Source organism: Rattus norvegicus, chromosome 5, assembly GCF_036323735.1.
Source record: "Rattus norvegicus strain BN/NHsdMcwi chromosome 5, GRCr8, whole genome shotgun sequence".
NCBI classification, from domain to species: Eukaryota; Metazoa; Chordata; class Mammalia; order Rodentia; family Muridae; genus Rattus; species Rattus norvegicus.
Window position 1 is genome coordinate 139,107,094 of NC_086023.1, and position 70,821 is coordinate 139,177,914.

At 52.9% G+C, this 70,821-nt stretch overlaps 1 protein-coding gene and 1 long non-coding RNA gene across 4 annotated transcripts; both read right to left on the bottom strand.

Annotated features, from left to right (window-relative positions):
* Positions 1–2,412: 2,412 nt before the first annotated feature.
* On the bottom strand, positions 2,413–26,723 carry LOC134487083 (uncharacterized). 2 transcript variants are annotated; one of them, XR_010066795.1, is made up of 4 exons: positions 26,495–26,723; positions 12,063–12,214; positions 4,426–4,549; positions 2,413–2,843 (listed from the first exon to the last, which is right to left on the bottom strand). It is a non-coding gene; the product is annotated as an uncharacterized LOC134487083 (long non-coding RNA). The 2 variants fall into 2 exon arrangements; XR_010066796.1 differs by having other exon boundaries at positions 4,415–4,549.
* Positions 26,724–34,235: 7,512 nt separating this feature from the next.
* Positions 34,236–54,536, bottom strand: Foxo6 (forkhead box O6). Of its 2 annotated transcripts, XM_039111222.2 has the most exons (3): positions 53,620–54,034; positions 36,921–36,989; positions 34,236–36,358 (listed from the first exon to the last, which is right to left on the bottom strand). In XM_039111222.2, exons 1-3 carry the CDS (start codon positions 54,031–54,033, stop codon positions 35,093–35,095), a joined length of 1,749 nt encoding a protein of 582 aa, XP_038967150.1. In that variant the 5' UTR covers position 54,034; the 3' UTR covers positions 34,236–35,092. The 2 variants fall into 2 exon arrangements, with proteins under 2 accessions (XP_038967150.1, NP_001386143.1); NM_001399214.1 differs by lacking the exon at positions 36,921–36,989 and having other exon boundaries at positions 34,237–36,358; positions 53,620–54,536.
* Positions 54,537–70,821: the final 16,285 nt, after the last annotated feature.

Consider the following 70,821-nt stretch of genomic DNA (forward strand, 5'->3'; position numbering starts at 1 on the left):
GGGATCATTTGTTAAGGCAACTTGCCTCTGGGGCCTGTTTTTTAAGTCCTTCAGCAATCCTACTGAACCCTCCCCCAGAAGGCTCCGGTCTCCAATTACAGGTGAAGAGATGGTCTTATCACTATGTCTTTACCTCAGTTCTTATGTCGATAAAGGGTGATTGTGTGCACAGCTACGCCCAAGCCAAGGGAGGTATGGGAGAGCCAGGGACCCTCCTTGAGGCCCCCACCACTGCTGGCCTGACCTGGCAGGCTAGTAAGAAACCTTGAAGGCAGCAGAGGGAGATCTAAAGCTAGGCCACAGCTTGATTTATGCTCCGTGTCCTCTGTGGCCTGGGTGATCTCCACAAACTGTAAATCTCTGCTGCAGACTGGCCCAGTCCCTGGTGGGTGGCAGGGGGCAGTGTCAGGGAACTGCAGAGTATGCTACAGAGAAGAATCCCCCCACCCCTCATCCCCCACCCCGATTGCTTGGCCACCTCCATCAAGGCCTGGTATCCTCCAGATCCTCTGGGGTTCAGAGACCTTAGCTAGACACAGGACATCCAGCTTGATGTCCCTGTATCACACCTGCTGGTCCTTTAGGTCTCAGGAGGGGACCACAAAGACTGTGGGGTGTGGGTTGCTATTGGCAGCTGTGCTAGACCACTCTACCCCGGGCCCTCCAAGTCAGCCCACAGACACCTGAAGTCAAGGGCCTGCATCCCAGGAATCTCAGCACCCTCCTGGCCTTTTATTTAACATGCACTGAAATGGCAATGGCCAGCATGAGACTGAAACGGAGCACCCAGAAGTGGCCCCTACTTATAGGCACACCCAACAGAATGTGTCATCTTCTGGCACAGGCCCTTTCTAACCTTGCTCACAACATTGTGCAATTCACAGGGCCATGTGTGACCTTGACTGTGGGAGAGACAGGCAGAGTGGGACTGAGCCGGTCCTGTGCACACATGCATGTATAGTTACCTGTTGTTCCTGTGTATGCTGTATGCTCATGGGGCGTGTGTGTGTGTGTGTGTGTGTGTGTGTGTATGTGTGTGCGCGCGCGCGCGCACGCGCTCATGCTCACATGTACATGTGGCACGCATCTGTGCATGTGTTTATTCGTGCACAAGTACATATGTGTGTGCGTATGACTTTGCAGAGTTGCGTATGCCTGTGCATAGCTGTATAAGTGGGCATGAGCACCCAAAAGAGGGATAGAGATCTTCTCTGACTTCTCCAAGCCCCTGTCTCCTGACTTATCTCCTCTCCCTCCATCCCTCCTCCTCAGCCTTTGGCTATTCCTCTCTGCTTCCTTCCACAGCCTCGGTTGGTCAGATGGGTAAGTGGGAGCTGATCACCTGCCTCTCACAAGACCCTGCTAATCCTCTTAGCACCCACCTAACCGAGACCTTGCTTGTTCATCGCAGGTCTAGGAACCACAGCCATGACAAACAAGCACTCAATCCAAACCCCATCAGGGTCCATTCAACAAACCCCAAATCCTCAAGGGCCTACAGGGACACTGCGCCGTCACCCGGGCCTGTCCTGTCCATTAACCCTTGGGACTTGAGTTCCCGGGGGCTCAGAGTGCTAATGCACATTTGACAGTTAAGGGCACTGAGGCTTAGGGAGCACAGGGCCTCCTGGAGGCCACACACAGGACAGGACCAGGGCACAGCCAGTTTAGTAGTGGCTTCCTTCAGTCCTGAAGCCACAGGAACAGGATGTACATTTGCTGCTCCCCAGAGCCCAGAATCCTAGGATTCTGCTGTCCAAGTCTCTCTACCCTGGGTCCCCAAGACTCCAGGATCTTTTTCAGATTCCTTTTCTTGCCCGCTACTTTTGTCTGCAGTGTAAGGCTCCCAACAGCAGCCTACAGCCTTGTTCTTGTCCGTCTCAGCCTCTGCCTGCCCATCTTTTGGGCCAAGGGTCCTGCTTGAAGCCACTCAGGTAGCCAGACAGCCTGCGGTCAGGTTCCAGCATGTTGCTCTTCCAAAGCCAGAAGAACCTGTCTATTATGTTCTGGCTGTTGGGCAAGCTGGCCCATGGGGCCATTGGGTCCCTGGAATGCTCGCCACCATACACTCTCCACCCCATGGTATCACATACACTCCTTGTTAAGGATACAGCTCAGCCAGGAGGCTTTCCCTGCTTCATTCCTGTAACTGAATATCCCACTGGCTGGCCCTTCCTCTTGGAGCACCTCATCCAGGCATCGCTCTCAACACAGTTTGACCCCCAAAGTCCTAGACCTAAGTTCCACTGTGTCAGAGAATCTTTCTCACAACCTGATAAGCAAAGTGTCCCTGTCAATCTCCAGGGCATGTCTCACATCCAAGGATCTCCATCTGCATCCCCCCAACCCCGTAATTCTCTGACCAGAGAGGCCACATCTCAGGCAAGAAGTCAAGGGACACGGAAGTCCAGGTATATCCAAATGATTGGCAGAGATATAAGACACATAGGAGGGCTTTGCTAACATCTTATTGGCTGAGAGGATGAATGAGGGGTGGAGAAATGAACAAGCAGGTTTCTTCCACAGTCCTGTGTAGATGAATGATACATTGGGTAAGGAGAGGTCAGGAGGCCCTGCCCACAGTTGGCAGCTGCAGCCTGATGTGCAGTTCTGCTGGGTGGAAGGCAGTGCACTCCCCTTGAGAGGGCTACCAGTGCCTTAAGCCTGTGTAGGCTTCACTATGCAACCCTGGCTCAAACCTGCTGTGCAGCCCAGAGAAAAATCACTGCTCGTCTCTGAGTCTCATCTTCCTCCTCTATAAACAAGAGAGTCGGAGAGGTGGTCCCTGTACTTGCCATCTTCTAGGAGGTCCTGGGTGCTTGTCGCCTTCTGGGAGTCATGTCCTAGATTAGAAATGAGAGGGCAAAGAACGTGAAGGGATGGAGTGTGGCTTCTGAGAGGATGCCACAAAAGGGCAGGGGGCTTCTGCATTGCTTGTGGTTTCTCCCAGGGAAGCCAGCTGCCATGTTGTGATAGCTGCTTCACACTTCTACTGCCTCAGCTGTTAGCCAAGCCCTGCCTCCACGGACTGCACTCTCTCCTAACCATACACCAAAATAAACCTTCCTCCCTTTAGTTGCCTCTTTAAGTGGCAAATGCACCCCTTTCCTGTGGCTATGGTGGACTCCACATCTCTTGGAAACCACATGTGGACATGACCCAGCCTTGCTTGGCCACAGATGTGTGTTGATTCACAAGAAGGGCTTTTCTTAGAGACCACTGGGTAACAGAAGGGCTTTGGGCCCTCAGAGGCCGAGGGATTAATTTCAATGGCTGGCTAGGCTGAGAGGCTGAGTCTCTGACTCTCACTGCCTTCTGGGTGCAGAGTGGCGGGGAAGTCCTGGCCTTGCCCAAAATATAAACATTTAAGTGGTTCCAGTGTCCGTGTCGATTGGGTTTTTGCATGTTTTTATAATTCTGTGTCTGTAATACTTACTGGTGGTCTACATACACTACAGGAAGGTGGTTCAAAGGTGTGTGCAAATGAGTATGGATTCTGGACTGAAACGAGAGAACCTATAAGGGTGGGCGGGGAAGATTTGAGCGCCAGGTTTGCAATGTCCCTGACCCTCTGCTGTACTCTATCAGGAGAGTTGGGGAGACCGAAGGTTGATGGCTCTAACTGGGCTCTGTGTCTGCATTCCAGGACAGTCCTATAGACAAACATCTCCAGGGATGGATAGCTCTAGGAGGGAGAGGGGGCTGACCTGGAACTCTGCATCCTCTTTTCTCCCTGATCCTCTATCAGAGACAAGATGCAGTCTGAGGATACAGGGGGGACCATAGCAGATGTGTCCTGGGAGCAAAAGGGTGGGGTAGGAAGAGATCAGAGAGCTCAGAGACACAGATTCCAGTCCCAGCTCCACGAGGGACCAGCAGCAGGGCAAGGAGCAGCCAGGTCCAGTCTAGAATCTGTGAAAAGGACAGACGTCCTGTAACCACAGCCAGAGGTTTGGTGGCCGCTCTCCACAGGGATCAAATGAGACAGCAGGATATGAAGGCAGAAGGCAGGGTTTTAACAGCCACATCAGGAGGATCGAGAGAAGTACCTCAGCTGCCTTCCGGGTCTGACATGAGCTTTAGGCTGCACTGGAAGGAAGGTTGGTAGGGATGGGGCAGACGTAGGTCCCTCAAAGTAGACTACAGTCTGCCTGATCATTTCCGTACCCTGGCTCTGCAAGGATGCTCACTTGAGGGGACAGTCCAATTTCCAGGAGGCAACCACTCCTGCGTATTGTGCAGCCTCGGCTCCCACCTTAGGGTAATTGCTCCTGTTTGAAGGGCGATTTCATGGGGCGATCTGTTTGCATGGCTCCCACCTTCCTGTCTCTGAGGTGACTGCAGCCTTGGGGTGATGACTAGAGAACTTCAGGGGTCTTTTTAGGGGCCTGAAACAGGACACTGTGAAGGCTACCTGTGCCACACCTCAGTCACTCTTGCCTTTGTGTCTTCGGCCATGAAGATGGATGGGAGAGGTTCCTCTCACTAGCTCTCAGACAGAGACTCCTTGGGTGATTCACACATGTATGTGCAGAGGTCAGCAGGAAGCCTGGAGTAAAGGCAACAGCTATGAGATGAAGGCAGTCGGCGGCCAGCTTCACCCTGCTCCATATCTATCCAGCCTCTGTGACCTGATTGAGTCTGCTTTTTAGGACAGGAACTTGTGGTCATTTTCTGAGACAGGGTCTCCTGCAGCCCAGACTGGCCTCAAGCTCACTATATACACCAGAATGACCCTGACTCTAATCCTCCTGCCTGCACTTTCCAAGTCCCGGGATCACAGGCAGGCACCACCACACAGTTTAGCAAAGAACTCTGTAACTATCTGTTATACCACTATGTATATAATCCCCCAAAGTCCTACACTAGGGCACATGGCCTCCATTCATTCGACACTTTGTGATCATCCCCAAGTGCCAGCCCTGGGGACGGGACAGTGGGCATACAGCCCTACTTTCTCTCTCTGGGAGCCACGCTCTAGGGAGGGAGACCCAGTAAGAGTGATGGATTAGGGAGTGTGTGAAAAGAATCATTTCTCATGCTAAATTTCTTCAGGAGGACTCCTGAAGGGGACTCCGCTGCATGCTGCCCTCTCTTGGGGATCCAGGCTTAAAGGGACTTCATATTCAGCTTCCACAATGAGGCACTTGGAGTGACATTGCATAGAAGCACTGTCTCCCAGCAGCAGCTCTGGAAGTGACAAGTGGCCCTTGGCCCTTGGTCATACCTCCCTACCCCCTGCAAGTCTCACACACCACCTCCCTCCGAGGGCAGGGAAGGTGGTAGCACCCCAGGGTGTGTTCTGTGGAAAGCACAATGCCTACATTGGGCAGATCCATGGATAAGTCCTAGGGGGGAAAACAGTGTGAAGGAGAGGCAGAGGGGTGACATGTATTTAGGTGGTAGAGTAAGCCCTCTAAGAAGTGACTTTGAAGCAAAGGGTCCACGGAGCTAGGTAGAAACCCCCTAGGAAGGGTAAAAAGGAGTAAAGATCTTGAGACAGGTGGCAGGCCAGGAACCCAGTAAGTGGGAGCAGTCACCCAGTAGCAAGAAGCTATCATGTGGGAATGGCTGGTCTTAACAGAATTAGACTTCTGCTTGTTTGTTTATTTTCTTATGTTGATATCTCTCTCTCTCTCTCTCTCTCTCTCTCTCTCTCTCTCTCTCTCTCTCTCTCTGTGTGTGTGTGTGTGTGTGTGTGTGTGTGAGAGAGAGAGAGAGAGAGAGAGAGAGAGAGAGAGAGAGAGAGATAGTGCGTGTGTGGAGGTTGGAGATCAGCCATGGAGTGGATTCTCTTTCCATCTCCACATAGGTTCCAGGGATTAAACTCGGGTCACCAGGCTTGTGTGGCAAGTGCCTTTGCCCGTTGAGCTATCTCACTGGTCCTTGATTTTTTTTTTTTTTGAGATAGGGTCTTGATACATATCCCAGGCTAGCCTGGAATTCACATTCTTCCTACCTCAGCCTCCTGAGTGTTGAGACTACAGGTATGTGCCACCATGCTTAGCCAGGGTTGGATGTCAGTTGGGGTAACATGGGCTCATCTGTTGTCCCAGGGTGGCCATTGGAAAGCAGCATTGTCCTTGGATAAACAACTGTGTGAGGCAGAGACCTAGTTCTGCCCCTCAGTAGCTGTCTGACTTTGAACAAGGCACTTGGCCCCTCTGAACCTTAGCTTACTCTAAATGTGACTAGAGGTGAGGTGGAGATTATCTAGGGTTACAGAGACAGTGAAATGCTGACATCCCAGCTCTGCCATTTGCTGGTTTTCTGGTCACACTTGCTTCTGCCTGAGAAGCCACACCCCCTTTCTCTTCCCTGGTTACCATTACCCCTATCATCAAGATATCAACCCAGGTCTTTCCTACCTTCTGTGAGTCCTGAGACTCCAAGGTCCCCTCCACCTCTGGGTCCCCATGTGCACCCGCTGAGTGGGACCAAGCCTGGCCTGCTGTCTAGGTTGAGGGCAGAGTTTGAGGGAGCACCAGGACCAATAGCAGGTGGCACTCACTGAACACCACCAGGTGGACTCCCAGCTGCCCATGAGCTCCTCCCACTAGGGGGTTGGGAAACATGGGGGCCCCACCCTGATCCTCAGCCCAGCCTGGCTCTGGCAGCCAAGCTCTTGGGTTGGCATGAGCTGGTGGCTCACCCAGGAGGGGAGAGCAGCTGCAGAGAGGGTGGGAGAATTCCTCCCGCTGCTGGATTTGTAAAACAATTGATTAAAGACAATGCAATTAATTATTCTTTGATGAAATAGTGGAAATTACCAAGAAAATGAAGATTTCAGCAGCCGAACATTAAACCCCTCTAATTATGTCATTTCTGAAAAGGGGGGAGGGAGGGGAAGGGTGGAAGTGGCAAGATGGAGGGAAGGAAAGAGGTTTAAAAATAGATGGGGTCACCCTCGAGCTTCTTGCAGGCTGCGTAGAGGAGGCATGGGTTAGGAACCATCACGTAGTTCCAAGAAGGAAGCAGAAATTCCAGAGCTCCCTGTGGGGTCTGGAAACAACCTGGGGGGCACACACTGAGATGCGTGCCTTGAGTCCCTAAAATGCATGCCCAGCCTTTTCTCTTTATAATGGGGAAGAATGAGGCTCAGAGAGGTCTCACAGCTCGCTCAGGGATGCACAGCAACCACCAGACATAGAACTTGAACTCAGGTCTAAGCCCCGAACCTGAATTGTTTCAGCCCTGCCTGGCTGGAGTCTAGTGGTGTAGATGCTGCAGATTGCTTTGGCACACGCCCCTCTAACAGCTGCCCCTTACAGTCCCCAGCTCTGGGTTGGTTTGAGGGCTGAGTAGCTGCCAGGTGCCAACCTCAGATGATCTGAATTGGGCCATGCATCCAGTGATACCTGGCAAGATGAGATCTTCCTACCTCCCTGTGTCCTCTGATCCTTGGGATAGGCTTCTGCAGGCCAGGGAGGGATGGCAGGTAGGTCCTGCCTACCCCTGACCCAACTACCTCTCCCAAGAAACCAAGACTAAAATGCTAATGACTTACATGCTGCTAGCCTGGCTCTGCTGGGTGCTGCTCTGAGGGGCTGCTGGGTGGCCTTGTTTCCCAGCCCCCCATTCTCCTTTCTGCCAGAGGATACATCTGTCAGTCCGTGAGAGGTTTCCGGGCACAGTCTGTTTCAGTTCAAATAGTAAACTCGGTCCCAAGAAGCCCCAGTAAGCTCCAGGAGGGCAGAGGGAGAAGAAGGATGAGGGAATTCAGAACTGGAAAAAAGGTTTTGTGGACTGGAATGGAGGACCCAGGGAACAGAGAGGCCTGCAGGGGTGTCAGTGGCAGATCAAGGAAATGGGAAGAAGTGGACCCTGCAGTAAGTGTAATCCCTCCCCGTCCAGAGAGCCTCAGAGGAGGTCCAGCTTGCTAGAATGGCTAGCCCTGACTGGGCCAAACGCAGAGGACTGGTGTTTCTCTCTCAGCCTGGCAAGGACTCCTTGTCACAGCTTGCTCTGCAGCTCCCTCTCTATCTCAGGCAGATCATATAATTTTTCTGAACACTCTCAGTCACTATCGGGCTCATTTTTTATCAGTTAATATTTCCAATCTGATCTGGCATCGAAACTCCAATTTCTCATTCAGTCTTAACAGGCCTTTCCCTCTGCAGCCTGGTGGGCTCAGGCAGAGACACCTGAGGCAGAGACACCAGAGGCCAGCCAGTTGTAGGAAGAATGAGGACCCAGAAGTTGCCCCAAGGGAATGTTTCTGATGGAACCTGGGAGACTTCCTCCCTGGGACCCTTTAGCTGGTGTCTTCCTCTATGGGGCAATGGTGTCTGCAGCTGCAATGATGGATGGCTCAGCTCTTGCTCCAGGCCCCCCACTAAGACTCAGAGGGCTTCTCTTTGTGTATCAGGTACCCCTCTGTGCAGTGAGCCTGCATCTGCATAGGCTATCCTGATCACCCTAGGCTTGTAACACCACCACAACCAGCACAGAGCCAGCACCATTCCAGACTGATTTCAAAGTAAGGTCTGACTCTAGGGGACATGGTCAGCTTTCCCAAGCACTGTTCCCACACAAAGAGCATCTCTCAGAGGGCTCCTCACGGGCATCAACCTCCCTGCTCCACCTTCACCACTCTCCTAATGTCGCACAGAGAAAGGGTAACAAAGGTCCCAGAACTTACTTGGGGTTGCCATCTCACACGCCCCGGAGAGCTGCCCACCTGTTTGGAAGGTGAGGATTCTCAGCACAAGACTTAATTCTAAAGAAGCATTGTCCCATTTGGATACCCACCTAGGTGTAAGAGTGACCCCCATCAACTCAGAACTGCTTGACCATCAGCCCTGACACCTCACCCAGAGTCCCCTCCATTGGACCAGACATAAAGGCCTCATGTGTATTAAGGATAGAATGGCATTGTAACTATCCCAAAGTCTCTGTACAAGGTATTGAGACCTGAGGCAGGCATAGCACCAAGGGTCTCCGGCTGCCCCCTCCACAGATCACACTCTTGTCACACTTCAGCCCCTAGCATTAGTCTCTCTGAACAGCCTGCTGCAGGGGTGGTGGCCAAGAAACTCACCACCCTTAGAAGCAACAGCAAAAGCAAGGCTGACAACTAGATAGGCCTGTGTTCGAATTTCAGTGCTCTCCTTCTGGCTGTCATTTCTGAAGCTAGTTTCTCTCAGTGTGGAATAGGTATGCTAACACAACCCATGCAGGATGGGAAGATCCACTGAGAGGAGTCCTAGCCCCGTGCCAGCATAAAGCAGGCTAGCCTCCTCAGGACCCTTCCCTTGAAAAACCTCTTCCTCCCGGGCTTGACTCAAGCCCAGCAACCAAGTCTGGCTGGACAGGGTCCTGAACTTGTCATTTTTGCCAAATATAGGATGGCTGTGATGTGCCCAGAGCTCTGAAAGGGTCCTTGGAACCAATAGTGGGGCACAGCCGAGCCAGCGAGCGGGAGGGCTGTTCTTCCACCCATCTGCTCTCAAACCCCTCCCACCAGGGATGGCGTTCGGCCCCTCCCCCAGCTCCCAGCACAGATGGCAGGAAGGAAATGCCAAGGCAGGGACAGGGAGGGGCCACTCAGCCCCCAGCGGCAGCAGCCCCTGCCAAGCTTCCCACAGGAACAAGAAAGGAGCCCCTCCCTCACCCATGGCATTGCCCCTCTGAGAGCCACAGCCCACTGATGCCCTGGTGCCTTGCATCCTGTTGCCATGGTAACCAGGACGGGGCTGACGTGCCGACAGGCAGTCCAGGAGCCGCTGCCACATGCATCACTTGAACTTGATGTGACAGACACTGGCAGGCGGCCTACACAGGGGTGGAGGGAGGTGGTGCCCCGTGGGCAAAGGGATCCAGACCAGACAGGGGAAAGCTCACATGGAAGCCTGCCAGGCAGGATGTGTTTAGGATCCTCGGAAACCTTCAAGGCCCTAGAGGCCCCACCCATGGCCTGTTGTGGGTCCTCTCCAGCTCCCAGTTTCCCCCTTTGTAACCTGGAAGAATGGGCTAGGTAGGAAAGAAGAAATAAAATAGCATGGGCTTGTGGTGTGATTGAAATATTACATGGATGTGGCTATTGTGGACAACCAATCTCTGTTCTGGCTTCCAGATCTTCCTGCCGTCTCCCAGCCCTCACTTTCTGTTCTGCAGAATGGGGCTATAGTGCTGCCGTTTCCATTGGATTCAACTGTTCACTCACTCATGTAATAAAAATTTCCCAGGCTGGCGATGAGGCCCAGTTTATATAATACATACCTAGCATATGCCAGACATGGTGGTGTGTGGTTGCAATTCCGAATCCCTGAGGTAGAGACAGAGGGATCAGGAACTTGAGGCCATCCTTGACTATGTAATGAGTTAGAAGGCTGGCCTGGGTTATGTGAAATCGCGTCTCAAAAATGACGGCGACAACGACGACGATACCTAAGCCCATTTTGCATTGCGTTAGGTGCTAGAGGCACAGTGAGCAAGGCTGACCTGTTTCCTACCCTCCTTGAGCTGCTATTCTAACAGGAAGGGCAGACTCTACGCAAAGAAGACAGGGCCTGGTGATGCTGTGTCAATAAAAAGGCCAGGAGTTAGAACATCTGGGCGGAGGCTGAAGTGAGGAAAGAGGCGGAGACAGTGGCGTCTCAACTTCAAACTCACTGGAGACTCTTAGAGTCAGGTTCCCAGGTAGAAGATAGCTACCTATGCTGAGGGAGGGAGAAGTGGGGAGGGGGAGCACCACAGTGGGGAGAGGGAGCACCTCAGCAGGAGTAGGGGGGTTGGCCAGCACCAAATGGTCCAGCTGCTTTATTCTCAGTATGACAGGAAGCTAAGAACAGAAGTAATGTGGCCTGACCTCCGTTGCATGCTGTTTGCTCCCAGAGATGTGTGCACCATTGATGTATGCACCATTGATGTGTGCACCATCGAGGCTGTCCGAGTAGAAGCCAGGAGCAGAGCAAGGATGAGTGTGGTGTGAGTCTGGGGGCAAGTTGAAGATGGAGAGAGGGAATCGAATTCAGAGATCACTGGTGGAGCTAGAATCACTAGGGCTCACTCATGGTCTAGATGTGGAGGGAGAGGGAAAGGTGGAGTCTCTGGAGTATGATGTAAGGTATTGGGGCTGTCTATTTCCAAGACCTGGAAACCCAGGCAATCTGTAAACCACCTGTCCAGATGAGATGTAAGGTGGGAGTGGCAGGGCACGCCTGTAATCTCAGAAAGAGGATCCTGAACTCAAGGTCAGCCTGGGCCTCATAGTGAGAAAGTAACCATACTGTCTATATGGTGGGGATGTAGCTCAGTGGCAGAGCATTTGCCAAGCATGTATGAAGCCTTGGGCTCAATCCCCAGCCTCAGCGCTGCATGAGTAAGGCACAGTGGGGAACCTCTTGAATCCCTGCACTTAGAAAGTAGAAGTAGGAGGACCAGTTCAAGGGCATCCTCAGCAATATAGTAAGTAGAGGCTAGCCTATGATACACACACACACACACACACACACACACACACACACAGAGACAGACACACACACACATACACACACACACACACACACACACACACACACACACACACACCATTCGTTTTTAAGTTTCACTATTCTGAAAACTATTTACCCACTCTCTTAATTAGGGTTTTACTGTCGTGAACAGGCACTGTGACCAAGACAACTCTTACAAGGACAATATTTAATTGGGTCTGGTTTATAGGTTCAAAGGTTCAGTCCATTATCATTTAGGCAGACCACGGTGCAGGAGGGGTTGGGAGTTCTACATCTTCATCAGAAAGCCACTAGGAGAACACTGGCTCCCAGTTGGTTAGAAAGAGAGTTTCATTGTCCACCCCCACGGTGACACACTTCCTCCAGCAAGGCCACATCTTCTAATAGTGCCACTCTCTGGGCCAAGCATATTCAAAACCACCACATCCACAAAAGCAATGAAAGTCATTTGAAACCAAAAAAAAAGAAAAAAAAAGAAAAAAAAAAGAAAAGGAAATTTGAGGAAAGAAATTATAGCAGCACCTTCTTGACTTTGATGTAACAAACAGACCCCTACATTCCCATCCATAACTTGAGAGAATGTTAACTGAGTAGACTTGAACCAACCTGTGACCAATAGGCTATGGACAGCGCCCAAGAGGAACATGGCAGCCTACACTCTGGATGATGCAGAGATTGTCTGCCATTCCCAAGAGAAGGGAAGGGCACTGAGCAGACAGTGCCCCCCACAGAAGCGTCAGCTGGATCCCTGAAGGAGCCTGGAAGACAAGGGAAAAATTTACAAAAAGTTGTGAGAGAAGGGAAACCCTGAAGGCAGAGGGATGACAACATTGTCCCTGGTGAAGGGAAGAATTCAACTTCAGAATGCTTTTGTGTGTGCCAAGAAACTGAAGAGTTTGGGCCAGGTACAGGCTACCAGGCATACGAATAGCTCTGGAGCCTAGGGTTACCAAGGCAAAGGCCTAGAGACAGACATGGGCTGTTCTGGGAGAGCAGCCTGGGTGGAGGGTAGTCAATCGCTTTCCACGGGGCTAGCCAATCTATCTTTCTTTTCCTGACAGGGTCTCACTGTGTAACCCAGCCAGGCTGGCCCTGAACCCACAGAGATCTGCCTGCCTTCTGCTACTAGACTTAAAGGCCTGTGCCACGGTACCTAATGCCCCCAGGCAAGCTGGTGAGTCTTCACGCTTGCTAGCTGTGTAAAGTCGGGCACCTTAGATTTCTTATCTCCAAGCCTGAGTTTGCTTGCCTTGAAAATGGTGACTGTGACCCAGGCACAGAAGCACACACCCTTCATTTACACACTTGGAAGACTGGGACAAAGGTTCATGAGTTCAAAGGCAGTCCGGTCTGCCTAATGACACCTTGTCTCCAAAGAATAAAATGGCAAATGTCCTCCTGGAAATAAGACCTCAGTGAGGGGGCTCTGTCATCGACCTGGCGTGGTGACACCTGGAGTGTCCATCGAGTGGAAATACAGAGATGGAGGACACGTAAAATTCTGTCCCCAGGCTAGCTCATAAGATATACACAATAATGTCATCTTTCTTTCTTTATTGCCTTACAGCGATGGGGTGCGGATGGGACAAGCAGGAAAGTGTGCTGAACTTTTGAGCTCTGATGAGAGAACGCTCTGGAATGCAGGAGGCTCCATCCATGGTCAGGGACTCTGCCCTGGGCACGTGACAGAGGCCCTATTTTCTGACCTTCTGCTCAGTATCAGGCTCTCTGGCAGGTACTGTCTTCTCATCAGCTCATTTTCTTCCATCGTCTCACATGGCGGCGATCGGGGGCAGTATATCATTTAGCTTGTGCTGGATAACAAGTCACCCCAGTATTCATGGCTTAAAACCACCACCGCTTGGTTGTTAAGCTTGTGATTCTGTGGCTTGCAAATGCAGCTGGAATACTCTGCTGCTGGCTGGGCTCACTCACGCATCAGATGCTCATCAGTTAAGTGGCTCTGCTTCTGGGGCTTGGCGGGCTGTCCTCAGAGTGATGGGCGGGACCTGGCCATGTGTCTCTCTCTTCCTCCGGCAGGACTGCCCCAGCTTGTTCACACCACAGCTGGGCAGAGTGCCAAGAGGACAACCGAGAGCATGCAAGACCTCTTGAGACTTGGGCTCAGAACCGGCCCTACCACATTCTGTCACAGGCCAGGGTAAGTCGCAAGGCCAGCCTAGAGCCCAGGAGAGCAGAGAAACGACAGAGTTGTGACGTGAGTGAGACCCACTTGGCACAGAGTCTGGCCCAGTGGCGATGGCACATGCCACTAATCCCAGCACTCAGGAGGCAGAGGCAGGCAGAGCTCTGAGTTTAAGCCTGTCTTATAAAAACAAAACAAAACAACAGCAACCACAAGAAAACATGGCCAGCACAGACAACAAACAGTTGGAACCACTTGCAGCTGCACAGATAGGTCTCACTACCACTGCCCCCTTACATGGCAAGCCCCACCCACAGGCTCTGGTAGATTCTAGAGGCAGGGAACCCTTTCTTTTCTTTTTCTTTTTTTTTTTCTTTTTTTCAGAGCTGGGGACTGAACCCAGGGCCTTGAGCTAAATCCCCAACCCCGCAGGGAACCCTTTCTTAAGGAAACCTAGTGTGCCTGATCCAAAGGGATGCGGAGTTGTGACTGAGAGCCCTGGCTGTACCAGTAAGACTCGAGGAAGTAACAATGTTTTGCCCAATTTGTATAGCCAGCAAGTCACAGAGCCAGGCTTTGAACTCTAGAGTCTCCCATTTAACTGGTGATATTCAAACCCCATTCTCTCATGGTACAGTGAGGTGGCCCTGTTTCACACAATCTCAAACAGCCCTGCTCAAGCAGGCACCAGCGAGCTTGGCTGAGCTCGGATGAGGCAGGAGAAAGGGGCGGAGTTGGGTCAGAGGGGCTGAAGAGGATTGCCGGTGAGAAAAGTGCTTGCTGTGCAAGAATGGGGGACCTGTGTTGAAGCCGGACTTGAGGACATGCACCGGAACCCCAGAGCTGGAGGGCAGAGACAGAGGTCCTAGGGCTGGCTGGCCAGCTAGACAAGTCAGTCCGTGAGTCTCTGTCCAGTGACCTTGCTGCTGAAGAGCAATAGAGAGTAATTGGGAGACAATGGGCATCCACCGCTGGTTTCCACACTCACGGCTGTGCACCCACACACCCACATCCACATACGTATATCACACGGGAGACAACCATCGGCAGCAACAACAGCAATAACAGAAAACCCAAGAACTAGAGGCAGGGGAGTATCAGGATTGAGCAGAGTCTGTGGCCCTGGCAGAGAAGACAGCTTTATGCGGAGGATTCCAGTCTGCCACAGAGAGACACAGGACTCTGCTGGACAGACCAGTGCTGACCCTTTTCTAGACCGAATCTCTGTCTGGGACTCGGGCTGGCAGGGTCCCATCAGGAGCTGGGAGGTGAGGGAGCTGCCTATGGTGTCTCACTGAGCTCCCAGCCCCCCGGTGGTGACAGGCAGGGCCAAGAGATCAAAGAGGTGCCGGGAGGCTGAATAAAGGATCTGCCTCTCAGAAGTGTTCTCATGACATCTCTGCCCGGCTGAGGGCGAGCAGAGGGCACTGGCCTGCCAGGGGACTGCCCCACCTCCTCACCTCTACTGCCACTGCCCCTCCCCCACAGACACCAGAGCCAGGAGCACAGCTGTGCCCAGCCAGGCTGCCGGGTGCCAAGCGGGGCCTGGCGGGCTCCCTCTCATCTGTCTCTCTTTAGCAGGAACAAATGGGAATGAGGGAATCAATTAACAAGGCTCCTTAGCCAAATGGAGGCTGCTCCCACCTCCCCAGCCTGTTAACCCTTTTCTTCCAGGGCTGTTTAAGGCTGTTGGGCTTATTGCCGCAAACCCTGGCCCTGCGGTGCCAATGAATGCCATGCTCCTGTCTGTGCCAGACGCAGATGGCAGCTGCCAAGCTGGAGAGCAAGAGCCAAAACAAGAGAACCAAGTTTCACCTCAACAGAATCTGGGGTCGGCCTCAGCGCACTCAGAGGTACCCACTGCCATGGGCAGACCTGGCCCTTTCCTTCCTCTCTAGGGACCCGAGAACCACTTCTGGCAAAGAAAAACAAACAGAAGGGAAAGGTCTGGGCCAGGTTGGGAGTCACAGTTAAGTCCCTTCTGAGACCCATGCAGGGTCTGGAAAGTTATGGGCCCAGGGGACAGGCTGGGGGGTACCAGAACACTTTGAATAAGCCCTGAACACTTTTTTTCCCCACTGAAAGCAAAGGATCAAAGCTAAACAAGCTGTCTAAGTGATTTAGGAAGGCAAGAAGGTTCTAGAATTCCTGGGTTTTCAGGAGCCCCGGGTTCAAGCACCGGTTCAACAGCTGACATATCACCTGATGACATTCTGAGGTACTAACAAACTATTCTCATCAAGTCCATTGCTTTTTGCCCAGGAAGTTTCCCAAGCCTTGGGTTGGCTTTGGCCTTGAGCTGGCAAAGCTAAAGGGGCACAGTTCACAGTCTGCTCTACTACAGGCAGGGACACTGAGGGCACTCGTATCAGACACGATACGTATGCGTATGTACAGGTATGTGTATATATACATACAGACTGTTGGCCTTCTACGTTCAGAAAGACCGACCTAAGTTTTTACAATGGGGGCTGGAGAGATGGTTTAATCAGTAAAGGATGTGCCGTGCCAGCATGAGGATCTGACTGTGGCCCCCTAGCATCCACATACAAAGCCAGGAGTGGTGCCATGCACCTGGATGTTCAGCAGTGGGGAGGCAGAGACAGGAGGATCTCTGAGAGTTGCTGGCAGCCAGTCTAGCCAATCTGTGAGCCCCAAGTTCAGGGGGAGACCCTGAAAATGATAAGGTGAAGAGCAATAGAGGAAGCTATCAGAAGGTGACCCTGGCCTCCACAGTAATGCACAGACAGACAGACAGACAGATATACCCACACATGCACATGCACACATGCACACACACATACACATGCAGGGACACATGTTACAGAATACACACACACACACAAACAAATACATACACACCTTAAAAACCTGTATGCAACTTGCATTGAAATATTTACCATTCCCACACCCTGACATTAGACTAGCGAGAAAGATCATTGAGGATAGAGCATCTGCAAGCCCTACTCCCACACTTCAGTGGTTTCCAGAGGCAAGGAGCCATAGAAAAACCAAGCGTGCACCAAAACAATGGTCACTCTTCGTGGAGATGGGGCATGAGTGACACTGTGGTCTCAGCGATGTTTTGGTTAATCCACCCACCTGTGGTGATTCCCTGTTACAAATAGGCAGTGAGTTTCTACAGTCACCCATTCACCCATCTTTTGGGTTCCCAAATGATAGGTTTAGCATAGGATGCAGCCATGGCCCTTGAAGACAAAGCCACAGATACCTACCACACTAACTTTGGTGAAATGCAGATATGCTGAGCCTCACTTTTCTGACCTGTAAAATGGGGCCAACCACACTGAGCTGCCTTGAGGATGAAGCGAGATAACTCCAATAAGAATGCCTAGTACATTCTGGTACAGAAAGCAAGCTTGACTTGGGGTCCCTCTAAAATGAGGCATCCTGGTTAATTCCTCCAGCTCTGATACCACAGGATGCCAGAGCCCAGAGCTCCATAACAGAAGGTGACTGAACAAAGAGCTGTTTCTCAAAGGTCTGGAGGCTGCTTCTCTCACTCAGGACTGGTGAATTCTTCCTGCTCTTCTACCTTGTCCAGGACTGTCCCCGCCTTCCTTCCTAGGCTCTGCCCACCGTCCTGGGAAGAGCACTCACAGATACCCAGAGCAGGCAGCCAGGGTTCAGACTCCAATCTAGCCATGTGATCATGCTCCCCCCAGCCCAGCCCTCATGCCTCAGTTTCCTCACAACAAGACTGATGAGAGTAGCATCTCACAGGGCTGCTTTGTATGTGGCCCGTCACATAACAAATGCACGTATTAGCCATTCGAGGTATTAGCTGGCTGGCTCCCACTCCATCCAGTTGCGGAAATGGCACGGACCTCTGCAGGAGAGAGCTGAGTGCTGGGACGGAGCTGTAAACAAGACTGATTGACGCCTGTCTGTCCTCCGTGCTCCCATCCCGGTGGAGGCAGACACATCAGCAGGCAATTGCAGTCCAGCGTGACCAGGGCCACTCCCCAGGGATGTCTAAGCTGGGGGTGGAAGGGACTGTGGAATATACTGTACAGCCAGGAGAGAGGCTAACCCCACAGAGAGACGCAGGGCTCTGGTGAGGTGAGGTCTGTCAGACAATACAAGTGTCTGGGTGAGAACCAAACAGAGCTGGGCTGGCAAGACAGCTCGGCAGGTTAAGGCCCACTTGCCATACCTGGAATCCACGTGGAGGAAGAAGAGAACTGACTACTTCAAACTGCCCTCTGACCTCTACATGCATGCCATGGCACACATGTGCATAGGCACATGCACTTATACATATACACACATATATCAATAAATGCTTAATTTTAAAAAGGGATGGGGGACAGAGTAGAGGGGCCTTGGCAATACGAGTGTTTGTGAGGGGGAAGTGGGAATGGGGACACACATGTCACCTGAGCTGTTCTTGGCCAGTTCTGGTGAAGGGAACCTAGGAGAGGCAAAGCCTGGGTGGCTTCTCAGTGGTGGTGACATGGAGCTGTTCCCCTCACTGGCCTGTGAGTGATGTGTGATTGACTGAGGAAGGGGAGCATGGGGACCACGTGTTGGTAAATGTGTACTTCAGTAACAGTGTGCATGGTGTGAGGGTGTGTTTGGGTGGGTGGAGGGCTTGTTAGGGTTCACTATGTCTGCAGAAGTCAGGGAGGGACTGAGCACTGTGAAGTTCGGTGCATATGCCTGTGAGTGTCCCGAAGCCTATAGGCCTATAGTTTGGGTGTTCAATGAATGGCTGTATGTGCTTTTTTGTGTGAGAGAATATTCTTGCAGATAGATTGCCTCTGTGTGGTGTGTGTGTATATGTGTGTGTGTGTGTGTGTGTGTGTGTGTGTGTGTGTGTGTGTGTGTGTGTGTGTGTGAAAGAGAGAGGCAGGGCAGTGAGCTGTGCCTCTCCTCTTCCAGCCCTGCTGCAGAGCGCACGCACACACACACACACACACACACACACACACACACACACACACACATTCACGTACTCCTGGGTTGAGAGGGAGGGGAGGCTGCCCGTTGCTGCCACAGCCAGTCAGAACTTGCTCATTTGCATGTTAATGAAGCCCTGGGAGCTCTCCAGCTCCAGACTGACAGGAGCCCCTGGCCCAGTCTTCCCCTGACAAGCCTGAGAGGGAAGGGGAGGCTGAGATCCATCCAAGGGAAGGGGAGGCAGCAGTGGAGGAGGGCCGGGAGGAAGATCCCCTTGCTCCCATGCCTACCCCAGGTTCCCACTCCTCACTGTCCAGTCAGCTGGCTGTGTGCCCAGTGCCCTCCACTTTCCTTTCTAGGCTCCTAGCTCAATGCAAGAGAGCTGGAGCAAAGCCTTCACCAGACTGGGGTGAAGTCAGAGGAGTCTGCTTAAGGATCCAGATCAAGTGTAGAAACCCTTTAAACTACCCACACTCTGAGAAGTGTACCTAGGAGCAGTGTGTATACGTAGGAAGCCTCCCCTCTGGCTACCACCCATCCAGGCCTCAGCCACACTCAGGGTGGTGCTTTGCCACCTCTGTACCACAGAAAAGGCTGGGTTCATCTGGGACCAAATCTCTCAAGGCCTTGCCACTGCCAGAGTTCTGTCAAGAGAGGGCAAGTCAGAGCAGGGAAGGGGAAGGATCTAGAATGGGGGTTCTGAAGACTGAGGAGACTGGGGTAACAATGCAGGGGCCCCTGTGTCTGTGGTAGCCAGAGAGTGAAGGTCCCCCAGCTCTGATCTACTGTTTCATTCCTGGGACCTTTGAAATCAGACACCTACCCAGTCCCTGATTCTGCCACTTTCCCATCCCCCAACTCCCTTTAGGCTCATCCCCCACTCCCACCCCCACCCCCGCCTTTTTCTTAGCCAGCCACTTCCCACAGGAGGCCATTACTCTCTGGGGAGCCCACAGCAGCTGGCTCCCAAGCAGACTGTCTGGTTTTGTCTCAGAAATGTGTCCCCTGCCTTGGCACAAGGACTCTTGGGCTGAGGCCTTGGCCCCTCCTCCCTCCTCAGTCTGGGCTCTCCAGGCACTTTCTTCCTGCTTTTTGCCTTCCAGTCCTCCCCACCTCCCTGTGCTCTGCCCTGGGCTTGGCTAAGGCCTCTGTCTCTCCCCAGCCTCTGTCTCCATCTCTCCCTCCTTCCCAAATGCTCAAATATTCTCCTCTCTCTCTCTCTCTCTCTCTCTCTCTCTCTCTCTCTCTCTCTCTCTCTCTCTCGCCTCTGCCCATTCTCCCCCTGGCAAGGCCCAGGTATGTCCTTACGATAGAACTGGAGATCTGGCAGCATGGGCACCTCCAGGCCCAGGTCTCTGCAGGTGAGAGGAGAGGCAGGCTGCTGCTGGTGTTAATTGCAGGGAGGATATCTGGCAGAAATAAGGTGGTTTTTCTGCTTCAGTGACGACTGTTACAATCAAATTGTCCACAGACAATTAGTGGAGTGGGAGAAATAAGAATTAGATTTCTAATTATTTTCCCAGTAAAAGCCGCCCTGGACCTGTGGGTGAGGGGGAAGGGCTGCTTGGTGGAGCTCACAAGTGCTTTGGGGCCTGGCATCCTTGGAGCTGGGGGAAGGGGTCCAGGTTGGAGTTACTGGAACCAAAGTGAGGTGGTCCAGCCAAGCCCTTAGCACACCACAGAAGCAGAGAAAGAAAAGATCTGTCTTTGCCTTGGGAGTCCTGGCCATCTACAAGGAGCTGGCAACCTGTAGGCACAGGTCCTAGCATCTGTTTTGAGGCTACTTCCTAGTGGCTTCCATTTTTGACCCTTGGTTTGCTCATTCCCAAATATCCCTGGTAGAGTTGTGGGGTGTCAGTGGGGATAAAGATCTCATCAGACCAGGCAGGCGTCTGGCTCTAGGCTCACACATTGATACACACATTCACAAATGCACTCTCCTTCCACACCTGTCCACCTCCCTGGATGCACAGTGTGTCTCAGTGGCAGGAGGAACAGACTCAAAGAAAGGGTGCAGAGCCTCACTTACCCCCCCCCCCCGGGAGCCTCAGTTTGCACCCCTGTCGGAGTCAATGTTAGCATTTACCAGGAGGGCAGGAGTACAGGTTCTATGACTCCCTTGGGTCACTGTGAAAGGAAGGGAAGGTACGTCTGGCTTGACTAATGTCCTGCTGTGCCTAGGATGTGCCCTACACGCCCTGTTCTCACTAATGCACTGCTGTGGAGTGCTGGTGCTGTTACTGCCTTTCTAGGTCTGAAGAGTAGGAAAGGGGTGTTACTAAGGAACAGCTTTTGGAAGCTGAAGAAGGGCCTTGCAAGCATTTATCCATCCTAGCTGAGCCCAAGGGCTCTGGGCCAAATGCTCAGGTCCACCATATCAGGACATCCCTTCCACCAGGGACTTGGATAGGACAAGCTTGGGTTTGGGTCCTGGTTATGCCTGTTCACACCGGTGAGGCCGCTTCTATTCACAGCGGTGGGGCCAGCCACCTCAGCTCCCCTCTCAGTAGGGTGAGGGTGTATCAGCGACACCCTCTGGAGCTGTTTTGCAGCTGTAGCCATGCTTTGCACTTGGTAACACTCTGTGGAGTGCTAAGTTACTGCCCTAACCCCTTTCTCCTGAACACCAGCCCTACCCCACACACCTAACACACACATGTCCTGGTCCTCATTATAGTCTGCAGAGAGGAGCGCCTGGCCACCTCAGCACCTTCAGGCCTGACTCCACCCTGACAGGGAGTGTAGGCCTAGCTGGTTAATGTCCTCCCAGTGTCTAGTGACCAGTCACACATTTGCACACAAGTCTCATACAAGTGACTCCTGTGATCACCCACGGCCACAAACACACACACACCACACACACACACACACCACACACACCACACACACACACACCACACACACACCACACACACACCACACACACCACACACACACACACCACACACACCACACACACACCATACCACACACACACACCACACACACATACTACACACCACACACACACACTCACACACACACCACACAAACACACCACACCACACACACACACCACACACACACACACACCACACACACACCACATACCACACACACACACCACACACACACACACACCACACCACACACACACACACACCACACACACATACCACACACACACACCACACACACCACACACACATACTACACACCACACACACACACTCACACACACACCACACAAACACACCACACCACACACACACACATACCACACACACCACACACACACACCACACACACATACTACACACCACACACACACACTCACACACACACCACACAAACACACCACACCACACACACACACATACCACACCACACACACACACATACCACACCACACACACACACAGCACACACACATACCACACACACCACACCACACACACACACACCACACACACACCACATACCACACACACACCACACACACACACCACACACACACCACACACACACACCACACACACACTACACACACCACACACACACACCACACACACACACTACACACACACACCACACACCACACACACACACACCACACCACACACCACACACACACACACACCACACACCACACACACACCACACACACCACACACACACACACCACACACACACACACCACACACACACACATACACCACACACACACACTACACACACCACACACACACACCACACCACACACCACACACACACCACACACACACACACTACACACACCACACACACACACACACACCACACCCTTTCTGGCCCAGCTCACTCCTCCTGTACCCGGGCAGCTGTGCTGCTGTCCCTAAGTGAAATGGGGGGAAGAGAGAATACTGCCCACCAGGGCTATGCAAGCCAGTTGTGGGTCTGGTCTGGGGGGTGAGGACAGATACTTGCAGTCATAGCTTCACTGTGCCTCCCACCCCTACACCTCTGGGGCCAACTGGGTGGGATCAGCAGGGAGGAAGTCGCATGCCTGGGGATGACAAGACCCTCTCTACCTGTATTGATTTACCTGCTGGTCGGCTTTCTTTGTCAGGAACAGGGACCCCTCCCCCACCACCCATCTTTTTCCTTCTCCCCCACACCACCGACTCCGTATCTCTTCCCCTGTCTTGCTGGATCCCAGGTCCCTGACGCTCTGGGCCTGGGTCTCCCGCACCCTGCCTGGGCTATGTAAATGTGGTATTTCCCTCTCATCACCCCGGCTGCCTGCCTGGCTCACATTTAATTTGATCCACAGAGGCGCTACTACAGAGTCGCTCATCAAAGCTAGAAGACAATTAGGTGAATGTCAGGGTGGCCTGGGCTCCACCAGGGCAACCAGAGCCTGGAGCTGGGCTGTGAAGGGTGGGGAGCAGAGGCCAGGTTAGAATCCTGGCTAACCATGGGGCTCAGCCCGGTGGTCCTGCTCCTGCTGTGGAACCAGAGGATGGGAACTGCCCAGTGTTAGCAGGCCAGCCCTGCCTGGAATCATACTTTTAAAGAGTCCCTCCTGTCCCCACATAAGGCACGGAATGAAAGAACTAAGGTTTGGAGGATTCAAGTTGTACATCGGGTCAGGATCCCCTGAGAAAACAACACATTCTTTTCTCAGCCACACCCTGGCCCTGCCTGTGTCTGCTCCCGAAGCCCCCCCCCCCCCCCCCCCCCCGTCTGCTGAACTTCGGTCCAACCTTTTAACCTTCCTTCTTGCCTCTCTGTCTCTCCCGTGTTTCTTCACAGCTCTGATCATTTTGTGCCGTTTCTCCCCGCTCTCTTTGCCTTCCTTCACTTCAAGCCTCTTTCCTTGCCCTCTCCTCTGCCCTCAGGCTCCTGTAGCTTAAAGCTTGACTATAATTTGGCATCCCAACTTCTGGAGCTCACTGGGCCCCAAAGGCGCCCCCTCCTGGATGCCTCTCCACTGCCCCCTAGTTAGTCCCACCTCTCTCATCGGTCTCTGATTTTCTCCCTCCTGCCTGGTTCCCACACATTCAGTCCCCTTCCTCTACCCCTCCCCCTTTTAACGAACAATAATGAAATAATTTAATTTTAGTTTTTTTGTACTGTGGTGTATGAATATGTATACACACGGGTGGGGGCATGTGTGTTCATGTGCACATGTGTGGAAGAAAGAAGACGCTGGGTATCCTTCTGTATCATTCTCTGCTTTATTCCTTTGAGAGAGAGATAGCCTCTCACTGAAGCAGGAGCTCACTCTCTTTTCTAGCTAAGCTGTCAGCCCACAAGCCCCAGCAGCCCTCCTGCCATCACCACTGGGGTTACAAGGATGTGTCGTAATGCCTGGCTCTTTACATACGTGCTGGGAATTTGAATTCAGGTCATAATGCTCGAGCAGCTTACCCACGGAGCCATCTCCCCATCCCACAAGGCAATTTGTTTGTTTGTTTGTTTGTTTGTTTGTTTGTGTTTGTTTGTTGTTGGAGATAGGGTTTCTCTGTGTAGCTCCAGTTGTCCTGGAACTTGTTCTATACACCAGGCTGGCCTCAAACTCAGAGATCCACCTGCCTCTGCCTTTTGAGTGCTGAACTTAAAGGTTTGCACCATTATCGCCCGGCTTGTAACAATTTTTAAAAATGCTATTTTCTTAATAGCCCAACTTCTATCCTATTCCTCCCTCCAGAGAGAAGCTTCTAGAGAGCTGTCTACATTACATGTTTAGACTTTGCTGCCTCCACAGTGCTCCTTGGCCCTCTTCCGTGGAACCATCCTTGCTGAGGTCACTCTATCGCTGGCCATACCTCAACTGGATGCCAAGACATCATTGAGCACTGCTGACCTTCCCTTTTCTGTTAGCCCCTGTTGCTCTCATGGTGCCTCCTAGTTCCCCTAACCCATACTCTGCAGGGACATTTCTGAAGCCTCCTCGGTCCTTGCCTCACTAGGCTTCAGCCCAGGCCCCTCTTCCTGCCCATCCTTTATAGGACCCCAAAGCTTCAGGAACTTTCCATATCTCCATGGCCTGTGATCCTCGGTTCCAGCCCAGGGTGTCTTATGAGCCGGGGACCTGATCATGTGCCAGTATTTTACAGCATTGCCAATGTCTTCATAACCCTCACTAAACCTTCCCTCTGACCTCTTCTCTGGGCTCCCCAAACTTAATGACTGGACGGACTATCACCCTCAGACTCCCCAGCAGAACCTCCTTTTCCCACCTTTCCACACAAGGTGTTGAGGAGCTGTCTCTGAGACTGCTCTTTCTGTCTGCACCAGCCCCAGATTTCCCATGGTGCATTGTAGCATCAGAAGCTAGCATTCAGGTGTTTATCATCATGTTCTCCCCACTATGGAGTGACCTTGTCTTCCCTGCTTATCCAATCCAGAAGTCCACCTTTCTCTTTCTCCAAAACTGATCTTCAGCCCTTCCCCAGGAAACCTCTGATTTTGGTCCCAGCTGGGCACTCAGTCACCTCCACTCTCCTCCATATTCAGATTCTGTGTGATTTCCCAGGCTGCTAGTTGGCAAGTGGTCCATGTGACTACCCCTAACCAATGAACTGTGGTCATGATTCATTCTTACCTGGCCAGTCCACTGAAGAGCAGGTATCTGGCTTTCTTGCTGTGATAAGTCTTCAAGACTATGGCATCAGAGAACACCAAGTTATCCCCAAAAGAACAGCAGCCTTGGGGCTGGAGAGATGGCTCAGTGGTTAAGAGCACCGACTGCTCTTCCACAGGTCCTGAGCTCAATTCCCAGCAACCCCATGGTGGCTCACAACCATCTGTAATGGAATTTGATGCTCTCTTCTGGTGTGTCTGAAGACAGCTACAGTGTACTTATATACATTAAATAAATAAATAAATAAATAAATAAATAAATAAATAAATAAATAAATAAAAACAAAAAACAACAGCAGTCTTAAAGCCCCGTTCTTTTGCATCCTTGACTTGAACAAACAACAAACTACTTTCCCTTCAGGTAGTCTAGTCTACAGGATATTCCTCAGCTCCTCACTAGGTAGCTGTTAAAGTCTTGCACTCTGAGTGTCTACTGAAGGTCATACTCATTGTGAGTCATCCATCTATGAGATCTTTTAACAAAGCAGGGCTCCATGTATCAGAGAGAAAAATACAATTATGTTCAACTGCCAGGGCTGCCAGGGTTGTAGGCACTGGCAAAATCCATACTGAGGGCCACTTCCCTAGAGCTGTGAATTATAGCAGCCCTATCCTGCCCAGTTCTAAATGTTCACACTTTGATCTGGTCCCTAGCGGAGGAGGAATTGGGGATATGGAAAGGGCACCCGAGAAATGGGAACAATGATTGAAATCTCCTAGAGTCAATATCATAACAGAGATGTCAGAGACATTCATAAATGTATGTCAAACACTACTCCAGTTACGTTCCCGAGATATTCATCTGTTTTTTCTCAGCAGTAGTCTTTGAGATAGACAAAATCACTCCCATACTGCAGACGAGGGTGTCGAGGCAGGGTTGACATAAAGGGTTGATATGAATAGCAAAGCTAGGACTTGAAGACAAGAGTTGGCTTCAGCTTTGTTCCTCGCCCTTCCCTGTGTGTTGCTGGGACATATGTAGCTTGGGGTTCCTCTCCAGGCCAGAACCTATCTGGATTTGAGCTCTCAGGGCTAAGGCGGGGGCAGAAACTGAGGAAACTGATTTTCTGAGGGTGTCTGGGGGATGATACACACACAACTCATTGTAGAGGACCACAGGCATGAAGCCCAATCATCGACACAGCCTCCCTCCCTCTTCTGTTACAACCCTTGCCTTGATGCAGACTCTAGACTGTTCGGGCACCCAAGTAGCACAGGAGCTAGAAGATAGTCAAGAGGCCATCCCTTCTTGTGACATGGGTGGTAGAGACAGAGGCGGGTGGGCTTCAGAAAGCATGCTCAAAGGTAGTGATGAATAAACAGGAGTTTGGAGAAAGAGGTTTACATGCCACAGGATACTCACCACCATGGTCAAAAGCCTGCTATCAGTAGATGTGCCTGCTGAGGAGAGTCCAAGGCTGTGTTGTGAGTATGTAGACCCTGAGATTCTTCAGCTCTGAGACACCTCATTGCAAAGACAGAGCTCAATTAATCTCATGTCATCCTATTTCACAAACGGGGAGACTGAGGGTCAGCGAAGCGGACTGCCCAAGGTCATTCCACCAATGAGCAGCAGAGTCTGGCAGAGTCTAGGTTCATGCACTGCTCACAGCTCCAGCTGTTCCCTGCAGTGCAGGCCTCGATAAGAATCCCCCATGTCCCCAAGGATACCTCCTACTGGGGGATCAGGTTACCTGGGTCTCCTGTAGCCAGGGTGAGCCCTTGCCTCACACGCCCACCCGTGTGCTAGGGACAGAAGGGGGACTTTATGTGCAATCTGCCAGACTCTCCAGAAAGCACTTAGGTTTACGATGTGCATGAAATTGATCGCCAGTTGGCGCGGCCCCCGCTCACTCAGTGCCAGCCTCTCGCTGGCAGGAGGCTATCCCCACCCCCATTTTCAAGGAGCATCAAAGCCGCCTGCCAAGGCCCCTTGTGAGGGTCCTTCTCCAGGAACAAGTGCGGAATGGAGGGAGGAATTCTGCCCAAAGGCCTTTCCACTGTGTACACCCCCCCTCACCCGCCCCGTGAGAGTTAAATAGCTTCGTGTTTTATGCCAATTTCAGCCTCTTCGGCTTCCTCTCTAACGACCCGATGCTTTCAAAGGCCCCACTAATTGGTGTTTGTGCCGCACACGCCACGACACTTTGATAGTCACTTAGGACGTTGGTCCATCTATCACAGCCCTGGTACGAGGAATCTGTTCACCTTGCTGCACCAGGGTCTCCAGCTCGTGTGCTCTGGTGCACGCATACAAGTGTGGGTGTGTGTCCGTGTGCAACGTGAGGACAGCCAGTTGTGTTCTTTCCTGTCAACAGGCTTTCTCTATCCAGCAGACCCCTGTGCCCGTGCACGTACATGCTCCTTAGTGGGTAGCTCTTGTGTACATCTGTGCTTGTATGCCAGTGTGAGTGTGCACGGGGGTGTGAACTTGCCTAGTGCGTGCACTTTCCTGAGCAGAAGGGTTTGTGTGCACATGCAGCAGTGACTGTGTGCCCATGCACATACATGTTTGGTGTGCAGAGGCATGTCCATGAGAGTCCTTACAAGTCTACTAAAGAAGCCCCATACGCACCTGTGGACAATGCAGGCTCACACTACTCAAGCCTGGGGAGGGGATAGATGCACACGGAGGGCATGCAGGTAGGGTGATGAGCACGTCTGGTTCCCTGTGCATCCTGATGCTGCGGTGAGCCTAAGTGTGTGTGTCTACAGTATCTGTAAATGGCATGCAGAGGCAGGTGGAATACCAGGCTGGACCGAGGCTTTGGATTTAAGACTTTGCTCTGCCTCATGCTAGCGCCTCGACTTGGGTGAGTTGCATAGCCTCTCATCTTTGGATTTCTCACTAGAGAATGGAGGTGATAGAAGTGTGTATCCCATCCTGTCATGCAGAGCAAATGGGAAGAGCTGGTGCCTGCGTGAGAAACAGGACAGGAAATGTGTCCGTGTATACAGTGACTGGGGCAGGCTGCCCCTCTTCGGTTTGTTCCTCCTCCGTTGGGCAGACACCTTCCTGGGGGCCTTGCCATACAGCCAAGGGAGCTGCTGGGATGCTTGAAGAGAGAACTGGAAGACTGGTGGTGAAGGCTGGCCAGGTCTGGAGCCATAGCTGGGACCCCGGAGATCTTAGTCCACTTACAAAGTGAGTTTATGCTTCTTTATTACCCAAGGGAAAACTGAGGTACATATGTGGATGGGAACTAGAGAGAGTAAGGTCTGTCATCAAAGGCCACAGACTACAACTGGTTGAGCCTCTGATTCCAGAGGGAGATGAAGCCTGCACACTTGTCACCCATGCCACGTGTAGACCCAGAAGTCTAGAACAAGGAGCTCCTCACTGAGCCTCGCTTAGCCTGGGCTGAGGGTGACCTGTCCAGGACCGCAGCCCCGCCCTCCTCTATCAGTACAGTGCAAACAGCTCTGCTCCCACCACACCATGTTCTCACAAAGAAGCCTGCCCAGAAAGGAGAACAAATGGTTGCTCAAGACCACAGGATGGAAAAAGCTAAGGCCAGGGGTCCCTTGTACCCCGATTCCCACCTTCTTGTTCCCCTTGTTTGCCACACTTCCCCTTACTTGGTTGGCTGCCCTGGCATGACCTGACCATGGTTGCCTTGGTCATGGTCAAGGTGGGAAACATGGGTCACAGGGTCTTTATGTCTACCAGGTGACCCACTGCGTCACCATATGAGAGGACAATCCCAAGACCTAGGCCACACTGCCTGAGATGGCAGGCAACACGTGTGCCTGTTGTGTTGTTGTTGTTACTGCTTGTTTATTTGTTTGTATTTTGAGGGTAGCTTTTTAAAAAAATGAAACATTTTAAACTTAAAAACCAAGACTTTAGGGGCTGGGGATTTAGCTCAGTGGTAGAGCGCTTACCTAGGAAGCGCAAGGCCCTGGGTTCGGTCCCCAGCTCCGAAAAAAAAAAAAAAAAAAAAGAACCAAAAAAAAAAAAAAAAAAAAAAAAAACCAAGACTTTAAAACCACACCCATCCACAATAGCACTTCAGCCCCGCCACTTGGCATTCCTGTCATTAATACGGCCAACTCCAAAGTCTTCACCTGCACCAGCGTTAGGGGAGACTGTGCCCCACCACCCCCAGTCTCTAGCTATTGGTATACCACGCCCCCTGCTTTTCCCTAAATCTCTCTGACTGGCTCTAGAAGAATGCAGACACGATTCTCCAGCATGTACTCTGGTCACCTTGCCTCATGCTGTTCTAGACTCATTCTGTCATGACACAAGCTCCCCCTCCCCCCATCATTGGGATCCCTCCCCTGCTCCCAACGCCCAAGCCTAACCTGCCCTGAGGGACCCCTGAGCTGGACTTCAGCCCTGACATCTTCACTGGGGCTGGCAGCCATCAAGGGGAGCAGAAGGGACCCAAGGGGCTAGTGGCCCCCTCCTTGGGCCTGCTGCCCCACCCACCCAGCCGGTGCCCTGTCTGCCTTCCTGAGCTCATTAACTGCAGGTCACTGTTCAGCAGGAAAGACAAGGCGTGGGTTCTGCGGGCGTTCATTAGCCGTGAGAGGAACAGTGTGTGTGAAATTAGCAGTCACCTGAGGACCTCGATAATTTCATAATTAGGAGGCCTAATGGCTCCAGCTCTGGATGCCAAACGACTTAACCCCTCGCCTGCTGGGCCCCCAGCCCCCAGCCCAAGGCTGTAGGGGAGGGCCTGCAGGAGCCCCTTTATTCCAGCTTCCTTCCGTAGTACCAATCCTGTTCATTTGTGTCACCCAACATCCAGCACAAAGGCCAGCACAGATGCAGGGATTGCAAGAGCGAGTTTTGATGAAGTGAATGAATGAATGCATGAATGAATGAACAGGTGTCTGGACTGGGGAAGGCGATGCAGCCCCTGCTGCTGCAGGTGCTCAGAGAGGAAAGCTCCAGCGGGGGTGGGGGACGGGCGGGGGAGGAAGGGTGCTCCATCTGCATAGGAAGTGGGTGGCTCAGTGCAGGCCTGGTGTGTGTGTGTGTGTGTGTGTGTGTGTGTGTGTGTGTGTGTGTGTGTGGCCATGTCCAAGCTGCCATCTGGGAACATGGTCTCCTGTCTCTGTGGCAAGACCCAGGTGCCTCTCTCCATGCCAGCCTCTCTTGGCACCACCCGAATGACCACCTCCAGAATACAGGGAGCTTGGGGACATTCTTGGCCAGGAAAGGAGTCCTCAGGGGCTTCCAACCTTCATTTGCATTCCAAGTACAATGTTTTCACTTACAGTGAATATTTATTTGCAGTTCTGAGACATCTATGCTGAGACTGAGGGACTAAAGTCACACTCCTTAGCTCACAGGGAGTTAGTTAGGACAGTATCCTGTGACCCTTCCCCTTTCTCGAAGTCTCCACTCCTCTGAACCTTCCCATGGCCCTGAAGAGACAAGCACTGGTGGAGGGATGGTGTCCGCCTTACCCCCTCAATTGTAGAAAGGAAGCATGGGGGAGGGGAGCAGAGAGGAGAACAATGAAGGGATAGAGAAGGAAGAGGGGATCAGGAAGAAAAGGGAGGAGGAGAGAGGATAGGAAGGCTGAAGGAGGTGAGGGAGGGGAAGGGGGAGGAGGGAAGGCTGAGAGCATTATCAGCACTTAAAAAGCGAGCAGCTCAGTTCTTCTTTGGCACAAATAATGGCTTTTTATGAATAAATCATGTGTCAGACGCCTCCCAGGGAGTGGGCACGGAGGGGGGTTCGTCTGCTGGGCTCCAAGGCTGGCGGGGAGGGCCGGTGACAGACCCCCAGCTGTAAGGGTGTTGCTCCCTCTCCTCATGGGGCCCAGAAGGACAGAAGCTGTCTCTGAACTATCACTAGCCTGGGCTGGGCAGAGCTCAGGCATCCCTCTGAGGTGGTCTCCTGGCTGGATGCTCACGATTGGGCTGGATCCCAGGGGCTGGAGTGGCCCTCTGCCCCCTATACTCCCACAGACAGCAGAACAACCCAGAAGATGTTTCTGGCAGGGGAACACCAGCCTGGTGCTCCCAAGAGAGAAAGAGGGATGTGCCAAGTCAGGCAGGCACACCCAGAGAGCGAAGCATGCGGTGCACATGTGGAGACTGAGAGAGGAGTTCACACATGCATAGCCTCCACACATGTGGGCACAATCAGAGATGGATACACTGCAATTCACACACTTACCTACACACATCCAACACACTCAGCCATATGCACTCAATCCCCCAATTTGCTCACTAACACCACACACACACACACACACACACACACACACACACACACACACACCACACATATGTGCGCGCGAGGGGCCACACAGACAGATGCATATGGAGCAACACGGACACACACAGACCCGCACATGCGCATCAGCAGCCCACCCTCCAGCAGCCTGGGGTGGAGACAGCTTTGCAGCCCATCTGGAGTCCAGACTCAGTTGGGCTGTGTCTGAGTCTTACTGTTGGGTGGAGCATTACCCCGGTGGAGGCCTTTTAGTCTCGATGTGCTCCCCAGTGTGCAAAGACACCGCAGCACAGCAGTGAGGTCTCAGCTCCTCAGCTCTGAGCCTGAACCTGTGTAGAGCCTACTGGCTTGAAGCTCCTTCACTCCCCTGGCCTCAGCTACATTTTTGAGGCAGTAGTGACACGGGAGAAACCTGGGCATTAAAGGTATGAAATCAGGGCAGGACAACCTGGCTCTACCCCTTTGCTGGTCGTGTAACCTCAATCCCACCAATCTTATTGGCCCTTCAAGCAAGCCTACTAGACACGTGCTTGTGCCTAGCCTTCCAGACCAAAAAAAAAAAAAGCAGGGGTTGGGGAGCCCCTGGTGACAAGAGAATCCGGTATCCTTTCTAGCACCTGACAGTCTTTCACAAACTGCAAGGACCTCAGTAGTGTCTTACCTTTCTTTTCCCCACTCGATCGCTTCTCAGCTGGTGGTCTTCTCTTTTGGTGCTGAGAAGCTAACCCCAGTGAGTCAGAGTAGAGCCAGACAGCAGAGATTCTTTCTTTACCCCGCTCTGCAGTGCCCCCCAAGCCTTCCCGACACCCCATGATAACATCTTTACTTCTGATTCACTGAACTCCCTCTCCAGTTCAGAGAGATGTCTTCCAGGGCTCCGACCTCCCCCTCTTCCGAGATGCCCAAAGGCTGAGAATGCCATTCATGGGATGGAAGTGCTCCTGGATGTGTCTCCTCTGGATCCCCGCAGGCTGTAATTCAAATGGAATCATTTCTCTGGGGCTTCTCCGTCCTCTGCGCTGCCCACCTCAGGGAACACCTGTCTGTCCAAGTACACCGCATCACTGACTCATCACCCCCTTACTTCATGTCCATTCCACAACCAAGGCACAGGCCTTCCAAATGCTAAATAAATAAATAAATAAATAAATAAATAAATAAATAAAATGCCTCCCCCATTCCCTGGTCAGTCACTCACCATCAGCACCCATGGTTTTGCCCTGTCTCTTTTCCTCTACTGCCTGTTGGTGTCTTTGCCACCAGCAACCTTTCCATTTCTGAGCGTGTAACCCCATTTAATGGCTTTTGGCTCTGAAATTCATGAGCTTCTTGACTCTATGCCGTTTCCTGTCTCTCCCTCTTCCTCTCCCAATGTCAACCATCCTTCAAGCCCAAAGGTGAAACACCACTGCAGCATCTCCCTGGCTCCTCCATTCATTACAGTCTGCTCTATTGTCCATACCCAAGTCAACACCCAGGAGCCTCCAAATGTCCCCAAGGCAGAGTCTTGGAACAAGAACTGGATTTGAGCAGGTGCTTCCTTCCTGACAAATGGACCAGAGCAGGACCTGCCTATTTCGCATCTCTCATTTAGCTCAGATGGAGGCTAGATGATCTAGTACAGACTGGGAAAATAAGGCTACAGAAAGTGAGCTGTGCTTGTGACAGTTAATTATTGTCAACCTGATTGGAATTAAAATCGCCAAGGAGACACACCCAGAGGCTTGTCTATAACGCTGTTTCCAAAGAGGTTTGACTGAAGAGGGACGATCCACTCGGAATATGACGACTGTCCTTGTGAGGTGAGGTCCCAGATTGAATATAAACCAGGAAGCCCTTAAGATGGCTCAGTGGGTAGAGGGGCTTGCCACCAATCCTAATGACTGGAGTTTGATCCTCAGGGCCTATAGGGTAGAAAGAGAATCATCTCCAGAAACTTGTTCTCTGACGTTCACATGTGTACTGTGGTGTGAGTGTGCTCCTGGACACACACACCAATCTCTTCTCTCCTCTCTCCTCTCTCCTCTCTTCTCTCTCTCTCTCTCTCTCTCTCTCTCTCTCTCTCTCTCTCTCTCTCTCCTCTCTCCCCTTTCCCTCCCTCCCTCTTTCCCTCCCCCCTCCCACTTACTGACTGTAGATACAATGTGACCAGCTGCCTCATATTCCTGCCTGCCATACTTTCTCCACTATCATGGACTTCACCTTCAAAGTGTGAGGCAAAAGGAGCCGGTCTTTCCTTCCTTCCTTCGTTTTGTTACTTTTGTCAGGTACTTTGTTGCAGCAATGAAAAAAAGTAACTAACACAGGGCCCAAGGTGACACAGCTGGCAAAGTAGAGGAACTAGATAAAGTCCTACAGAAGTTTGTGCTTCCCTGGCTCTCCTCCTCCTCCTTCTCCTCCTCCTCCTCCCCCTCCTCCTCCTCCCCCTCCTCCTCCTCCCCCTCCTCCTCCCCCTCCTCCTCCTCCTCCCCCTCCTCTTCCCTCTCCCTCTTCTTCTTCTAACCAGTATCTTTCAAAATTATTTTCCCTCTCTGGCCTTGTTTTTCATCTGTTTAATGGGAATGAAACTTGTGCTAATAGGAGGCTTGGTAGTCACAGATTCTCAGTTAACACCTGCACCCCTCAGCCTTGATTAAGGAATTTCCCCAGGCAGGAAACTTTCTGCTTGCATGTGTTTAAAAAAAAAAAAACCAAAAACAAACAAACAAAACAGGTGCAGAACTCTACAAAGACTATTCCCAGCGGCAGGAACTCAGTAGGTGCTTAACCAATGTAGAGCTAAGTAGATCTCCGGTCGTGTGTCCAGATAAAAAGCCCTGATGGCTGCAGCAAACAGGAACCCTGGCATCACCCCTACCAATCCCCTTCATCACCACCACCCCCTCCTCCTAACCCAAGGCTCGGGAAATATTTAAAACAATTTTATTCATGAAAATATGCTGTACAATGCACTCTACACGGCCTCGACACGGCACACACGCACACGCACACGCTGACGGCACGGCCACAGTACACTGCCTACGATATGCGCCGGGGACGCCGCGCCCACCGCCCGCCCCGACCGGACACTTATAAATATGGGAGAGAAGGGCCAGGACTAGGGGTGTCGAATTGGGGGATGGATCTGGAACTGAGGCCCGCTGGAGAGGCTGTGACCAGTACTGAAGGAGTGTGGGGTTGGCTGACAGGAGAGAGGAGGTGCCAGGACTGGTTAAGATGGGAGACTGAACCAGAGGGTAGCTGAGGACCAGAGGACTGAGCGGAATGGATGACCAAGATAGGTGTGAACGAGAGGGTTGCTGGCTTCGTGTGGTGGGTCTATGGCCAGTGAGGGAAAGTGTCATTTGAGAATCAGATTGGAGTTGGGTGGCCTAAGCGTCACAAAGGACCCAGCAATAGGAACTGAAGGTTCAGAAATGCCCTTTCCCCACTTCGTAGGGGGCTTCCAGGGTAAGCATCCACAGTGGGCCATCCGCCTTGATCTTCCCCACTCCCACCTAGCCGGACCTCAGCCATCTCTCCCAGGCCTCCAGCCCCAGCAGGAGGTCTTAGGAGTTCGGACAGGACTGGCAAGGTGTCCCAGCCGCTCCTTCCCACCTCCCTCTGCGCTCAGCTCGGAGGGATGTCTCCAGCTGGGCTGGGGTTGCCTCCTGGATCCTCCAGTGGAGCTGGGTCGGGGGAGTGGGAACCCGGGGGTCGGGATGGGAAGACAGAGGCCCCATGGGAACGGGACCGGGGCACCCAGGCCACGCAGGGCGGCCCTCAGCCCGGCACCCAGCTCTGGTTAGGGGGCGGCGCCCCAGCCAGGCCTGGGGGAGGCGGAGGCAGGGCTGAGTCGAAGTTGAAGTCCATTTCGTCGCTGTCCATGAAGTCGTTGAGGATGATGGACTCGACGTCACACTCTAGGCTCCCGCTGAACATGTCGAGGTCCAGGTCGGCCGGGAAGCGGTCCGGTCCTGCACCCAGAGGCCCGGCTGCTGCGGCCGCGTAGGGCCCAGGCAGCGCGTCCAGCAGGAGGCCGCCAGGCGGACCCCCGAAGGCTGTGGCGTGGGCCGGCGGGGCCAAGCCGGCGGCGCCCGCCTCGCCGGGCAGCGTCATAAGGCTGATGGGGTGGGCTAAGGCACTGCGCGAGGGCGCCGGCGGCGCGTACGGGGCCGCTCCCTTGCCTGGGTAAGCGGCGGCCGCGCCGGCCAGCGCCAGCTCCCCGGGCGCGCCCAGCAGCGGACCGGGCCTCGGCGCGGGCGGAGGCGGCGGCAGCAGCGCGGGCAGCGCCCCGGGGCGGAAGGGCGCGGCGGCCGGCGCGAAGCTGGCCTGCTTGTTCTCCTGGATGGTCTGCATGGGCAGGCGGCGCAGCGAGCCCAGAGCAGGCGGCCCGAAGCCCCCGCCCCCGCCGTAGGCGCTCGCCTTGCAGCCGCCAAAGTAGGAGGGGGTCCCGGCGCGTGCCCGCGGCCCGTACGCGTCCTGCGCGCCGTCCAGCAGGGCGTCGGGCAGCCCGGCCACGCCACCACCGTGCAGGCCCAGCGGACCTCCCAGCTCGGCTAGACGCGGCAGCTCGCCCGGGCAGCGCGCGCCCAGGGCGGGCGACAGCGCGCTCGCGGGGCTTGGGTACATGAGTGGCGAGGAGGGTGCCAGGGCCTCCAGGGCCTCGTCGTCCTCCAGCTCGGCCGCCTCCCCGAGCAGGGGTCTCCCGCTGCCGCGGAAGTCAGCCCACGCCTCGTAGTCGTCGCTGGCATGCGAGGCCGGGCTGGCGGCCCACTTGGCGGAGGCTGACATGGGCCCTGGAGCCGGTGCGCCCGGAGGGCTGTCGTCCGGGCTCCGCTCTGGCAGGTGCAGCTGCTTCTTCTTGCTCGCCTTGCCCTTGATGCGCAGGAACTTGGCCCCGTTGTCCATGGACACGGCCCGGCGCCTCGGGGTCTTGCCCGTCTTTCCGCCCTCGGGGTTCAGCATCCACCATGAACTTTTGCCAGTCCCCTCATTCTGCACGCGGATGAACCGGGTGTGCAGCGACAGGTTGTGCCGGATGGAGTTCTGTGGCCAGAGATAGGGGCATGGGTGGCAGGAAGAGGGGATCCAGGGGAAAGTAACAGGGAGAAAGAAAGGAGGGGGGTCAGAAAAGGACGGGAAGAAATAGAAGGATCAATGGGGGTAAAGGGAGGTAAAACGAGAGTGCAGGTTAAGTACCACATTGGACAAATCCAGAATGCCCATCCTTTACCCCAAATGTGCCCCTGCCCTGCCCTGCTCCACCTCCCAAGTAGACACTGCCAAAGGGCAGGGCTGGTGCTTAAGGGATAAGGCTCACTTTGAGCTCTATTCTGAACCTGTGCCATCCCTCAGCAGGAGAGCAGGACCCCATCTTCCAAACTCAGCCAAACCTCTGGAGGGGCTGGCTAGACTGTGAGGGGCCCCCCAGCAGATTATGTAAGGGCTCATGCCACTGCTGCGGCTCATTTGTCCGCCCCCCTCCCTCCCCAGCCTGGCATGGAGCCAGGAGCCCGAAAACCCAGGGCTCCAGAAATCAATCTCGCGGTGACTGATTAAGCCCTGTTTAGAACTAATTGCTCTTTCGTGTGTGGGGAGAATAAATTACCTGCTTTAATTTCGTGTCTTTAAAATGCAACTGCAGGTAGAGAGGACTGTTAACCCTTTGTGGGAAGGCCTGGCCAGAGAAAGCAGAACAGGCTGAGGTGGGGATGCCCAGGATACTCCATAAGGTTATAAGTCTATAAACCCAAGACGTTTTGGAGATTGAGCCCAGGATTAACCAAGGAGACCTCAGAGCTACTCCTGTGTCCCTCTGACCCACCTGGCTCAGCTCTGTCCCCAAAGCCCCTTCCTTGTGAGACCTTTATACAATTTTCCACACATTCTCCATTTACAGTCAGGAAGAACTTCCTACAGCCAAAGAAGCTTGTGTAAGTAGGGTTGCATAGGCCTGCCTGCTGTCTCTCAGTACCACTTGGCCTTTACTTCTGTCACCCTGCCTATATCCTCCACTTAATTTCTATTGTGCCAATCAAGAGTAACCTCAGGGTCACTATCTGCTTTGGACAGCCCTGCTCTGAGGACAGAGGAAGGCAAGGTGAGCTCACAGCTCCACCATCCTGACCTCCACACAAACCTGGTGTAGAATCTCCTGGACCCCCTTTCCAGTAGCCTTGACCTTCCTGTTCAGGTACTGTTGTGCAGACAGCTTGGGCCTTGGCTAGCCGAGGACTGGGCAGGATGCCTGGCTATTTGGTCACCTGGCTGTGTGACCATGGCTGTGCATCAGTCTCTGAGCTACTCTGAGACACACACTGCGGTCATCACCATCTCCTGAGGCTGTTGGATCATTACATGAGCTAATGGGTGCGGTTCGATGTCTCGGAACACCCCAGGTGCTCCTAAACCGCTCTGTCTAGTCAGACCTTACCCATAGACTCAACAAACCTGCTTGGTCACCATCTCAACACCAAGACTTAAGCTCTGCCGGGGCATCAATCACTTGGGGAGGCCAGCATTACCCCATTTCGTCCACCACATGACAGAAGCATGATGTAATTTGCCCACAGCCCCATGGCTAGGCCGTGATGCCGGGCACCACTCCAGCTCTGTCCAGACCCCTGAACTTGGTCTTAACTTGCTAATCCACCTAGGCACACCCTAACCACTAATCTGCCAGGGTTCTCTCTCCTGTCCCCAACAGTCTCCATTCTTGCAGCTCCACCATGCTGGCTGTCTCTGGCACTTTATGGACTTGGAGGCAACAGCTGGAGTTTGCCAGCCTTGCCCTGCCTGGCTTCTCCTGAGGCCCTGTGAGGAGGGTAGCTGGCCCCCAAGGGAATGATGTTCCCTCAGGTAGATACTCCCTTCTTGTGCCCGCCCATCCACCTGGCTCCCTGCCCCTCCCCCACACCTGCGTTCAGTTCCCAGGAGACTCCAGCCATCCCCCCCCCCCCCCCAGGACTATCTGCCTTGCCAGAAGCTCCACCTCCCACTCTCCCAGTCCTGCTGGGATGGAAGTCCATTGGCAGTACTGCTTTCTGTCTTGGGCCAGTCTGGCTCAGAGTACTGAGGGCTGAGGAAGAGCACTGCCAAGTAACTGCACCTAGCCAGGCCCAGTGCATCTGCTAAACCCTATAGAGTCAGGGACTGGGGAGCTTAGTTCCCAACAAAGAGGGCGTGGCTCAGAGACAAGTTGCCAAGGTCACGAAGCTTGTTTGGCACAAACCCAAATATGGTTTCAGGTTGGTCTTTGTGGAGGACATTCCATTCTGCCACAGGCTGGGAAGGTCAGAGAGTTTGAAAAGACTCTTGGGAAGCCAGTACTCCTATGCAGACCATGCCCAGGAGCCACCCAGGAAGAAGGCTAAGTATGCACTTCGGGGTCAAGACGGCCTACGAGTTCTGTGCTTCCTCTTGAGAACTTTGCAACTGCTTTTAAACACACCCCGATTCTTATGACCTTAAAGAGGTCCATGAAAGTTCGCAGCCTTCTCCCCTTGCCCTCACCCTGGACTCAGCCAGGAGGCTAGGAGTTCAAGCCTTTGTTTCACACCATGGTTCTCACAGCACAGGGAAAAGAAAGAATGTGTCCAAAGTGGCCTCGGACCTGGCGTCCCAGGATATGCACCCAGGCCTCCTGACCCCCAGCTTGGCACTCCTCCACCCACTCTACCAAGTCTGGCCTGGGGATGCCAGTCCTCCTCTTTGGGGCTATCTCTTCACATACGCTGATGACCTGGGCCAATTGCTCTCTGTGTTTTCCAGTTTGACACTAGACAGTTTCTGAAATGGTCAAATCTAGAAGTCTGCAACACCTGCCCCCCCCCATCCCCAAGCACGATTCGTTTTTCATAAATGAAACCTGAGGCAAATCTGAATCATTATACACTCGAGCCCTAGTGTGGGGAAGCCCTGCCCACTCAGCACCTTCACTCTCCATGAATGAGGCCTGTGGAGGGAGGGGTTCTGCAAGCCACACGGATAGGGCAGCTGAGCTCAGATGGGTACCAGGCTTTGCTCAGGGCTGCCCAGAGGGGTGGCCTGGAGCTGAGGCCTCTGACTTCAAAGCTAGGCTCTGTACTGGATGTGCACCAGGGCTATGCCCCTGAGAGAGGCCCACGCCCTGCACCTTAGCACATCTCCCTAGGACCTAGACACCTGGTGCCAATCAGAGCTCCCAGCCAAGATCCAGTGGCAAGCACTGGTGACAACTCTGGCTTGCCCACAGGGCCTCCTGGGAGGCCAGAGGCCATGAAGGAGGTGAGGGAGGTAGAAGAGGGAGACGCCTCTACCAGGCAGCAGTAACCAGGGCTCCCTCATGGAGTCGCTTAGCAACCCACCACCACAGGCACGGCCCAGGCATGCCCAAGCTCCCCGGATGCCCAGGGCTGGGCTCAGCTTCTGGGGCCTCCCACATCCCGCATGTACATCTAGGCTTGGCACGGTCTCCTAGGGAAGATAAGACCTCCCTGATTTCAGGCCCCAGGGAAACGAGGTAGGGGCAGAAGAAAGGACAGCAGGTTATATTCGTGCCTTCCTCATTCTTCCTCAGCACCAGGGCCTGGGTGAATACTCTCTTGGGGTCCACCCACTAGGGAGAGAAGCCTGGCAAGAATGCACATGGCCAAGTGCATGGGCTCTGGCACTGGGTCCAGACGTCAGTTTCAGCTCCAACACACAGGAGCGGCACGACCCTGGGGCAAGGTACTTTGAAGCTCCAGTTCCTTTAACAGCTGTAGCTTCCACCTTTGCTTCCCTGCAGCACCTTCACACAAGTATGCTTAACCACCTGACATCCTCTCCAACCCTCCTATGCTCCCCCCATGCCTCAATGAACAAAGGTCCAGTCACAACCCACACACCCTCCGTGACCTCTCAGGTGCCCCCTCCACAATCCCTCCTTCGCCTCCAAACCTGCCAGGTCAGATGTCTTTCCCTCTGGATGCTCACAGAATTCTCTCATCTGCCTCTCCCCGGTATGAAATTTTCTAAGGCTATCGCCTTCTGGGTTAATAAAGTTGAAATGAGTACCCGATGAATACTAACTTGAAAATCTTATATCTGAAAAATGCTCCAAAATCTGCCAACTTTTAAGTCATAGCTTTCAGATTTGTGGGTTAGGGATGCTCCAAGTCTATGTGAATATCCCAGAATCTAAAGCAGTTTTGTAATCTGTAACATCTGTGGCCAAGCATTTCGGGGAAGGGCTACTCAGCCTCTGTGTAACTTGATCATTTACCTACTGTCTGATGGCCTTGCATTAGGACTTCTGTAAGGGTAGTGACCTATCCCCACCCCATTTTTTTTCTTTGCTCCATGTGTTTGGCATATACTAGGCACTTAAAAGTTTGCTCGGTAAAGGAATAAGAGACATGCATACATGATACTGGGTTGTAGGGAGATCTGAGTGAACTAGCCCTGGCTGGCACACAAAAGGGACTTTTCTGAACTAGGTTAGGAAGCAAACTCAGGATAGGATGAACAGCAAGCAGGGATGCAGGAAAAGTCGGGCCCACCACAGTGGAGAAGGGACAGGCTTCCCGGCACTCTGAAGAAGTGCTCACAGGCAGCTGCTGACTCCAGGCCTCCACCTGCTCCCAGACTGCCCCAGGCTGACTTACACCCAGACCTCCCACTACACTGTTCCCTTAGGCCAGGAGACGCCCCAAGAGCTTCAGCAGGTCAGAATGACCTCGACCTTGGTGCCTGCCCCACGGATAGGGTCTGATCCACCTGGCAGTGACAGCTCATCTATCCATCAGGACACCCTCATCTATTCCCAGGACACCCTTCGCCCACGAGCAGTAATGCATTCACCTGACAGCACAACCCCATTTATCCAGCACACCAGTCCCATTTATCCAGCAAGTACAACCTCATTTGCTAACAGCACTCCATTCACCTGACGGGGCCCCTCATTTATCCAGCAGGACACCTTCATTTATCCTCCAAGTCGGACGCCTTCCTTCCTCCTGTGGTGTGGCTGTGTTCTCCGATGGTGCGACCCAGCCGATCCAGCAGGACATCATCTCTCCTACAAGTACACTCCATCCCCCTGACAGTACAACCTCATTTATCTAGTAATGCAGCCTCACCTTGCCTCCTAGTACCACCTCATTCCCTGACAGTACCACCTCGTTTATCTTCCGGTACAGCCTCATCTCTCCTTCTAGCACAGCTTCATTCCCCAACAGCTCAACCTCATCCAATCTTACTTCTCCAGCCGGGACCTGCCAGGTTTTGGCAGAGGGGTGGGGAATGATGAGTGGAAAGGAGAGAGATCTGTCCCCTTACTTGGCGTCCCTCCCTGCAAGGGGTTGGGGGCTGCATTGCTTCAACTATATGCAACTTTTCCAGGCCAAGAAGGGGATGCAGACTTTGCCTTTTAAGTTGCTTGACCTAATCAGAGCTCCACCACTGTCTGTCTCGTCTCTCCTTCTGTCCCCACTAGGATGATAGAGGCCAACAGAGTGGATTCTGGGATTCTGTGGACTTCCTTGCTCTCTGCTTTGGTCCTGTGATCCTGGGAAGGGAGCATGAGGAAGGCTGCCCTCTTGGGGGGCACAATTCAGTGGTGTGACGGTAAATGATTAGCAACCAGCACTCCGTGGGTGGCGGGAACCCAGCTGATGGATTTGTAGCTGTCACCGCTTTGTGGCACGAATCCTCCCGTCATAGGCCAGTGAGGCTGCCAGTGTGAAGTCACAGGGTGAGGAACTGGAAAGCAGTGTGCACAACGGTTCTTGTGCGTGAGCCCAGCTCCAGCATGCCATTGGCATGTGCTTCTGGTACTGACCCAGGAGGGAAGTGTCACTGCTGCATGCCAGGTGGATGAGAGGTTCTTTTGTCTTAACAATCAACCCCCAAGAAGAGACCACTAGTTTGCAAAGGGGGAAACTGAGGCTCTGGTGAGTTTAATGACTTCCAGGTTGAAGCCCCAAAGCTAGAAGTGAGGAAGCAAGATTCAGGTCTCTGGTTCTTGGTTTCCACAGCCCAGGCTCTTCCCACACTGCTCCCCACCATGTCCATCCCAGTAGATATCCCTGTCTTGGCTGACAAGCTCAGGCTCTTCTGGCTTTCCTCAGAGCCAGGATATGCAAACTCTGTACCTACTGCCTACTACTAACCCAACACTGTCTCCTGCTTTCCCTGGTTCCTGGAGGATTTCAAGATGGGGAGTTCAGTCCTAGGTCTTCTATTACCCCACCAAACACCATCAGGTGCAGAGGAGTCTCTACAGGTTCCATAATAGGCAGAAATCTCGGCTCAGGCCCTCTCTTCAGAGACTAACTTTATCTGCACGATGGTGATGATGACCCAGCTTCAGTCTCAGAGACACCTGTGGGTCTCCACCCCCTGTTACAACTCCAGCATGCGTAGGGAGGATTCCACAGTTCCAGCTCTCATCCTTCCTGGTTCAGAGGTCCAGGAGTAGACCTGACCCCGTGCCTTACCCTTCACTTTATTCCTAGAGTCCCCACCTTTCCAGGAGCACACATCTGAGTCAGACAGACCCACAGCTGGGGGTGGGGTTGCCCTTTTGTCTGAGGTGGAGTTGGGATGTTCAGTCCAGGCAGGCTTCCTGGTAGATGATGTCAGGATCTGAAGGTCACACGTAAATCATCAGTACTAAGGTCTGCTATAGAGGAGGGCAGATTGGGGGCAAAGAGCCACAAGTGCCCATTAGTGGGCTTAGGGTCACCAGGACAGTAGTGAGCAGCCAGGATCCAGGATGAATCAAATATTGAAGCAAGATAGGAAGTCAGGGGCCAGAATACACAACCGTATTCCTCTCTCCTCTCCCTTCCCCTGACACAGAAGAGCTCACAGAATCAGCCCGGGCAAACGACAAACCAGCAATAGAGGTCCAAGCTCACTCCTGCCCCACAGCCTTGGGCTCCAGTTCAACTATAGAGAGAGACTCAAGAGCCACGTTCCCCAAACAGCAGGCATCTGGGCTGCCAACCATCATGTCCACCCGGGTGCTTCTGCACACTTTATTCTCAAGTCCCTCCCTCTCTGCATCTCAGGTTCTACTCCTTCATCAGGCCTGATCTGAGCTCCTGAACCCTCCTACCAGCCCCAGAGACAGTGGACTGCCCCACAACAGTGCTAACTGCAGACCGGAGTTTTATTATCCCAGAGTCTGCCTCCTCCACTGAAGTGTGTGGGGATGACAGAGCGTGGAGGAAGGGGGCGCCCTCAATAGTGTCTGACTTGTTCATGCCTGGACCAGTGAAGATTCCACCGAGCAGTCCCTAAGACCCTGCCACCAGCTACCAGGGTCCTCTTGAGTCTCCCTTTTGGCCTGGTCTCCCCAGAGGCTCCTGCAACCATGGCCTCCTGTGTCTTCCTCAGAGCTTTCTGACTCCTCAGGAGAATTCAGCATAATTGGGAAAAAGTATTTTTTTTTCTTTTCTTGAAATAGGATCTCAGTATATAGCCCAGCTGCACACTGCCCCGCCTTCCTTGGTGCTAGGATCACCATGTCTGGGTAAGATACCATATATTAAATACTATCACTTCATTGTGGTATGTTATGACCACATCACCAAGCATTTGAGCCAACCTTCTGAGGGTTTGACAGGTGCCAATCCAGAGCCCCTGCTCTGAGACGCCTCTCAACAAGAATGTTTCAACCTGTAGGTTACGACCTGCTTTGGGATTTGCATATCAGATATTTACATTACAATTCATAACAATAGCAAAACTAAAATTATGAGGCAGCACAACATAATTTGATGGCTGGAGGGTCACCATAACATGAGGAACTGTACTAGAGGGTCACAGCATTAAGGAGGTTAGGAACCCCTGCTCTAAAGAGAAACCTAGGCCTAGCAGAAGCTCTGGGACTGTCCTGGAACAGAAGTAGGGCTGACCAACCTGCTCTCAGCTGCTCCACCCCAGAGCCCCTAACTGCAACCCCTTCAGACTTGGCATTGCACCCCTCTAGTCTGATCACCTCCCTTATCTGCAGGCAGCACCTCCCTGCTCCTCTGCCCAGGCCCTGGGAGCAGCTGCAGTGACCTCACTCAGCCCTGCCCTGGACCCAGCTCTGGGGAAGGCCTCGCAGCTGTGCCCGAGCCCTGCAGGCTGGCTCCTGGGGGAGAAAGAGGAGGAGCAGGCGTAGTGCCAAGAGAACCATCTGCTCTCCCAGGGGCACAGCCACCCGCACAGACACTGGCCTTGCCCCTGGGGGCTGCCCTTGGCCCTCTATTTCCTTGACAAGGGACTCCAAGAACCCAGGGCAGCCCACCCAGACCAGGGCAGCAACCTCATTTGCCATCTGTCTCCTCCTGAAGCCTCAGAGGTCCTTTAGAACGTACTGGAACACCACGAATGTCTGCTGAAAAAAATGGACAAGTGCTTGGGTGAGCTCCAGGGCCAGAGGCCAGAGGCTGGGCTGGGTGTGCTAAGTGTGGCTGCCCCTGTCCGGCCTAGCTGGCTTTAAGTCCTCACTCTCCCTGCTGGGGCCTCCATCTTCACATCTGCTTAGTTGGCAGGTGCCTCTGGCAGAGGGCAAGCCCCTCCTCCCTAAGGCCCAGCTCAGGTTACAAGAGGAGGTGGTGGCAAGGCCAGCTGAGGACAGGGGAGGGGACAGGAGGGAGAAGGAGGAGGCCTTAGAGCTTCCCAGATTATTGGAGAAGGAGAACCAGGAACCAGAGTGGGAATGGTCTTGCCCAAGATCACACAGCCTGGCAGTGGGGCCAAGAGAACCCACTATGCTAGGGACAGGTAGCCCCAGGCTTGAGGACTTCCTGGGGCAGGTGGCTTTCTTTCTGTGAAAATGAGGGTCCTTGGGGTTGGGGTGTGTGTCAATGGGGAAATGTTCACTGCACTGAGCTCAGATCCCCAGCAACCATGTACAGGCCGAGTGTGGAAGCATACAGCCATAACTCCAGTGCCTGGGGTCAGAGACAAGGAGATCTTTGGTGTTTACCAGCCAGGCTAGGTAAAAAGGTCAGCTTCAGAGCCACTGAGACCTTGTGTCAGAAAATAAGGCTGCGGGCAATAGAGAAAGTCACCTCACATCAAAACCTGGCCTCCATACACATAGCCCACCTGTACACACACACACACACACACACACACACACACACTCCCCTCTTTCAGGGGCATTCATAGGGAGTCCTAATCTATACACAGGCAGACTGTGCTTTTTTTTCACAGAGTAATGAATAACAGTACTGACCTCTGATAAGACTTCTTGGGGACTTTACAGGTATCTTTCCTGAAATTCTAAGCTCAGACATAGGCCTATCATCCCATTTTGTAGAGGAGGAAACTAAGACTGAAACTGCTCAGAGCTACACGGAAGGTAAGCAGAACTAGGCTGTACTGATGCCACTGGCTTCCTAAGATGCTTACCACATACACAACCCAGCCATTCTCACCAGAGTCTTAAGACATGGTGGGCTAGCTGCAGGGAACTCAGACTGACATCTGGACCTAACGCAGGCTCATCTGCTCGTCTCGTCCCACCGTGTGCTTGCCACACAAGTCACTCTTGAGTGATTTGTCTGCTGGTGTCATCCCATTTACCACTCCCACCGGAGTGCCAGCTCCCGAGTCTGAGCTTGCCTGCAATCTCAAGTCACTCTTGCTTTCCCAGCTTTTACTCCTGCTGGGTTCCTCAGGTTGCCCCAAGGGTTTGACCTCCTTGTTTCCCTGCCTCTAAACACCCACAGCTGATAATCTGACCTTCTGTCCTGTCCTGCCCTGATGGTGTTTGTCAGCACAGGACTCTGGGACTTCATCTCTCAAGCTTAATCTCCCAGCCCCTCAAGGTCAGAGCCAGTCCTGACAGCTTTGCTTAGCAGGTGCCCATTGGTGTGTGGTTTTGGATTATAATTCCCCTAGTCCTGGGTCTGTAAACCAAGGAGACAGAAAACTGCCCTGCCCCTGCTTCTGGGGCACTGTCTGCTAGGAAAGGCAGCCTGAAATTAGGGCCCATTGCCCATGCTAGAAGCCTCAGGGCCAGACTTCAAGGGAGAGCACAAAGCCAGTTGTGGGGGCAAAGAGAGTGCTAGACCAGGCTGAAGCCAGCCCTGGGACATTTTAGTGCTGCCTGCCACACATCATTGAAGCCTCTTGATTTCTTTCGCGCTTAGTTTCCTCGTCTGCCAGTGGGGTAGCGGCCACAACAATAGTTTCATGGATCCGCTGTAAGAATCCATTGAGAGAATGTGTTGTGGGTTGGCACCTGGCAGGAGGGATCCTGAGCTACACGTAGTTCAAGGTGGCTGAAGCAAGGGTCAGAGGACTGAAGGGGGCAGGAAAGGTTGAGAAGGTTGGGGGCTGGGCCTCGAGAATCACACTAGGTGTCTGCATCCCAAGGAAGGGCAAACAGTGCTGGACTGTACATATATTCTCTCTTCTATCGGTGGGAAACTAGCTAGGACAGGGTCTGTGGCTGTCACTTTCAGTACATTCCAGGCCCAGAGAGCTTTCTGAGTATCACTCTCCAACACCTCCCTCTGGCGTCCGAGGCTGGCAGGGGGGTTTGTGGCTGCCCTCTTATACAGGGTAATTCTGATTCACGGGCTAGACATAGGTGCTGAGCAGGAGCTCAGGCCCCTGAAACCGATGGCATGAGGTCCAAGTCCCTCGGGCAGTAGGGAGGAAGAGGAGCAGGGGCTCAGCTAGGAAGCAGGTTAAAGAAGAAGCTGGTCACAGTGAGTACACAGGGCAGGTGGAAGGAGGCTGGGAGGCCAGGAGGCCGCCATCTAAGAAGTGGCTTCTGAATGACTGGTCACCAGACATACCTATTAAAATATGGATTTCAGTGCTCGTGCCCAAAGATTTGGAAAGTGTGCTGGTGCAAAGCTTCAGGGACTCTCTGATGACAAGCCAGGCCTGTGGACAGCTAAGGATTTTAAGCAAAGATCCTCAAGAAGATGTGTTGCCTTCCAGAACCACTTGGATGGTGGTGGCTTCAATCAAAATGCTCAAGCACCCTAGCTATTTTATTTTCTGAAGGGTATCCCAAGGGATCGACCAAGGAGAGCTGCCTTGGTCGCCATGTGGTGACTGGCAGGGGTGTGGGCTGAGGTAGTGTCTCTCGTGAAGGTGGCAGCATGAGGGTGCCTAAGCATAGAGGTGGCAGGAAACACAGGTGGGAGGTGAGATCTGGACAAGTCCAGCAGAGGGCCTGGCCCGGGGATCCAGAGCAGTTTTGGCCTGGTTGGCTTCCAAGGGGAACTGAGGGGCCTTAGGATCCTAAAACAGATCTTGAAGATCTTGTAGCAGGAAGGCTATGTGGAAGCAACACCACACTGACAGTGGGAGACAGACGAGAGAAATGGGGTAGACATGCACAGGCCTGCACCCCCCGTCTAGGCTCTGCCTTCTCCCAGCTATGCCTTAATTTCCTCGACTGCAAAATGGGACTACAAATGAGTATCTGGCAAGGATTTCAAGAAGGGTGGAGTGGGAGAATGTGTGCAAATGATAGGACTGACTGCCCAGCACCCACTTTCTCTTCTCATTCCCCTTCCCATGACAGGCAGCCCCCTTAGAGACCAGGAAGGTTTCTCTTAGTGAAGAGGGAGGCCCTGGGGGTAGGGTGTGGGAGGCCCCACCCCCACACACCACCTGGCCCCCTCCCACCTCCACATATGGGTTGGGGGGTGGGGAGAGGCAGCAAACAGCCAAACCTTCCTAAACAGGAGTGGGTTTCCATAGTAACCGGGGTGCCAGGAAAAGGGGGGTGCTCCAGATCCAGCTGTCCCCCCCAAGCACCCTCCTCAGGCCCTAGAGCCCAAGCTGATACCCACCCAACACCCTGAGCCCCCCCCATCTGACTGCTCTGGGGACAGCTGGGGCTGCCACGAGCACTCCCTTGTGCTAGCCGAATGGTTGCCACGTGGGTACTGCCATGGGCAGGGGCAGGCAACTTTTTTTTTTTTGATTCTTTTTTTTTGGAGCTGGGGACCGAACCCAGGGCCTTGCGCTTCCTAGGTAAGCGCTCTACCACTGAGCTAAATCCCCAGCCCCAGGGGCAGGCAACTTTAAGAGGCTCAGGTTCAGGACTATCCACACCCACAGTCGCAGGTGTCCACCAGTGAGAAGCCCTTTCAGTACCTCGAACCTCTCAGCCCCTGGTACCAAAAGGTTTGTAAGTCACAGTATGGAAGGACCCAGGGACTGTGTTAACATCCTCTGGACTCACCGGGGGACGCTGAGGAGCAGAGAGAAGGATGCAGTCTATCTCACACACACACACACTGAGTCATGTTTCCCACGGGGGCCCTGTCCACCTTTGCCTAGCCCTGACTCCAGAGGACCACAAAGGGTTACAGCTGGACACAGTGGGTCCTTCAGGGCCCTGCAGGGAAGAAGACACATCTTCCCAGGACGTGTCTGCCCAGTGAATGGCAGTCCCTGAGAGAAATGTGTCAGAGCGGACTATGGGAGGTTGGCCTCCAGCATCAGACCTTCCAACTTCTTCGGTGACCCAAAGTCTGACCTGGAGGTGGATGGGGCTCTAATGGGGAGGTGTCAGCCCTACATCCCAGTCACTCAGCCCCAAGTGGGAGCAGGCACACTGCAGGTGTAGGGAGGGGCTGGTGAGTCTGCTGAGAGGGCAAGGAAGCTCCACCTAAGAGGCTCACTGCCACTCACAGTTCCTGACCCCTCAGCCCTAGCAAGGCCAAGGCAAACTCTTGGCCATCACCAGCTGCCACTCAAAAACTGGAGAAGCTGGGTTGCAAGAAGGAGCCCCAACCCTTCCCAAACCCAAACCCCCAGTCCTACCCAAAGGCACAGAAAATGCTGGCATTCAAGGGGTAGAACTGGGTTCTACCACTCAGGGCTGGTACTTACTAGGTATGTGACCTCAAGGCAAGTCACTTCCACATCTGGAAAGAGGGCCATGGTGAGAATCTGCTGTGACATGTGCTTGGTGCATTCACTAGCCCTGTCCTCTGGCAGGGCCTCCCTGTGTCTCAGTTCCTCAGTTTCCTTCGATACTACACCTGAGTAAGTCCAAAGGTGGAGCCCTCAAGGTCTGCAGCGAGCCCCCAACCCGCATTAAGTGGGGGCTGGAGGGCGCTGAATTTTCGAACCCACAAACCCCCCGCGCCGTTCATTACCTTAACGCGAGTTAAAAATAACCGTCTCATCTCTTTAAATTAGTCTGTCTGCAATTACCGCCTGGCACGGCGCTGCCCGCCATCGTCCCGCTGGAGCGGCGCCAGGTGGCAGGCGGGGCCCTCACCCTGTCTGTCGGTCTGTCTGCTGCCTCTTGGCCCCCCTTCCCCCCGCGGCGCAGCAACCCAGAGGCCCCCAGCAGCCCCGCCTCAAGAGCTCCCCAACTTGTGCAGGGTGGGGGTCTGGGTCGCATAGGGCCGGCCTAGGGGAGCCGAGAATTGGGGAGGGGGCTCCGGGCACGCCGTCGGGGGAGGGGCGCTGGGAGGCCCGGGAAGCCGGAAGGGCCCGCAGCGCGCCAGCGCTCGTGGGTGGGTGTGAGCAGGTGGCCGTGGGAGTCTGCCGGGCGTGCCAGCAACTGTGCCAGGAGCGGCTGGCACGGGCTCGTGCCCAGGAGGCGGGCAGCTGCCAGCCCCTCGCTCGTGCAGTGAGGGGGGTGAGGACACCCCCCCAATCGGGGCTCACACCGCCTCTTCCCGCACCCCCACAAGCTCTTGGGGCTGGGGATCCCCGAGGACAAAGGAGGGGGAAGGCATCCTGGTGGAGCGCGCTTGGGGGAGGGGGTGCTACTCTCCCAACCGCTGCTCCGAGTCAAGAGCAGGACCCTGCTGCTGGCCTTGGGATCAGCCCCTCTTTCAAGCCCCCTCCCCACCTGGAACTTACAGGGCCAGGCCTGGGCCAGATGGGGCTAGCACCCGCCTTCTGATCCCACCCCTCAGCTAAGCTGCACCAGCCCTTGAGGGAGAGGGGAAGTCCCCATCCACTGGGCTCCACCCCTCTGGGCCTAGGGACAGAAATGGGAGGCGCCCAGGCCTGGCCTGGGAGCTCCCCAAGGACTGGCAGCCAGGAAACACAAAAGGAGTTGAACAACTCCAGAGGCGTTCAGTGGAAGGAACAGCAGGACAGTGCAGCCAGGAAGGCTTCCCGTAAGAGGCCAAAGCCAAAGGAACCTGGGGATTTATGGAGGAGCTAAGAGGGAATGGGAGGTTCTACTCTGGACCCACAACTCTTGGGCCACTACACTCCTGGCCAAGCCCTGACCCCAGGCTTGATACTCTGTCCCCAGGGGAATGGGACTAGCCTTTATGGTGCAACCACAGGTAGTCCTAACTCTCCAGGCCTCTGGTTTGGGTGACTTGGGCCTGCAGCACTGGGACACCCTCTTCACATCACCGATGGAACTTTAGGGCTAAGGCCCAGTACATCAGACTTTGTCTTCCCTTCCTTTCTGAAGGTGACCACTCCGCCTTTCCAGGACTACTTCCTGCCAGCCCAAGAGTCCTAGGCTCTAGTCTGCAACTGCAAGCACCCCCAAATCCAGCAGGCACAGTTCCCCCTCTCTGCCTTTGAACAAGCAGTTCCTTCACCCCATCACAAAACTATCTCCCTAATTTTCCCTAACCAAGAAGACACCCAAGATCAAGGCCACCCCCTCCGTGAGAGAACATCGGACTCCCTAGAATATGGAACCCACTTTCCCAGCCCCTTGCCCCACCTGCTAGCTTTTTCTGTCTCCAAACGCTGTGTCTTAATGTGGAAGGTTCGGAGCAATGCTTCCTGAAGGTGGGGCCAAGAACTTAGGTTCCCTTAAGGAGTCATAGCGCGCCCCCGACATTCCCCACGGAATAAAGGTCTAGTACCATGCAGGCTTTCAAGAGCAGCACTTTTGGGGAGGATGAAATGGATGAAGGAATAAGATGCCGAGTCCTGGCACCTGAGGTGTTCCAAGCCTTGGTCAAGCTGAGACGGGGAGCTGGAGATTGCTCCTCCCCCAGGCCTCTGAAGGAATTGACTGGGAGTGACAGAAGGGGTCCAGGGGCAGGAAGTTCCAGGAATGAGGGCGAATGGAGGCACCCTGGGGGAGCAGGAGGGTAAAGGGGGACCTCCACTGAAGAGACAGGCTGCATTAGAGCCCCTCCAGTGTCTGAGTGGTTTTAGCCAGCACCAAGAGCAAGAGTCCAAGCTTGGGGCTGCTCACACAGTGCCCCCATCCAGGACTGGGAGAGAGGTACAGGCAGGGCCAGTGTGGTGCAGTGGGAACTGCAGTCAATGGGCAGACAGGAGACTTGGGCCCTTGTCCAGGGTTCACTCCTTTCTGACACTCTCAGGAGAGAGTCCTATTACCTCTCAAGGCCTCAGTCTCACAGTTTGAGAAATGAACTCATGGGGCTCAAAAATCTCCAAGCACACTGCCATCATCCCCTAAGGTTCTGTCCGCCCCCTGTTCAAAGTCAGCAGCAGCTCACCCTCACTGGGGCCAGCAAGGCACGTTCCAGAGGCATGGTGGAACCTGGTGAGGTGGGCGACACACCTGGGCTGCAGTGGGACCTTAGGCAGTTAACTGACTCTTGTGCTCTGGGCCTCAGAGACCTCCCCTACAAATGGTTATAGTAAAATCCAGCTCAGGGACTACTGAGAGCTTTAAAGAGTCTGGCTCAGAGCTCGGCCCCAACACGCTTGCTCAGTGAACCGCAGCTGTCTCCAGGCTTCCAGCTTCAAGTCCCTGCTTTCCATCTTTCCCCAGCCTCCTTCATCCATCCAAACCTGCTGGAGCTCCTCCTCTTACAGGAAGCCCTCCTGACCAGCTCTGGTCCTGGTACTCAATCCACATCCTCTTTACTATCCACCCCATCTCTTTACTCTCAGTACACATACACTGATGGCTTCTTGGGCCAGACTCTCTGTAAGGTGTCATGGGGACAGAACAGTCCTGCACTGACACTGTCTTTCAAAGGTGAAGGAGGGAGGGAACGGGAAGCAGGGCACACATGATTGACCCACAATGCATGCCTTACAGTTAGGAAAAGGGGGCGGGGGGGCTGAGCTAGTCAACAAGTGCTAGGGAAGGCTTCTTGGAGGAGGCATTGGGACTGTGCCCCTGTGGATAGAGGCTACATCTGCAGGAAGGAGTGGAAGGTGGACTCAGCAAACAAGAAGCAGAGCAGGCCCGAGGGCAGGGCACACTTGAGAGAAAGTTGTGTTCTGCTGGGAACTGAGCTGCGGGGCACTGAAAAATGGAGGGGATGAGACTCAAGTCTACTTCTGAGTCCTGTGTTCCTGCCCCATAATGGTCAAGGAAGATGCCATCGTACAGACATCACAGGAGCTGTGGGCTCCCAGATCAGGACAGTGCACCCAGGTGCATCTACATCTGGCCATGGCCATGGCCCCTGCCCTTCTCCTTAGACCTTGCTGCCAATCAACACCCTGAACAGCCTCATCTCTGGGCACAGCCATGTTGCCCTCATAGTGACTACCTCTCCCTCAAGAAGTCCCTTCAGACCTCCTCACCCTCAAATGCAAAGTCTAGCCCCATTTCCCAACAAGATGGCCAGAGAAGGAGCTGATTCTAGAAGCTACAATCCAGTGAAGCCCCCATCCAAGTCTTCTCCCAAGATGGCTCTCCCCTTTCACTGCCTGCCACTGAGGACTCTCTAGGGGTGTCCCACTCCTTAAGTGCATCTGGGCCCAGAAAGCCAGGGAGCTGAGAGATAAGTTGCCTAGAGCGGGTAGAAATAGACCCCCAGACCTCAACACCCTTCCCACAAGTACCAGCAGGGAGCTTTAAGCACCTCCCCCACCCCATGCTGTACCAGGGAAGGGACTGACAACACCTGCCCCGTGAAGAACTCCTCTCGGATGACCTGCCATGCTTTTCATCCCGACTAGTAGGTGCTCCAGGATGAACTCTCTCGACCCCACAGAAAGAATTGCGGGCCCATGATCTGTTAGCACTCTTCACCATGGGGCCGGCTTCAGGAAGGGCAGGGGAGATTTGAGAGGGAAAGCAGACAGGAGCCTTGGGTCATGACTCCAGCTCTTTAAAGCAGGTACCCTGGTGGAGAGGGTAAAACAAGTCACACAAAACAAAGGGGGCTCTCCACTGTCCGTGGCTTGGAAATGAGTTATGCTACTAAACCCAATGACAGCCCAGGGATATTCCTCTGGGATGCCTCGAAAAGGTATCCCCTGTCACCCTACCAGACCTCCAATCCCGCGCGTCCTTCCTAGGGGACATGAATGAATACAGCTGCTGCCAGCACGCCTCTGCCTGTCAACCGACCTGCCCTACGCCCTGGGCGCGCACTCCATGACCCCTAGGGGTGTTCCAGAGCCCCCCTCCCTGTGGCCTGCCCGGAACCCAGATGCCCCACCTTCCAGCCGGCCGAGCTGTTGCTGTCGCCTTTATCCTTGAAGTAGGGCACGTAGCGGACCATCCAGTCGTAGATCTGCGAGAGCGTGAGTCTCTTGTCCGGGGCGCTCTCGATGGCTTTGGTGATGAGGTCGGCGTAGGAAAGGTTCCCCCACGCGTTCCGTCGGGAGCTCTTCGCTTTCCGCAACGGTCCGACCTCCGCGCCCAGCGGCGGCGCTGGGGCCATCGCTGGGGCCGTCGCCCTGCGTTCCGGCCCGCAGTCCTCGGAGCCCTCGGCCACTCCTGCGCCCAGCGCCCCGTCCTCGTCGCCGGCCAAGTCCGGCTGCGGCAGAGGCCAGGTACAGGAGCGCGGCCGGCTCTGCGGCGCGAAGTCCGGGTCCACGTCCACCTGATGCGCTCGCAGCTTCGCAGCCATGGTCCCGCCCGGCTCGGGCGAGGCAGGGAGGGAGGCTCCGCGGAGGGTGGGCGCGCGGCTCTGAGATCTGCGCGCCCCGGGGAGGCCCGCGGGAGGGGTCCCTGGCGGCGCCGACTCAACCACGGGGCGCCATGGGCCGGGGCGCGGAGGCAGCGGGCTGGACGAACTGGCGAGCACGGAGGGAGGCAAAGACTCAGGCAGTGAGGGGGCGGCGGCCCGGGAGCCCAGCGGGCATACACCTCGCCCAGCCCAGCTTCTAGCACCTGCCGCCTGTCTGTGCCCGCAGCCACCACCGCCACTGCCGCTGCCGCCGCTCCGCGGGCGCCGGTCCCGCGCGCGGGCCCCGCTCTCCCGGGACGAGGCTCGCTTGCACCATGCCGGAGCCCAAGCCCGTGCCAGAGCCCGCGCCGCCGCCCGGTGAATGCCGCCGCCGCCGCCGCCGCCGCCGCTCCGGCTCCAGCGCCAGCTCCCGCGCCTGCCGCGCTCAGCGCCGGCTGCACCTCGGGATGGGCGGGGGACGGGGACGGGGCGGGCCCGGAGCAAAAGGAGGCGGGGCGTACTCGCCCGGGGCCGCGGAATCCTTGCTTACTGGGTGCCCCGCCTGTAGACTGTGGGGGGCGTGGAGCTCCCGCTAAGGGCGACCCCGCCGAAGCCCCGTACGCCACAGCGCCCCCTAGGGAGCAGGCGAGAAACGTCTGGCGCGGCCCCGCCCCCTGCCAGGCTTGGGGAGGGCAACGTGGGGGCGGATCCCGAGTGCTCCCATTGGTGCACAGCGGGGCTGTCCCGCCCACAGTCTTCAAAGGATTCCTCCCAGGAGCGCGTCAGCAGGTTATTGTTACAACCCGGGGTTTCCCAGGGCAACAGAAATGGGGCGGGGCTCAGAGCACTGGTCCCTCCCTGCTTCTACTATCCCCAGAAATGCCCCGCCCTCCTCTTCTAGACCCTTGACGTTTCCAAGTATTCCTTCCAACAGCCAGACCAAGGGTTGATCTAACTCTCCTCTCTTCTTTGTGCCATGGATCTGTCTAGGGAATGGTTTGATAATTTCCTGGGTTGTAGGCCAGGCGTTGCCACAACCCTACCTGCTCTCTGTGCAAATGGGGCTTCCTGGGCTTTTATGGTGCTTGCAAGCACAATTTTAGAGCGTTGGTTCTCCGAGTTCAACTTGTGGCAGGTTTTATCCTGCAGAGTACTGAAACTGATTCCTGAACCCCGACCCTCATCCTCGAGTGTCTGGCGGGGCGGAGACTTCACATTTGTAGCAAGCACACAGGCACTAGGGACCCCACTTTAGGGAACCACTGTCTTCAAGTCTCTGGGAGGTTCTCAATGGGGCTGTTGGAACAAGTGCTTACCCCCAAAGTTAAGAATGGTTGGAGAGGAGCTCACTCATTTAATGGGTATCTATCGAACATCTTCATTGTTCCTGTCTCCTCTCAGGACTCTACAGCAAGAGCAGCAAATAGGGACAAATGAAGTCCCTGCTGTATAGACTAGTAGAGGACTCAGATGGTAATCCCATCATCACGTGACCTCACAGGGAGCAGCCCCTGAGAGGTTACGCAGTCCATTACCTCATCCCAAAGGGTAAGGGAGGCTAAGTCTCCAGTCACCACTCCATCTGCCGGCCTTTGCTCAGGTTATGCCGTAAGCCTTCAGTCCTTCCCACCCGAAAGGCCTCCACCAAAACTCAGCTTAAACATCAATCTAATCTTGGCACTTCTTCTACCTCAAACTCCCTCACATGCCTGACTATTCCCTGCTTGCCCAGATGCTTGCTGCCCTGCCAGCAAACCTTCATGTCCCTTTGGCACAGTATCCTGTTTTGCTGATCAGGAAACTGAGGCCCAGAGTGGGGGAAGCAACCTACCAAAATTAGCATGCCCGGCACTAGAATTCCAAGTCTTAACCCCCTCCTGGCCAGTACCTGGTTCCTGAAGGGACTAGAGAGGTGGGAGTTCTCTGGGCAGTAGAAGAGCTGTGTTCTCACCAAGGGAAACAGCCTCCTCTCTAAAAACTTCCTTTCCTCAGATTGAAGCCTAGGGAGAGGATGAAAGTGAGTGAAGGTAGGTAGGACTTTGATTGACAGGCTGGAGCCCTCCCAGGGGGTGGGGATTGGAGCAGGCCCATCTTGCAGATGATTGACATCAGCCTGAGTCACGTCCCAAAGGCAAGGGGTGGGTATGGGATCTATGTGCTACCCCCTTACATATGCACATGCTCCAGGTGGTTCTGTTTAGAACCATCCGGGACTGAAATCATTTCTGGCCCCTTCCCACAGCTCACAGATGCCCTTCTTGCCTAGGGAGTCAACACTGGCTCTGCTTCTTGAGTTCCCTGGAGGCTAGCTTCTTGCCATCCTTGAGGTCAGCCCTGGCTCTTAGTGTGACATGAGAGCTTGCTGGGGACCATTCCACAGCTGGAAGAAACTTAGCTGGGGGCTTTGGCACAGGCTGTCACTGCAGGCCTGGGAAGCCAGGTTGGCAGAAATACCCAGAGGCTGACTCAGGATCTGCTCTGCCCCTGCCTGTCTAGTGGCCACAGCTGCTGCCTGGCCTCTCCTCTGGGGCCTATGTCTGGCACGATCAGCTCCCTAACACACTCACTAGGACACACTGACTTTCTTGTTCACTCACAGGCTGACCCCGGCTTGCATGCTCATCAGGAGGCAGTCTGACTGTGATTCAAAGGAGTATGGCAAGTCATTTAGCTGTAGCCCCTGTGTTCTACCCTGTTGGCAGGTATCACCATGGCGCTGCATTCACAGGACCCTTGAAGTATGAAATAAGACCCTGGACAATAGTACCAGGCTCAGCGTCAGTCCAGAAATGATTCCTATTGCCCATGTGTATTTTCCCCATCTCACATAGTCTCCACTGCTCATATGATGACCACACACCTCCACTCACATTCACTGGCTCACTCGTGTGCACGCTTACCCAATGCCCTATATTCAAGGACTAGTTACATAATCCTTATCTTCCCATGGTTCTCTTAACCATTGGCTCCACCCTCCCCTCCCCCACGCAAGCTCTCCCTCAATGTCCTTTCACTGAGACCCACTCCCACATCCATTCAGCTCCCTGACAAGCTCCTATTTGCTTACCTTTCTCTGTCTCCTCCTCCTCCCCCACACAGGCACACTTGCTTTTACACCTTCCTCAGCAAGAACGTACACACACACTTTGGTGCATACACACTTGATCACTTGCACTGCGTGCTTGCCCATATAACTCTTTAATGCTTGCATGATCCAACAGTGTCAGCAGTCTCCTCCATAACTCAGCTGGCCCACCTCTCCCCAGACCAAGCATACGCCACACTGTGTCTCAATGCATCCATCTCACTGATCACCCCCCATCCTGGCCCTCATGAACTGCTTCCTCTCTCCTGTCTCAGCCCCTCCCAGCTCTCAGAATAGCCCCTGCCACCACTGCTGAGCTGTCAAAGCCCTCCAGAGCTTGTGTCCCGCTGCTCTGTGCCAGCTTCCCTGGCTCACTCAGGGGCAAGTGAGGACAAGAGGGTGGCTTCTCTGAGTTCTGATGTGTGTAGCAGCTCTGTGCTCCAGGACTCCTCCTTCAGAGCCCACCTGGAAGGCAGTCAGTACATGGGGTTCACTGCTGCAACCTGCACCCACCCAGCCAGGGAGTCCTGATCTTCCTCTTTTTCACCCTGTGGAAAGCAGAGTCTACCTCCTCTCCATGCACTTGAAGACGCATAGGTTTTACTTGGACAGACCTAGACCATGGCAAAACCCATCCGGCCCTCCTAGGATTCTCAAGAGAACCCTCCTTTAAGCCACAGTTATCAAACAAACCAAACAGGCAAATGAAAAGAAAGACACCATGTTTCTGATGCCCAGCAGAGCCTGTTTGACATTTGATGCCACAGTGGCAGGGGAAAAGAATAGCACAGGGGTGATGTTTGGGGACACCTCTGGAAGCAGGGGGAGGGACTGTATCCAGAGTAGGCCTCCAGGTTGGAAGGGGGAGTGTCTATAGAAGGCAGAGGGGACATCAGGACAGCTGGGAGAGCCTCCAGAGTAGGCTCAAGCCTGGCCCAGGCTGGGACAGTGCCCGGAAGTGGGTGGGGCTAAGCTCAAGAGGCAAGGCTGAAGGGACCCAGTAGCATGGAGGGCTCCTTTAGAAGATCTAAAGCCACTTCAATTGCTTCCACAAACTATTCTCAGGGTACAGGGTTCCCTGTGTCAGGAAAGCAGCTCAAGTAGCCACGGAGAGTTCCTGAGAACACAGGGATGGGGCCCAAAGAACCTGATGTTCTCTTTTGTCCAGAGAACTGTCCACCCACCAACTGGGATAGAGGATCAATGCCAGAGGGAGTCCTTCTTACCGGAACACGCAATCCCTTCCATCCTGCCTTTTCGTGCCCTCCATTCCACTCAGCACTCACTGAGTGCCAGTCTCTGCGGAACTCTTGACTGAGAATCCAACTCCTTGTGGGCAAGAACTTGGCCCATCCTATTCTTCAGCTCTGTCCTTAGGGCCTCGAGGAGAGGCTGACACTGAGGAAGAAGCGCAGGACAGACGAAAGCATGAGCTCACACCATTCTTATCAGTGCCCGAGAGGCAGATACATTTATTTCTACTTTCAGAATGAGGGAAAAGAGGCTCAGAGAACAAAAGTGAGACTCCTGCCTCTCTGAGACTCAAACTGTAGTCAGGGACTGCTCTCTCTCTCTCTCTCTCTCTCTCTCTCTCTCTCTCTCTCTCTCTCTCTCTCTCTGTGTGTGTGTGTGTGCTCTCTGTGTGTGTGTGTGTGTGTGCTCTGTGTGTGTGTGTGTGTGCTCTGTGTGTGTGTGCTCTCTCTCTCTCTCTCTGTGTGCGTGCGCGCTCTCTCTCTCTCTCTCTCTGTGTGTGTGTGTGCGCGCTCTGTGTGTGTGTGTGTGTGTGCGCGCACGCTCTCTGTGTGTGTGTGTGTGTGCTCTGTGTGTGTGTGTGTGTGTGTGTGTGTGCACTCTCTCTCTCTCTCTGTGTGGCGGGGGGGGGGCAGGGCACGTGAAGGCTATGCTTGCATCATGTGTATGGAGATTTGAAGATCATTTCTGGTGTCAGTGCTTGCCTTCCATCTTGAGGCATAATCTCCTTTTGGTTGCTCACCGATGAGCATGCCAGGCCTGTTGGCTTGTAAGCTCCCAAGGATTCTCCTACCTCCTCTTCCCATCTTGCCTAGGAACACTGGAGTTACAGACACATGGGTTCTACATGGGTTCTGGGGCTTCGAACTCAGATTCTTACACTTTTAGTCACTTAGCCACCTCCTAAGCCTTGGGTTAGTTTCCTGTGGTGCATAGGGCATGCCTCTTGTATGGGAAATGAGCCGAAAGAAGGGGAAGTACGTTCCTTTCCCTGAGCCTCTGTTTTCTTACTGTGCAATAAGAATGGCTGTTCTTAACAGGGGTATGACGAAGATGCCCAGCCAGAATATAGATGCAGCATAGTTGGTGAACTGCTTGACTAGGAGGCGCAAAGCCCTAGGCTTCGTCTGTGGTGCTGCATAGACAACACGCAGCAATGCACACCTGTAATCTCAGCACAAGGGGGCAGAAACAGGAGGATCAGAAGTTCAAGGCCATTCCAACTACACAAAGGATGTGAGGCCAGCCTGGATTACATGAACCACAATCCCAAAAATAAAGTAAAATAAAAACCAAGCCCAGAGCTCGCCACAGAATAAACGTCAAACAAACGTGCCTACTACCCCTTACCTTTCTCCTTCGCTCTGTGTTTACCCTAAAGCCCAGTCCTGGGAGTCGCTCCTCCTCCTGTACCATGTGAGGAGGCACATTCATTTTCTAGGGTCACTTTAATAACAAAGCAGGTCTATTATCTTAGAGAAATGGAAGCCCAAAGTCCCAAGCAGGGCTGTGCAACTTCTGAAGGCTCTGGTGGCGATGGCAGTGCTCTGTGGCCTTATCACAAGGACACAGCACTCTGGTCTCTTCTCCCCTGTTCACTAGCATGGTGTTCCTCCAGGTCTGTCTTCTCAGGGCCATCTTCTCTTGTACGTCGCTATGCCCCATCTTCCCATAAAGGTTGTGGGGCTCCTGCTCTTCTACTGTGTCCTCTTCTTAACTAATTATATTAGTTCCTGTTTTATTCCCAAATGAGCCTCACATGGTAAGGCTCCAGGAGGGACTTACATGTTAAGGGGTGCAAGTGAAGCCGGAAGCAGAGGGGTCACAGAAACTGTGTGGGACGCACAGGCAGGGAGGTCTACATTACAATTCTGCCTTCCTCACTAAGTTGCTTGACTGAGCATCTGAGGTGTGGTCTCACCAGCCTTCCACAGTGCTGGCAAGGGAAACACAGTGTAGGGAAGATAAATATCGACTGATGTGTTCCACGGTTTCATTGTCCTTCCGTGTGTGTGTGTGTGTGTGTGTGTGTGTGTGTGTGTGTGTGTGCGCGCGCGCGCGCGCGCCCGGTGGGGTCAGGTAAGCTGGTCATCTCAAATGTAGGTGGGTGCAAAGCTCTGAGGTTACTCTGCAAAATATGGTGCTGTCATAACCATCAAGAGGAAGCATTAAACAGTATGAGATTTCTAGAAGCTGCCTCATCCTGCTGTGCCTCTCTGGCCAGGCCCCAAGGCCCTCCAAACCATGAACCCGGAAGACTTTCCTAAGCCAGTGAGCCTGTCTCTGAGCAGCCCCCTGTAGCCAAGCTGGCTACTGCCTCATCACTAGATGTTAGCCGGCCATGGAAAGAGACAGCAAGCATTAGCCTTAGCGGGCATCTCCTGTGTGACTCGAGATTGGCCGCTCACTTCAGTTTTCCCATTTCCAAGGTAGAGATTCAAACAGGTGGCCCCGAACTGGGTGGGATAAAGAAACCCAAAAGCAGCTGTGTGCGTTTCATGAAACTGTGACTTCTTTGGCTAATAGCTTCTTGGTCTTGCCTTGTGTTCCCAAAGGCACATGAAAAGCCTTCCTACCCCCTAGGCTAATTGTGGACCTCAGGACCCGATAGCAAGAGGCACCTTGGAAGCCAAGCCAAGGCTTCTGGTGAATTTGGTAGTTAGAGTAAGCAGCATAATGGAAGTTGCTAAAAGGAGTGGGAGGAGGAGGCCTCCTCTGTGTCAGGCATGAAAGTCCTGAAAAGTCCTGAAAGTCATGATCTCCACGAGTGACCACTAGTCCCAGTCTGTGGATGGGGAAACAGGGAATTGTCTGAGAAACTGAATGTCTCAGTTCCCTACCCAACTTTTGCACTGACATCCTCAGTACACGGTAATATAGGCAGTGATTAACCCAGGAGAATGCAGATCCCACAAGGCACAAAGCCCACCAACGCCTAGTTTAGACTAGTCACCAGAACTCTTCCTATGCCATTTTTATATTTTGCTGCATTAGTCTGAACGAACTCTGACAATGACCAAGATACTAACATTTACTGAGGGCAGGCACACTTTTCACTCAATCCTTAACTGAATATGAGAGTCTGACAGTATTTTAAAAGGGATAGCAAGGTTCAGAGACTGAATAATGTTCCTTGGGTCACAGAGCCAGGATTTTTCCACTACAAAATCTTTGCTTCCTCCTCCCACTGCAGCTGATTTTTTTTTAAAAACCTGGCCACTGCCTATACAGGTGGATGATGCCAAATGTGGGTGGCATAGCCTGCCCAAACCAATGTCTAAGACAGGACTTGCCAGTTTCTACCCCGAGTGTTATCTGAAACTGCATGCTTGTTTACCCTCACTTTAAAAAAGATTTATTTTTATTTATATGAATGTACTGTAGCTGTCTTCAGACACACCAGAAGAAGGCATTGGATCCCATTACAGATGGTTGTGAGCCACCATGTGGTTGCTGGGAATTGAACTCAGGATCTCTGGAAGAGCAGTCAGTGTTCTTAAACCTCTGAGCCATTTCTCCAGCCCTAACCTCACTTTTTAATCACTGCAATGTAATACTTAAGTTAGATGTACTGAGGCCAAGCCACAAACATTGCTCATACCAGTGCTATCATCCCCCTTTTTCAAGGCTCTGATCAAGCCAAGTGCCAGATGGTGGGCCTCCAGTGGGCTTGACCCTACCTGGGATCCTGAGACCCGGGCCCATCCCCACCTGCCTGGCAGCCTCTTGTATACTGCTCCCCTTATACTGAGTGTAGTTCAAATCTGCCCATCCCAAATGAATAGTTCAGCTGCAGGGCCCTGGGCCACATGTGCATTGAAGTTTTTTCTTCAACTACCATTCAGAGGTGTCTCACCTAACAAAGGGACCTCACCCAATACACACCTACCTTAAGCTTGGCTCCCTTCTGCTTGCTTCTCCTCAGCCATGGTTTCTACCCCTGTCCTCTGTCCCATAATATGGAGAGAGCACGGGAATTTAGTCCAGTGACCCTTGTGTATCGTCTTGGCTCCAATTAAATGTCATTGGCTTGTCTCCTTTCTTAGCAAGGAGCCAGCATTGACAATGCCTTCTTCATGGAACCGCGGTAAGGAGGATAAGAGAAAATATAATCACAAAGACATTTCTTGAGGGCTGATAACGTGGAGCCTTCTACCCGGTGCATCTGAAGGTGTTTAGCTGGCTCTGAGCTGCCATCTTGGCAAGGCGATCATCTAGCCTGGTTCTGTGTTCTGGAACATCTCTCCTGGCAAGTAGGCTGGTGCCGGTGGATGTGGGACTCAGGGATAGCTGGGTCTTGTTTGGTTGCACGCCTCAGCGCCTGTTCATGCTCCGTGTATGTCACAGAAGGGGGCAGTTGTCAAGGAGTGGCACAGAGTAAGGTACTCGAAAGTTCTTGACTTTTTTTCTAACGTTACCAAGCGAAGAAGATGTCATACGAGGTCTGTCCTGCCTACCCACTGGCTGTGGCAGTCAGCTTTCTGTTATTGTGAATGTTATTATGCCTGAGCTAATCGACTTATGAAGAAGAAAGGTATCTTGGTTTCAGAGTTTTCCATCAGCCGTCACTGGGTGCATTGCCGAAGGGACCATGGCAAGGGATGGGTCAGAGAAGGCTTCTTAGCACAATTGGAAGTAGAGAAAGGAAATAGAGACCACAGTCCTACCAGCTGCTAAGAACCAGGGACTAGGGAATGGGTCCTCAGTAATGCTCCAAGACCTTATAGAGTTTGACTTCCAGCAGCCACATAAAAATGCCACACGTGGTGGCCTGCACCTATCATCCCAGAGCTAAGGAGGCAGAGATAGAAGGAAGGATCACTGGCCAATGAGAGACCCTATCTCAAAGGAAGGGGACACTATTCCTGAAGATGATGCCCAAAGTAATCCTCTGACCTAAACACACACACACATACACATGCACACACACATCCTACACATGTGTAACTTCACACACGAACACACACATGTGCATGCACATTATGCACATTAAAAAAATGACTCCCGGGGGTTGGGGATTTAGCTCAGCGGTAAAACGCTTGCCTAGCGAGTGCAAGGCCCTGGGTTCGGTCCCCAGCTCTGAAAAAAAGAAAAGAAAAAAAAATGACTCCCAAATGACCTAGCTTCTTAAAGGTTTTATACACATACATGTCCATAGTACCACAGGCTGGGGACCAACCCGCCCTCATGTGGGATTCAAGGTCCAAATGACGGCACTATGCAAATATACAAGAATGCCAGGTTAAGATCACCAGAGAGTGGTGGGTGATCATGGAGCATACCGGTGGTCTAGGTCTTTGTCACCACAGTACAGTGGGTACAAGTGTTACCTTGCTGCCTGGGGAGCATAGAGCTAAATCTTGTTCTTGACTGCAGTAACTGCCCTCACTTTAAGGTTATGGCTCATTCCCTCTTCTCGCTTTGTTAGAAAGCCCTTCCTCCTTCCCCCCACTGAATGGGCCTATTGTTATTGTGTATGTCATTTTTTGAAAATTAGAGTCTACCCCAAATCCTTTTTAGGAAGTAAATGTGGCAAGAATGATGAATGAGGGAAAGAAGCCCAGATGCAGGAAGCACGGCACACGTGGAGGAAAGACACTGGCAAGGCGTCTCCCTCGTGCTGACAAGGGCTCCCACCTCGGAAGTCAGGGTAACCATCACCTCCTCCGTGAAGCTTCTCTGGGACTGATTCCTTTGGACATTGCATTCATCAGAGCCCATCAGCAAAATGGAACCCATAAGAGACAGACAAAGGATGATAGATGGGACAGGCAAAGGATAGGTGGATAGAGAGAGAAGACGGGTAAGAGGCAGACAATAGACGATTAATAGAGATAGACGAAAGACAGGTAGATAGGGGGAGAAGACAGATAGGGAAAGCCTGGGGCTGTAGCTCCATGTGTGAGGCCCTAGGTCCAATCTCCAGGATTATAAAATCCCCAAAATAGACATGAATAGAAGATAAATATATACAGACAGAAGATAGGTAAATAGATATAGATTGAAGATATAAGGTAGAGAATTATAATAGAAGATAGATATAGATGGATGGATAGCTAGACAGACAAATAGATGATAGATCACACATAGCTACTGGCTTGTAATTATGCAAGCTGAGCAGGCCTACAAGCTTCCTTTTCAAGCTAGAAACTAGGCAGATCGAAGATAAATTTACATAGATAGATAGACAGACAGACAGACAGACAGCTCGTAGTAAACAACCAACTTGGGCAATTATGGAGACTGAGAATCCTTACAATCTTCCCTTTTCAAGCTGGAGATGTAGGATGTCAGTGGTGCAGTTCTAGTTAAAGCCTAGAGATTGAAGAAGCAGGAGAGACAGGTATGAAGGTCCTAGTCCAAGGACAGGAAGATGACCCACAGAACATGCCGTTTCCAGCAGGCAGGCAGGTTCAGCTTGGCTAGTGCCCATACATGATACGGAGTCCAACCTCCTTTAAGTTCACTAATTCAAAGGTCGATCTCCTCTGGAAACACCTCCCAGACACCCAGAAATAACATTTAATCTGTGCACCCCTGGGCCTAGTCAAATCCACACAAATTAAGCACTACAGTGCACCAACTCCTCCTTTGTTCCTTGGGCATATTTTTGTTGTTTCCAGGTTCTCCGCTGTAATTCTCTGCTCTCACACCCATCTATTAGCCTGTGAGCTCCTGCTGAACATGGCCATTGTCTTCGTAGTTTCTCTCTCAAGCCAGTGCAGGACCAGTGTAAACAGGGAAGATGTAGATGAAGAGAGGGAAACATGAACTCAAGCTCCAGTTTATAGAAGATACTCAGAAGAAGGCGTGTGTGCCTTTAGCCACCACAATGTGGAGTGATGCAGGGGACAAAGGCCTCAGGCAGGCAGGTTTGAGGTGAATGCTATGCTATCCCATCTCTGGCTACGCAACTTCAAATACATCACTGTAGTCCTGTAGGCCTCAGTACTCACCACCACTGTCACTAAAACGATGTGTGTGCCTATTCCCAGTCTTTGAGAACATATTAAACTTCAAACATCACAGCATCCAGAGCCACCTCCATTCATCTATGCCCTGTGACCACCATTCAAGCCCCAATCTTAGAAGTCCATGTCTTATTACATTAATTGTCAACTTGACACAACCTCGAGTTATTGAGAAGGGAGTCTCAGGCAAGAGATTGCCAAATTAGTAGGCATGTCTGTAGGAGATTGTCTTGATTGTTCACTGATGTAGGAGGGTCAAGTCCACTATGGGCCGCACCATTCCCTGGGCAGGTGGTTCTGGGCTGCATAAGAAAACTAGGTAAATATGAGCAGGAACAAGCCACTAAGCAGCATTTCTCCATAGTTCCTGATTCAAGGTTCTGGTTGAGTTCTTGCTATGAATTCTCTCCATGATGGACTATTACCTGTCAGTGTAAGCCAAAGAAACCTTTTCATCCTCTAACTTTTCGGTGTGAGCTATTGAATGGGTATCGTGATTTCCTGTTTCTTCTTCAGTCCACACACTTCTCAGTAGTGTGATCTTGGACAAGTTATCTGGTATTCTTGCTGTTACTAACAACATATTTCCAGTGAGATGATTATTACGATGGCAACTATTTCATGGTGGTTGTGATAATAAAAGGCACCTGTGGCTGGGAACGGTGCACCCCATAAAGTGCTCTATGTCAAGGCCTGGCTCCTGACTCAGGGTGCTACTGCAAGAGCTGCTGCCTATCCTTATCCACAATCTAATCTGCCTCTTTGCTGTCTTTTCAGTTCAGTCCTGCGGAGAACTCAGCTGGGGTTGGAGTCTCAGGCTTGGCTTCCCATCCTCAGGCATCACCTGCCACCTGTAGGACTCTGAGCACCTTGCTGCTCTTGGCTGCAGCTTCTTTTCCACGTCTGGGATCTGGGGAAATCCCTTCATGAGGATGGAGCTGAGAGGGGACCCGTGGGCAAGTCCCACCAGGTGTCTGCAGAATCTGAAGCTTCGAGTGACGGCTGCGCTTGGCATCTTCAGAGTCTTTCCTTTTTTGTTGATGCCTACATTTTACAAGTCAGTGTGTGTGTGCGTGAGTGTGTGTGTGTGTGTGTGTGTGTGTGTGTGTGTGTGTGTGTGTGTGCCTGCATACAGAGGGTGGAGGTCAGAATTTGGCAAGTGTCTTCCCCAGCCATTCCTCCAGTTTATTCTAATTTTTAAAGAAAAATAAACAAATTTTCCACTGAATTTAGTGCTCATTGATTGGCTAGAGTAGCTGTCTAGTAAGCCCCAGGGATCCTCCTGTCTTCATCTCCCAAGCTCTTGGGGTACAGGTGCACATTAGCTTTTCACGTGGGTGCTGGAGATCTGATCTCAGGTCCCCACTCTTGTGAAGCAAGTACTTGACTAACTGATCCATCTTTCTAGCCCTTGACTAGCTATTTTAAAACATGTTTAATTGCCCTAAACCAGCCACCTTTGACATTTGACTTGAAAGTAACATTCCAACTAGCAGCCCTGCTTTTTGACCTGATTTGAGCTACAGCCTTGGGCAAGTTGCTTTGTCTCTCAGAACCCCAGGTTTTTGTTTTTTCTTTTGTTTTTTTTGTTTTGTTTTGTTTTGTTTTGTTGTTGTTGTTGATTGGTTTTTCTGTAAGGTGGCACTTGGAATACTTACTTCACATGGGGTCCAGATCTGGCTTTACACCAACCACTGTGACAGAACAGCTCTGCAGTGACAGGCCACACACCTGGCAGAGGGAAACATTCCCACTGGCTCACTACCACCTGCTTCCACACCTCAAGCTCTGCCCCCAGTTATCCTTGGGCTGCCACTTGAAAAAGTACAGTGACTGGGGGAGGCAGGCCCAGGGCTGCCTGTATCATAGGCAGGCTTCCTCAGAACCAAGGAGGAAGGAGCCTGGGGGATCAATTTGCCAAATGGAGTCTCAGAGTCAGCTGGACATCTAGAGTTGTCCCTGGTGGGAAGAGCTAGCTGTGTACCCAGGCTCAGCTTGATCATAGCAGATTCAATTTATGACTTTAGACAATAGAGAAACAGGCATAGAAAAAGCTAGCTCAGGCCAGGTGAATACTGTGCACCAGGAAGCTCCAGGAGATCTTCATCTGTGAACTGGGGGTGACAGCAAGGTTATATTAAGCTCCAGGGTTGCTTGGGGACCAAGTGAGAGCCATGGATAACTGGGTGCAGAGGCTTCCCTGTTTAGCCATGGGGTGTCAGGGAGGAATATTTTGGGAAGGCTTCAGGCCCAGAATTGGCAGAAGCAATAAGGGAAGATGTAAGGTTTGTCTTAGGGCTTCTCTCTCAATCTTTCTCTCTCTCTCTCTCTCTCTCTCTCTCTCTCTCTCTCTCTCTCTCTCTTTCTCTCTCTCTCTCTCCCCCACCGTGTGTGTGTGTGTGTGTGTGTGTGTGTGTGTGTGTGTGTGTGTAACTGGGGGAGGGGCATCCAGCTGGGTAGGCAGTAAGGCATGTAAATGAGAAATGTGGATCGCCAGTTTTTGGTGCTGAATGGTGAAACTACAGGGGCAGCTCATCCCTAAGATTGTAGAGCAAGATGTACTAGAAACCAGAATGCTCTAGGGAATCCTATAAGGTCTCCTGTCAACAGAAGCCCTTGCATGCCCTCAAAAGGCTATGGGGAGGAGGGCAGGGGGAAACCTTCATAAGTCTATGGTGAGCCTCAGTTTCCTCATGTGTGAGAAGGGAATATCTTTGAGACTTTGGTCAGGGTTGTATGACATCTGTGAGCCTCAGTTTCCTCATGTGTGAGAAGGGAATATCTTTGAGACTTTGGTCAGGGTTGTATGAGACCTGAATGTCCTCATTTGACAAGACACTCAGGACAGAGAGGATCCTGAGGAAACGTTAGGGCTTTCTACTCACCGTATAGTGGAAATGTGGGCCCAACGGTGATCCTGAATCTTCCAGAAGGCTCAGTGAGGTCAACTATTCTCATAAAACACACTCTAGATCCTTAGCGGATGGCATATCTCTCTTGTTTTAAAAGATCATTGGCCTTAGTGATGGGCGAACCAAGGTGGCGCTACCAAGCTCTCCTCAGGCTCTGCTAGCTGGAGACAAGTGGTTGTCTGAAACTAAGTGCCCCCCCCCCCAGCACATTTGGTATTTGGGATGTACTAAAATCCTGGCAAGGCCTCAGTGCACCAAGCAAGGCTTTGTTCTACAAGAGGTGTTTGAAGATTCAGCCACAATGGTCAGATACCCAGAGCATAGAGCAAGGTACAGACATCTACCCCGTTGGTAGCCACCATGCCAGCTTCAGAGGGGGTGAAACTGTTTCCTGTAGAAACAGACCCTGTCTGTGCTTGTGCTCCGTTCACTCACACAGGTGCTTACGTTGAGAAGGAAGCCTGTGCTTGGCTGGCTCCTCATGGAAGAAGCCATGGAAAGGAAGGAGCAGAGTTGGGATTACACGTTGGAGTCCACGTTGTTCAAAAGACGTGTGACTCTACATCCCTGGAGTGAGTATCAAGGTCAAGTGTGAAACAAGCCAAGAAAGCATACAGCATGGGGTTCCCCAGAGGCTCGCAAGAACACACACACAACAGCAGTGGGTCCCCAGCACAGAGGACATTTCCACAGAGGAAATGGATCCAGAAGAAGGGAAGGACTTGCCACATATGTAGTGTTTCCATTTATAAAAGAGGTGTCCTTCCCAAAAGGGTCATGTACTGGGGTTTGGTATCTAGCTGGTGGGTGCTGTTTTGGGTGGTGGTAAATGCTTCATTAGCTTGCCAGCAGACAGAAGTAACAGAAGTAAGGCACTGGGGCCCTGGGGGTAAATTTGTGGGATTTTTTTTTCTTTCTCTCTCCAATCATGGTGCTCTATCACACCTTCCTCGTCTGGAAGGGCTGACTGCTCTGAAAACATAAGCCCGAATAAATCAATTGTTTCTAACAGGTGTTTGGTCACAGTGACAAAAGAAAAAAAAATCTGACTAATATGTGCTGTGAGCTAATGAGGCTAATGGTGGGGGCCAGACTGGGACTCAGAGCTTCTCACAGCCAATGGCCCTCAAGCCTATGCCCATTCTTCCCTCCTAGGTGGTGCTATGTCAGCTGCAACCCCCAGTCAGCCCGATCCACTTTCAGAGGTGCCATCTAGATCTGGGCACCCATCCCCATGGTCAATATAGTGAGTGGCCCTGCGTGTTGAGAGAATGTCTGGTTCACAGTGGGTGTGCTGTAAGTATGTAATACATTATTTTAATTTGGGGGTACACATGCATTTGTGTTCACACGTGTGTGCATGCATATATGGTCAGTGCATTTGTGTGTGTGTGTGTGTGTGTGTGTGTGTGTGTGCATGTGAAGGTCAGAGACTGACACCAAGTGTCTTCCTCAATCACTCTCACTTTACATATTGAGGCAGAGTCTCTCACTTGAACCCAGAGCTCACTAATTCAGCTAGTGCAGCTGGCTAGTTTGATCCAGGATGTCCTGTTTCTATCTCCAGAATGCTGGGATCATAGTGGGCTGCCACATTCTCATGACATCTACGTGGGCTCTGGGGATTTGAACTCCAGTCCTCAGGCTTGCATAGTGAGCGTTTGACCTTGAGCCATCTTTCCAGCCCAGAGATTTGTTACATGAGTAAAAATTTTTAAAAATTGTATTTGTTTTAATAAATACATTTTATTTATTTTAGACTGTCATTAAGGCTTTTTGATACTGACCAAATGCCGACATGAGATTCTTTTAAATAAACTAGGTTGAATACTTTTTTTTTTTGAATACTTTTGAGTGGTGGTAACCTGCTTGCTTTCAAGTTTATTAAGCTGACTACTAGGAAATATGAATGGCATGTGTAGCGCCCCTGATGTCACCTCTGAATATTCAGGCTTTGCAGGAGACTGGGTGGAACACAGGACTTCACACGTCAGGAGCCATCGGGACACAGGGTGGTCTGTCCCAAGAATGTGATTAGGGTTGTAGCCCTCAGAACGAGGATGTATTGGGTGACTTCAAGAACCATGTCAAATAAGGGACAGTTGAAGAAGTCGGACATGACCCACCTTAAAATGGCAAGGAACTGTCACAGATCAGTGGAGGGTGTTCTGTGTGGCTCAGGGGACATGGGACTCGGTGTGGGCGGAAGGCCAGCACTGTCTGCAGATGAGCTGGGCTGCCTAGCCAGGAGGCAGTAGGAAGCAGAGCCTGGATTTCCGAGTAGATTCCATGGACTGGGGGAGCAGAGATGCTGTCAGGTTACCTCAGTGGGAACAATCTTCCCTCTTTAACCACATGGGCCACCTGTGGGATTGGGTGGCTGGCCTGGGAGTTCAGGATGGAGGGACTCTCTGCCTCATAGTAACAATGCTGTTTATTGAGCGTCTGCTGCAATCCAGGAGACGAACGTGCCAACAATGATCTTCACCTGCCCCGGCTAGGCGGATAAGGAAACTGAGGCTAAAAGGTC

Coding starts and splice junctions, on each gene's coding strand:
- Foxo6 (XM_039111222.2), bottom strand. CDS start 54,033: ATGGCTGCGAAGCTGCGAGCGCATCAGGTGGACGTGGACCCGGACTTC. Junction 36,990..53,619: donor ACAGCTCGGCCGGCTGGAAG/GTGGGGCATCTG, acceptor TTCTCTGGCCAG/GCCTTCCCACAAAGGGTTAA. Junction 36,359..36,920: donor AAGACACGAAATTAAAGCAG/GTAATTTATTCT, acceptor CTCTGGCCACAG/AACTCCATCCGGCACAACCT.